The sequence below is a fragment of the Engystomops pustulosus genome, chromosome 4 (assembly GCF_040894005.1).
Source record: "Engystomops pustulosus chromosome 4, aEngPut4.maternal, whole genome shotgun sequence".
NCBI classification, from domain to species: Eukaryota; Metazoa; Chordata; class Amphibia; order Anura; family Leptodactylidae; genus Engystomops; species Engystomops pustulosus.
In genome coordinates, this window is record NC_092414.1 from 165,579,511 (window position 1) to 165,651,599 (window position 72,089).

At 42.7% G+C, this 72,089-nt stretch overlaps 1 protein-coding gene across 1 annotated transcript; it reads left to right on the forward strand.

Moving 5' to 3' along the window:
* The first annotated feature begins 4,953 nt into the window (after nucleotides 1–4,953).
* LOC140125688 (aminopeptidase N-like) lies at nucleotides 4,954–50,095 on the forward strand. Its single transcript, XM_072144551.1, has 20 exons — nucleotides 4,954–5,752; nucleotides 11,263–11,405; nucleotides 11,786–11,910; nucleotides 23,521–23,650; nucleotides 25,667–25,821; nucleotides 26,408–26,521; nucleotides 27,666–27,809; nucleotides 28,889–28,954; nucleotides 31,326–31,391; nucleotides 32,153–32,331; nucleotides 33,358–33,434; nucleotides 36,720–36,853; nucleotides 40,458–40,513; nucleotides 43,918–44,065; nucleotides 44,841–44,932; nucleotides 45,279–45,386; nucleotides 46,332–46,499; nucleotides 47,947–48,087; nucleotides 48,553–48,631; nucleotides 49,393–50,095. The coding sequence occupies exons 1-20, from the start codon at nucleotides 4,962–4,964 to the stop codon at nucleotides 49,552–49,554; spliced, it is 3,078 nt and encodes a 1,025-aa protein (XP_072000652.1). The 5' UTR covers nucleotides 4,954–4,961; the 3' UTR covers nucleotides 49,555–50,095.
* Nucleotides 50,096–72,089: the final 21,994 nt, after the last annotated feature.

Here is a 72,089-nt window from a genome sequence, read left to right on the forward strand (position 1 = left end):
CCCACACCCACATAGACCACTGGTTTGGAGATATTCAGATATTATGTATGATGCAGACTGTAGAGGTGGGTGTCATATTGTGGTCAGACCACACACCGGTCACCTTGATAATTTTCTATGAACAGGGCATGCAACTGGCATTTAAATGAATAAAATGAATGTAGCCATTGATTAAAGGAAGAACTTACAGCGGCCTTTAAAGAATATTTCCACTTTAATGAAGACTCAGCTTACTCTCTGCCCATGATATGGGAAGCCCATAAGGCAATGTTAAAGGGACATTGCATAGAGCAAGGGGCACGGTTGAAGAAGGTCCCATCTGGATAAGGAACTGAGAGGGGAGATAGACAAGCAGGAGACAGCCCTGTTATCCAACCCCACCAAAAGGTGTCTTCGACAGTTGATTCAAACAGCTCAGGGAAATTCAAATTTACAGACAGTAGAGAGGTTGCTAGTCTTTACTAGGCAGCAATATTACGAACAAGGAAACAAGCCCCATATATTACTAACAAAGCTGCTACGGTAGAGGCGGGACCACTGGATCCCAAATGTTATACATGATTCTTCGGGGTCCTTACTACATGACTTATTTCTTATTGCTTATTTCTCTAAATTGTATTCACTGCCTGATGCCTTGCCTTTAGCGGATGAGGATAGCAAATTAATTCTATTGAACTTTCTGAGATCCTGCTTCCTCTTCGAGCTCCTCTCATTGGCTATTGATAAAAGGAATGCCATAGGGTAAATACCCAGGCCTTGAAGGTCTCTGTTGTAGCCTCATATGACAAAGGTCTATGATGCTTTCCTCTAGGGAGAGCCCATACCCTCGCTCATTCCTATATCACTCTTATTCCTAAACCTGAAAAAGATGCAACCAACAGTGCCAATTACAGACTGACTGCACTTTTAAATGCAGATTTAAAAATATTTACAAAACTGCTGGCAAACCACCTACTCCAGTGGATCCCCAATATTGGGGAAGGGACAACACTAGTAGCACGATCATATAGACTCAGTTAATAAAATGGATGATCAGGCACTTATTTATAGCTTAGACGCTGAGAAGGTGTTTGATCACCTTCTCAGATAGTTTTTTATGTTCCAGGTACTAGAAACTAGAGTTAAGGGGCCCCTTCCTTTTTGCTTTCAAGGGGTTATATTCGAATCCAACTGCCGAAATTAAACTTCCAAATAACTCAGGAGACTTGACAATTGACCTGGAGGGCAGCTAAGACCTCTTCAGCTTGTTTTCTGGACAATCTTATTGGCAGAAGATACATGCTCTTCTTTACTCTCATTGCTGTGGATACCCCACTCTCTCCTTTATTTTGTTCGTTGAATTTATCCCCTTCACCCGCAGGCACGAAGGCTGTCAAAGTAAGCCTACACATTCTCACTGCTACAAGGTGTTTAAAATCGCAATCCTCCTTCTCGTTTGGACCTTACCGCCAGGCTATTGGAACTTTGCATTATGGAATCCCTGACCGCTTTCTTCCACTATTTGATAAGACTTGGGAAGTATGGGATGAGATGAGTTGGGAGGAAACATAAAAAACTTTCTTCCTCTGTAATGTTGTTCATGTATTTGTATGTAGTCTTCCCAGTTTCTTTTTTCCTTCTTTATTCTTAGTTTATTTCTGCTGAGCAATGACTGTATGGCATTTAACACTTGATTTACCGTATATACTCATGTATAAGCCGAGTTTTTCAGTATAAAAAATGTGCTGAAAAACGTCCCCTCGGCTTGTACGCGAGTCTATTACAAAAAAATGTACCCACTTAAAAAAAAATAAACTTATATACTCACCCTCCGATGTCAGCGCGGCTCCCCGATGTCAGCGCGGCTTACTGATGTCCCCGATGTCAGCGCGTCCCATCTTCTTTCTTCTCCGCGGCTCCTCTTCTTTCTTCTTGCTTCTCTCATGGACGCGGCCATGTTTTTATACCTGGCCGCGCATACTATGACGTCAGCAGCGGCCGCGTCATAGATGCGCCTGCTAGAAGAAGACATGGCCCCGTCCATGAGAGAAGCAAGAAGAAAGAAGAGGAGCCGCAGAGAAGAAAGAAGAAGGGATGTGCTGCCATCGGCTGGTGAGTATATAAGTTTATTTTTATAAGTGCTGTGGGGGCCGGCTGTATACTACTAGGGGCAGGCCGTATACTACTAGGGACAGGCTGTATACTACTAGGGACAGGCTGTATACTACTAGGGACAGGCTGTATACTACTGGGGGCAGGCAGTATACTACTAGGGACAGCTGTATACTACTAGGGACAGGCTATATACTACTAGAGCAGGCTCTTTACTACTAGGGCAGGCTGTATACTACATGGGGGCTGGCAGGCTGTATACTACCTGGGGGCTGGCAGGCTGTATATTACTGAGGACTGGCAGGCTGTATACTACTGGGGGCTGGCAAGCTGTATACTACATGGGGGCCGGCAGGCTGTATACGCTAAAGGCTAGCAGGCTGTATACTACTAGGGGCTGGCAGGCTGTATACTACTGGGGGCAGGCTGGCTGTATACTACATGGTGGCAGGCTGGCTGTATACTACATGGGGCAGGCTGGCTGTATACTACTGGGGGCTGGCTGGCTGTATGCTGCTAGGGGCTGGCTAGCTGTATACTACAGGGGGCTGGTGGCTGTATGCTATTAGGGGCTGGCAGGCTGTATACTACTGGGAGCTGGCTGACTATATACTACTGGGGGCTTGCTGGCTATATACTGGGGGGTCTGTGACCAATGCATTTCCCACCCTCGGCTTATACTCGAGTCAATAGTTTTCTCCAGTTTTGGTGGTAAAATTAGGGGTCTCGGCTTATATTCGAGTATATACGGTAGTGTTCGAAATGTCAAGCAGATGGCAGGTGCGTTTAACTTTTATTGTTACCTACGTGATATTTGTATTTGACACTTTGGGGCTCATTTACTAAGGGCTCCGCGGCCGCACTTTTGTCGGGTTTCCCGAGTTTTTCCGTTTTGAGCTGAATTCTGCCAGGATTTTGGCGCACATGATCGGATTTTGGCACAATAGCGCCGGCTTACACGTGACAGAAATTGGGGGGCATGACCATCAGAAAATCCGATGGATTCGGGAAAAACCGTGGAATTAAAAAAAATGAATTGTGTCGCAAAATCAATCACTCACATGCACCAGGAATAGGATGGTGAACTCCGGCGGACCTCAGTGGATATCGGCGCAGCAGCAACACCTGGTGGACATCGGGCGCACAACCTTATTGAATCGCCGGAAGACCCGAATCCTCGTCGGAGAACATGCTGCTGGAATGCGACAGGACTGGGTAAGTAAATGAGCCCCTTTGTATTCTTGTATCTTCTGTTGAAGTCTTGTTTGATAATTCTTGTTATATTATTGAAAACACTTTATAAAAATACAATTATATAAAAAATAAATTAATTAATATTATGTGTAATTACCCATTTCTGACTCCCAATTCTAACAATTATTCAGCCATCTCTTCAACAAAGCACTTAATTCTGGGATAAAGGTTTTTGAGTACATGGGGTTAAAAATTAAGCAGAATGGGTCCTCATGATGGCACCTGTAGAACATCATTGGGCCTGCTTTGGCTGACAACATTTCCAACCTAGATGATCATTTTGTAATGATGTAACAAATGTCTCAAAAAGAGATCTACAAAAAAAACCATCAATCACATCACCTTGTGTCCATGCGTTGCACAACTACAAGAGAAACTAGATTACTAAGGAAAATAACCGTAAATGGTTTTATACATTAACAGAGCGACTCAGGTGGTTTCACTACTTGGATGGGACTTCAGTACCTGCAATACCAGGTACAACCAATAAACAAGTTTAGCACTGTTCCTTAAATAACACTTTTATGCAGTTGGCAATTGAAGACTGATAGGAGTCTGGAATTTGGATATCAGAGGAATGTAAACTCTGAGAAATTTAGAAAAATGGAACAGAAGATTAGGGTGGTGGACATTCATGAAAAAGGAGATCTGCACTGTGAAGAAGTCAATAGCTTGGTGGATGGGCAATCATGTGGTCTGATGGCATATTGTGCCAAATCAAAAAACTCCTGCTAATTCGGTACAGTAAGCTCTACTATTGCCCTATAGATAAATGAAATCAATTTGAGGTGACATCTTTTTTTTTGTCTTCTCTGTGTTTGGTTGATGGGGTGTTGCCAACTAATGAATAGACTTTATAATCCTTTTAAGTCCTTTTACTTTACCTATCATTTACATTACAAATGTAGAATTATTGGGAAGCCACTGGAGTCTTAAAATAGTGTCCTGTGACTAATAGCTGATATCCAGACAAAGACCATGTAACTGTGTGTGGGCTTGTTATATGACTGCATAATTTGTGGCCATATCCTGACCCTCATAGAGATCTATGACACCAGGTCAAGGTGCTGTGACACACTGTCTGACTGTGCCAGTGGCTTTTCCTGCTGTCTATGGATAGAGAAGGGGTGAGGAGCGCTCATCCCTCCTCCCTCATCCACCCGGCCATGTGCATGCCCAGGTTATAGCCTGGGAGAGCACACCTTCATGTGCAAGGGGCCTTAGGTTGGGCAACATTTCTCTGTATTATATTCTATCTCTGTAAAGAGAATTGAATTCTTACAACTAGGTGGAGCACGGTAGATTTGCTTTGACCTTATAGATGTATAATCTTGCACTGAACACTAAATATATGTCTGGCTGAAGCATATGTTATCTCTTTTTCTGTAGGTATACTAGGCATACCAGCTATATATTAACAGACTGATGTAAAAATAGAGGTCAAGTACAGAACATTTGGATAGACAATTTATTTGACTGATTCACAACCTTTGCCACAACTAGTTAAAGTTTTACAAATTAACTAAACTTAGGTACAAGCTCCTACCTCTGAATTGTGAGGAGGTATATAAAGAGCAGCATTTGTATTGTATGTTCTTGTGGCACCTCCTGGCACAATGGCTAAAGGCTTCTTCATTAGTAAGCTTGTGGCCTTTGTTGCCATCTTCTTTGCCATAGCTGCAGTGGCCACAATTATTGCTCTAGCAGTTGTTTATTCAAATGAGAAGTCCAACAATAAGGTAGAAAATGGAGGAACAACATCAACGACTACCACCACTACTCCCACCACCATAGCTACAGGAACTACATCAGCAACCACCGCTACCCCCACCACCAGAGCTACAGGAACTACATCAACAACCACCACAACCCCCACCACCAGAGCTACAGGAACTACATCAACAACCACCACTACCCCCACCACCAGAAGTACAATAACTACATCAACCACTACAACCACAACTACAACTACGTCAACAGTAAAACCTGCAAGTACAACCCCGGAATCCAATGAAATATGGGATCAATATCGTCTTCCAAAAAACCTTGTACCAGATCACTATGATATTGACCTCAGGCCGGTTTTAACAGAAAATGATCAAGGGCTTTACGTCTTTCATGGGGAAAGCACAGCCCATTTCACGTGTAATGTTTCTACACAACACGTCATTATCCACAGCAACAAACTTAATTATACTGCAGATCCCATCCTCACAGATGAAGCTGGCGGTAAAATAAACATAAATAAGCATTTTTTTGTAGAAAAGACACATTTTTTAGTATTGCAACTCAATGAACATCTAAGTCCTGGATCAAAATATACACTTCACACAAAGTTTGTGGGAGAACTGGCAGATGATCTGGCTGGATTTTACCGAAGCGTATATGTAGAAGATGATGAGACCAAGTAAGTAACCTATAAATTATCAATCTCTTCTTTCTCTTCATCTACTGATTCTTTGCACTACCAGTAGGAGATTAGTGCTGCTTTTAAGTTGCAGAAAAAAAGCATCACTGGAGCACATGCATCATAAGTTTAGCTTTGTGCATCTATTTTTTTTTTGGCTTTTCTGCTGGTCAGATGTGCCTTACTGTTTTATCCTTATCAATGCATGTGGAGTTTGAGGAGCTGAGCTCTCTAGTGAATTTTAAACGTTTTAACACAAAAGTTGCAAAAAGTTTCCAATAGTTGAAAACAGCTCTGATCTACCTTCTATACCCCCTAGGGGTCAGGCATGAATTTGTGGTAACATTTGCAACTTCTCTGCTACTTTTGGTTCAGGAGATAACTCTTGGAGAGAACACTTTGGAACACTAGACAATGCCAAACATTGAAGGGCGACTGTGCAAAGTGCAAATGCACCACAAAAACTTCAAAAAAAGAAAGAAATGCATTGCATTTTTGCTTCATTCTTTTTCTTTGAGTGCTGTTTATTTCACTTAATGTAATATCTGTAGGTTGTGATTTAGAATTCAGAAGTGGTATGGCTACATTTTGAAATTCATTTTACTACGGTGCTGTTCCATCTTTTGTATGAAAAGTTTTTCATCAAAAAGATCGACTACTAACCACTTTATTTCCACATGAATTACATGTGTAGCCTTTCATATTTACTAAGTATGTATGAACCTTGATTATAATGTATAGCAGGGGTCCCCAAACTATGGCCCCCAGGCCACATGCAACCCGCAGACCGTTTTTATCCGTCCCCCGTCCCCCTTGGCAGTCGGGCTCGGCCTTCAGAAATGGCCACTCAAGCACTATAACTGCAGGTGGAGTAATGTGGCCGGAAGACAACCCCGGTGCACATCGCTCCTTGAACCTGGATTTGCGGCGGCGGGATGAAGTAATTATTATTAATTATTATTAATTATTTCCTATGCACCCCTTCCTATGCAGCAGCCAGAAGAAAGAAGACGCGGGTACCAGAGGTGAATAAAGTTTTTTTTTTTTTCAAACGACAGTACAAAGATTGTGGAATGATGGAGCGGCAGCATAGTAAATAATTATTTATGAGGAGCAGCACAGGAAATAATTAATGGTGTGGGCAGCATAGGAAATAATTAAATGTGGGGGGCAGCAAAGGAAATAATTAAAGGTGGGGGGCAGCATAGGAAATAATTATTTATGAGGGGCAGCATAGGAAATAATTAATGGTGGGGGGCAGCATAGGAAATAATTACTGGTGGGGGGCAGCATAGGAAATAATGGTGGGGCGCAGCTTAGGAAATAATGGTGGGGGCAGCATAGGAAATAATTAATGGTGGAGGGCAGCATTGGAAATAATTAATTATGTGGTGCAGCATAGGAAATAATTAATGGTGGTGGGGGGGGGGGGCAACATATGAAATAATTAATTGGAACCGGGCATTGACCATCTTATCAACCAAAAGCAGGCTCATACTTCCCACTGAGATGCTGGTAAGTACTTGCTCTTCTTTACTTTAAATATTGTATTTGTTCATGCTTTGTATTTTTCGTTCAAAATAAGATATGTGCAGTATACAGAGGACGGTCTGTGAGGGACCGTGATCGGCCCCCTATGTAAAAAGTTTTGGGACCCCTGATCTATAGGATGAATTATACTGTTTTCTTACATTTACACTTTTTTTCATGGATATTGCTTTTCTGTCATTTCTTTTCATCTAGCCTGTATCAGTCCTTGAAGTGAAATAGGATAAACCAAACATTTTTTATGTATTAGTTTATTTAAGCAAACCTACCATGAGGAATCAGAAGTATATGTGATAGTAGATTCCTCCTTCCTGTCTCTGCCCTAACCTGTAATAATCCTGGAGCCTAACCTAACTTGTTAAAAACTTGTTGAAAAAATATGTAAATTAACCACTGGGAAGTGTACTAGCCTGGCTGGGAGCTAAGAGGTTTTTTTTACAAGTTAGGTTAGGTTCCAGGATTATTAAATTGCAGATTAGGGCAGAGTCCGGCAGGAGGAATCTACCATCAGATCTACTTCTGATAGATTCCTCATGGTACGTTTCCTTTGACCCCTAGGTGCACCACAATGTTATAGTATGTCCCGGTGGCAAGATACTTAGTGCACCAGGATGCACTATAACGTCCTGCTTCTGGCACTGGCTCACGAACAGAGTCGGCACCGGAAGCAGCGGCTCTCAGCTGTCTAGTACAGCTGACACCGCGCTGTAACACCTGCAATCGGAGCCGACTTAAGCCGCGGTCAAGCATGACCGGTGCGTGTAAGGGTGTTCCCGCTATGGATCGGATTCCCTGTGCTGCTTACCGGGGAATCTGATCCACTTCTGGGCAGCACCAAGGTCTGCCGAGTGGCCCGGTGCTGCCCGATGTTCCTGACAGTCAGAACCCTTCAGGGTCTGACTGTAAACTCTCTGAGCCTGCGTCTGCATGCTCAAACAGTTTACACTGCTCTACAATGAAAAAGTATTGTAGAGCAGTGTATTGAACTTGAACCAGCGATCAGAGCATCGCTGGTTCAAGTTCCAGTATGGAAAAGTAAAAAAAAAATTAAAAACACTAAAGTTTACACATTAAAATAAATAAAAAAAAAAATACATAAAAATATAAGCCCCAAAAATGTCACTTTCCCATAAAGACACATATTTGGTATTGCCGGGGTAAACGCCGGAGAAAAAAACCCCACAGAAAACGTCCTGAAAAAAGATCATTTTTAATTAATACCTTTAAAAAAATGCTCTAAAAAGTGATAAAAAAAATGTTCCACACTATAAAATAAGACCACTAAAAAGAACAACTCTTCTCCCAAAAAAGAAGCCCCTAACCAGATTTGTCAGCCAAAAAATAAAAAAGTTATGCATATGAAAATATGGTGATGCTAAAATGTACAAGATTTTCCCCAAATTAGTTTATATTCAGTAAAATTTTATAAAACCCCACATATTTGGTATCGCTGCGTCCGTAACAATCTGCATAATAATACTGAATCATCATTAGATCCACAAAGTGAACAAAAAAAAAAAAAAAACGCTCCAGAAAAATGATAATTTTTAATTAATACCCTATAAAAAATGCTCTAAAAAGTGATTAAAAATTGTTATGCACTCTAAACTAAGACCACTAAAAAGAATAATCCTTCTCGCAAAATATAAGCCCATAACCAGATTTGTGAGACGAAAAATAAAAAAGTTATGCATATGAAAGACGGTGACGCTAAAATTAACTTTTTTACCAAATCACTTTTTATTCAGTAAAAATGTGTACTCGGTAGAAATTAGGTTGTTGCGGGTGGTCCTGCGACCCATATCGTGGGTCGCGTGCTCACCCATGCTCCCCAGGGTTCACAGGCGCGGCGCCAGCGCAGCTAACCTCTCCCCGTTCCTGAGTCTCTGCCGAGGTCCGTGCGTGCGCATCCTCGTCTCCTAGGGCGCCTGCGCGGCACTTTCAGGAAATTTAAAGTGTCAGCGTATTGCTAATTGGTGCACTGGCTGAACACTTCCCCTTTAACAGTCCAGCACCTCCCTTACTGCCTTGCCGGATCTTTGTGCCTCAAAGCCTGAGAGAAAGCTCTACTGCAATTTATCTCCGTTCCTGTGTCTCCTGCGTTCCAGTGTCTTCTGCGTTCCTGTGTCTCCAGCGTTCCTATGTCTCCTGCGTTCCTGTGTCCCTCCATGTTCCTTTGTTACCTGAGCTCCTCCGGGTTCCTGTGTACCAGTGTTCCTCCATGCTGCTTCCTGTGTGCCGTGTCCCCATAGCCATCTGCTTGGACCTCCTGTTGCTGACCCCGGATTGGACTCTGATGTTGCATCTCTGCCACCTGCCTTGACCCTGTGCTTTGACTTTGACCACGAAATTGTACCCCGACCTTGGCCGCTACTGCAGACAAGTCACGCCTGTGGAACGACCTGGTGGTACCATGCCGCAGCTAGTCCAACCCGCTTTGCGGCGGGCTCTGGTGAAAACCGGGTACCACTTAGACTCCGGTCCCAGATAGTGGCTTGTGTCATCGTCTGCAGTGGTCCAGAGGATCCACAACCCTCAAGCTTGACAGTAAGATCCGGCCATGGATCCCACCGAAGTTCCGCCTCCTAATAAGCCAGATCTTGCCACCATTGTGATCCACCAATCCCGGCAGATTGCTGCACAGCGTGATCAGTTGGAGCAAGTCACCGCTATGCTGCAACCATCTCCATGTTCCTGTGTACCAGTGATGCTCCGTGCTGCTTCCTGTGTGCCGTGTTCCCGTACCCATCTCCTTGGACCTCCTGTTGCTGACGTTGCATCTCTGCAGCCTACTTTGACCCTGTGCTTGGATATTGACCGTGAGATTGTCTGCCGTCTCTGTACCCCGACCTTGGCCGCCACTGCAGACAAGTCACGCCTGTGGAATGACCTGGTGGTACCACGCCGCAGCTAGTCCAACCCGCTTGGCGGCGGGCTCTGGTGAAAACCGGCTACCACTTAGACTCCGGTCCCAGGTAGTGGCTTGTGTCATCGTCTGCAGTGGTCCAGAGGATCCACAACCCTCAAGTTTGACATGGGTATCAAACTTTGTGGAGCCTTTTTCAGTTAATCCATTGCAAATGTTTGATTTTCCACCCAAAATGAATGTATTGTGAAAAAATATTACAATTTGTAGACTGCACCTCCATTTTGTTTTAACCCCTATAAAACACCTAAAGGTTTACCAAACTTCTTAAAAGTGGTTTTTCATACATTGAGGGGTGTAGTTTCCATAATGGGGTAATTTGCGAGTCTAGCTTTTATTTAGGCCTCTCACAGTCAATTAGAAGTTGAGCAGGTCCTTCTAAATACATGTTTTGGTAATTTTCCAGAAAATTTGAAAAATGGTAAGATGTGGAATCTTTCAAAAACATGCCAACATAAATCAGACATTTGGGAATTGTAAGTTATAAATTTATTTGGGAGCTATGACTATCTGCAACAAAAGTAGAGAATTTAGAACTTTGAAAATAAAGAATTTTTCCAAATTTTTGTCACGAGAAAACAATCTCAAAATCCCCTGGATATCTTATAGCGTTTCAAAGCCATAACCACTTATAAATATGATTGATGTCAATATATTTACTTGGTATTTAAGGTTATGGAGATTTTTTTCTAAATTTAAATTTCTGTGAATCAGTTGAATATTCACTATATTGGTGTAAAAATTTAATAATTTTATAGCTATGGGTTGGTGTTTACAATTTATAATTGTCACATGAATGTTTATTGGGTGATTTCTCAAGCTACCGTAGTTGTCAGCTGATAGGAATGTCAAATGACCTGGCCAACATTTATAATTTGGAATTGTTTGATACATCTTATATCCTGACATATAAGAAGACCATATTTGTCTTTTGAAGTGTACATTGGACTTGTCATTTTCTGCTTATTTTTGTGTATGTTTTAGTTTACCATGCTTTTATAGCTTTTTTTCAACAAAATTATCCTTTTGATGACAGGATCATCGCTACTACACAAATGCAGGCCCCAGATGCAAGAAAAGCCTTCCCCTGTTTTGATGAGCCGGAATGGAAAGCGACGTTCAACATCACCCTCAGACACAAGCCGGATTATGTGGCACTGTCAAACATGGATATTTTAGGTAAGTGTTTCTTATTATGAGAAATATATAGAACAGTTAATAAAATAACTCAGTTGCGCTTCTCCTGTGTTGCACCATAAGATGTATATAGGTTTTCTCTTTTAACAGCATTGCACAAAACAGTGGGGCACATTTACTTTCCCGGTCACTGGAGTTTACAGAATGCATTGTCCGACTATAATGCACCGCACGTCGTTTCACTAAGATTGTTCACCTGTAATCATGAAAGCGCCCGAAATCATGAATCATTAGTGAATCTCGGCACAGTACATTATCGCCTGACAATGCACTTTTGATGGACTCCAGTGTCCGGGTAAGTAAATGTGCCCCAATGTGTGGCATTTAATTGACATCATTTAATAAAAATTTTCATGTTTCAGATGTGACAACTACATTAATAAATGGTGAAACATGGAATGTCACAAAATATGCAAAGTCCCCGAAAATGTCAACATACCTTGTGGCCTTTATAGTTTCTCAGTTTGGTTACGTTGGGAACGAAAGGGTAAGTATCTTTTTATTAAGCAAAAAATCTGCTTTTCAACATCAATTTACAATAAATACACGTAAACACCACGGTGAATATTTAGCAAGTGAGGAGCATCCTTTGCTAATATGAATACAAGGTTGGCTAGAGTAAGGTGCCCCATGTATATATTGAAAGTTGTACATTCCTTATTAGGTATGGATACCTTTTTGCAAGAGAAATGAACATATATGGCACTGGGTTTCTGTACTAAAATGGGTTGCACTTTTCCAAATTGCAGCCTTTTCTACATTCAGACAATTGGTTGTAAGGACCTAGCACTGGTCATATGTTATCTGTTGTCTGGGTTGCACGAGAATAGTATATCAATAGAATGCCCAGAAAATTAACTGAAAATCTGACATGACAAGGCAGGCTGAGAAACCTAATATTTGGGCGAAAATCAGTTGAAACTGCTGCACAATGAAAAAACTATGACGCACATGCCAAAATAACATGCTACAATGATAATATATTGCCCCTTTGTGATTCAAAGGTTTGACGGTTGATTGTCAGATAATAAGGGCTAGTGCACTCTGTACTATGAGATATTTTCTTTTTCTGTCACAGAAATAGCACTGCAGAATGTGCACAGAGAACACACTGCATAATCTATTGCTACAAACAAAAAACTGGCGGGCTGCTTCAGAAATCCTCAAACCCCCTCCACACAAATTTTAAACCTTTAGGTTTTTCGAAATTTGAACAAAATGCAGCAGAAATTTACTATGCATAAACTATAAATATTTTTTTTTTAGATTTCTTTATTCATTCTTTTTTATAAATATACAAAATACTAAAATAACCATAGACAGTATGTAAAATACATGCAGTAATGAAAACATTTTACATAGATAATACATGCACAGTAAATTTCCTTTTTATCTACGGTATATATTAGGCAATATCAATAACCCACAAAGAGATTCCGCCGAAGGAATACAACACTTAAACATGAAAATTATGCACATAATCAATTTCCATTACATCTATATATATATAAACCACTTTGCAGAACCATTATTATCCATATGCCTGCTATTCCTTTACCTGCCCCAGAAGTCTTAAGCCCCTTCTACACTGGCGTTTTTCACGCGCGAGTTCTGCGCGTGCATTTGACGCGCAGAACTCGCATTGCACTCTGTCCCATTGTATTCAATGGGTCTTTCTCCATTAGCGTTGTTTTTAACGCGCGTGCTTGCGTTCGTTTTCACGCGCGTCAAAATCGCAGCATGCTCTATTTTTGCGGGTCACGCGCGTTTTTCACGCCCCATTCAAGTCTATGGAGATGCATCAAGAACGCATTGCACTCGCAATCATTGCAAGTGCAATGCGAGTGCAATGCGTTTTAAACGTAAGGGTTGCTAGGTGACCAGAATAACATTATTTCCCCTGCTCGCGATCGAGCATTTAATTAAAAAAACACAATGAAGAACAGTGAAGAATAGAATAAAATCATTGTACACAGTGAACACAGTGAACACAGGATCATTTAAGATAAAAACACAGTGCAGAACACAGTGCAGAATAGATTACAGATGTTCGGCACATCTGCTTACTTGTCGGAAGATACGCGCGGAATGTTGCGCCCAAAATAGCATGTGAAGAACAATATATATGTGTGAAGAACACATTGCAGATGTATTTAAACATCTGCAATGTGTTCTTCACACACATATATATTGTTCTTCACATGCTATTTTGTTCGCGCCGTTCCGCGCGTATCTCCCGACAAGCAGATGTGCCGAACATCTGTAATCTATTCTGCACTGTGTTCTGCACTGTGTTTTTATCTTAAATGATCCTGTGTTCACTGTGTTCACTGTGTTCACTGTTTTTATTCTATTCTTCACTGTTCTTCACATCTGCTAACTTGTCGGGAGATAATATACGCGCGGAACAGTGAAGAATAGATCGCAGATGTTTGCAATTTATCAGAAGACATTATTTTTCAATTAAATAACACATTTTAATCCCAAACCATGGTCCCTTTGAAAAATGCTCGAGTCTCCCATTGAATCGCGCGTGAAAAATGCGCCGAAAACGCAAAAAAACGCTAACAACACGCGCGTGAAAAACGCAAAAACGCTAATTACTCCAAGATAAAATGGAACAAAAACGCAGCCAAAAACGTCAGTTTTTCACGCATTGCACCCTGACGTGAAACGCAACGCTAGTGTGGAAGAGGCCTTACCCTACCCACATTTCAGCTGATTACAGGAAATCTATCCTTTATTCCCATTCCTGGATTCCAGGTGGCCTTGCCGACTTCCAGTTATACAGTTTTTTTGCTATCAATAAACCTTTCATAAGAGTCAATACATATAATTCTTTAGAAAATTCCAGAAAAGGAACTCCAGCATCCAGACCAGACCAGAAAAACTGTTAAAACATATACAGAATGTTACATAGGTCTGATGTGTTTCAAACCATTACAGTCTACCGGATTATTTTTCCATTTGTTGTAACCATGAGCAGGTCAACACCCTATAAGGTTTGGACAAAAGTCCTTTTTTACCCCTCAAATATTGGACGTCTTTCTACAATAATCATCATTAAGGGCAGCATTAAAGGCATACCTTTAGTCTTGACTAGAGATGAGCGAACATGCTCGTCCGAGCTTGATGCTCGGTCGAGCATTAGGGTACTCGAAACTGCTCGTTGCTCGGACGAATACTTCGCCCGCTCGAGAAAATGGCAGCTCCCGCCGTTTTGCTTTTTGGCGGCCAGAAACAGAGCCAATCACAAGCCAGGAGACTCTGCACTCCACCCAGCATGACGTGGTACCCTTACACGTCGATAGCAGTGGTTGGCTGGCCAGATCAGGTGACCCTGGGATAGACTAGCCGCTGCCCGCGCTGCTCGGATCATTCTGTGTCTGGATGCCGCTAGGGAGAGAGCTGCTGCTGGTCAGGGAAAGCGTTAGGGTGTTCTATTAGCTTACTGTTAGGCAGGAGTGATTCTCAAAGAACCCAACAGCCCTTCTTAGGGCTACAATAACGTTATACTTTTTTTTTTTATTTGCAGCTAGTACCATATTGTGAGGAATTTGCAGGGGGACTTGCTACCGTTGTGTTTAGCTCTTAGTGACACACATATCCACCTCAAACACCAAAGTGGGAAAATTTATTAGGGGTTTGATTTCAATTAGGCACAGTCTGCCATTTACTTTTTATTTTACGTTTATTTTTTTAATAACTCAGTGTCATCTCATCTTGCATAGTAGTGTGCTTTCATACTTGGCTAGAAAATAGCCATAGGAGAATCCAAACGGCTTACTTACGCCTACAGTAGCGTTATATATATTTGATTTCTGGTTGATCTGCTGGTGGCTGTACTTGCTGCAGTGCATCTACTAGCAAATTGTGAGCAATTTGTAGTGAGACTTGCGACCGCTGTGTTTTGCGCTTAGTGACGCACATATCCATTGCAAAGACCGAAGTGGGAAAATTTATTAGGGGTTGGATTTCAATTAGGCACAGTCTGCCATTTCCTTTTTTATTTTACGTTTATTTTGTTTAATAACTCAGCGTCATCTCATCTGGCATAGTAGTGTGCTTTCATACTTGGCTAGAAAATAGCCATAGGAGAATCCAAACGGCTTACTTACGCCTACAGTAGCGTTATATATATTTGATTTCTGGTTGATCTGCTGGTGGCTGTACTTGCTGCAGTGCATCTACTAGCAAATTGTGAGCAATTTGTAGTGAGACTTGCGACCGCTGTGTTTTGCGCTTAGTGACGCACATATTCATTGCAAAGACCGAAGTGGGAAAATTTATTAGGGGTTGGATTTCAATTAGGCACAGTCTGCCATTTCCTTTTTTATTTTACGTTTATTTTGTTTAATAACTCAGCGTCATCTCATCTGGCATAGTAGTGTGCTTTCATACTTGGCTAGAAAATAGCCATAGGAGAATCCAAACGGCTTACTTACGCCTATAATAGCGTTATATATTTGATTTCTGGTTGATCTGCTGGTGGCTGTACTTGCTGCAGTGCATCTACTAGCAAATTGTGAGCAATTTGTAGTGAGACTTGCGACCGCTGTGTTTTGCGCTTAGTGACGCACATATCCATTGCAAAGACCGAAGTGGGAAAATTTATTAGGGGTTGGATTTCAATTAGGCACAGTCTGCCATTTCCTTTTTTATTTTACGTTTATTTTGTTTAATAACTCAGCGTCATCTCATCTGGCATAGTAGTGTGCTTTCATACTTGGCTAGAAAATAGCCATAGCAATAGGATAGCATCGTTTGGTTTTAAAAACTAAAAAACACAAAAAAAAACAAAAAAACACAAAAAAAAGTAAAAAAAAAATTAAAGTTATAACTCTCATTTTCAAAATGTTTAACCCGAGGGCTAGGGGTAGAGGACGAGGGCGGGGACGTGGGCGTCCAACTACTGCAGGGGTCAGAGGCCATGGTCCTGGGCGGGGTGAGACACCACCTGCTTATGAGGGAGCAGGGGAACGCCGCAGAGCTACACTCCCTAGGTTCATGTCTGAAGTTACTGGGACTCGTGGTAGAGCACTGTTGAGGCCAGAACAGTGCGAACAGGTGATGTCGTGGATTGCCGACAATGCTTCGAGCAATTTGTCCACCAGTCAGTCTTCAACGCAGTCCACCCATGTCACCGAAATCGGCACTCCTCCAGCTCCTGCACCTCAGCCTCCTCCCCCCCAGTCTGCCCCCTCCCAGGAAAATTTGCCATTTGAACCGGCATACTCTGAGGAACTGTTTTCTGGACCCTTCCCACACTCACAAACCACTTGTCCGGTTGCTGCTGAGCAATTTTCCGATGCCCAGGTTTTCCACCAGTCGCAGTCTGTGGGTGATGATGACCTTCTTGACGTAGTGGAAGAAGTGTCTAAAGAGGTGTCCGACGATGAGGAGACACGGTTGTCAGACAGTGGGGAAGTTGTTGTCAGGGCAGGAAGTCCGAGGGGGGGCAGACTGAGGGATCGGAGGATGATGAGGTGACAGACCCAAGCTGGGTTGATAGGCCGGGTGAACACAGTGCTTCTGAGACAGAGGAGAGTCCTCGACCAGAACAGGTTGGAAGAGGCAGTGGTGGGGCCAGACGGAGAGGCAGGGCCAGAGCAGGTGCATCAGCGCCAAATGTGTCAACTAGTGAAGCTCCCGTGGCGAGGGCTCTTGTGGCGAGGGCTAGATTTTCAGAAGTCTGGAGGTTCTTTAAGGAAACACCGGATGACCGACGGACTGTGGTGTGCCACATTTGCCAAACCAGGCTCAGCAGGGGTTCCACCACTACTAGCTTAACTACCACCAGTATGCGCAGGCATATGAATGCTAAACACCCCACTCAGTGGCAACAAGCCCGTTCACCTCCGGCCGTGCACACCACTGCTCCTTCCCCTGTGTCAGCTGATAGTCAGCCCCCTGCCCAGGACCCTGCCACAAAAACCCCATCATCGCCTCCACGATCCTCCACAGCATCCACCAGTGTTCAGCTCTCCATACCCCAGACGCTGGAGCGGAAACGCAAATATAGTGCAACCCACCCGCACGCCCAAGCCCTTAATGTCCACATCTCCAGATTGCTTAGCCTGGAGATGCTGCCCTATAGGCTAGTAGAGACCGAGGCCTTTCGCAACCTCATGGCGGCGGCCGCCCCTTGGTATTCGGTCCCCAGCCGCCACTACTTTTCCCGATGTGCCGTCCCAGCCCTGCACCAGCACGTGTCAGACAACATCATCCGTGCCCTGACCAACGCCGTTTCTGACAAGGTCCACCTGACCACGGACACGTGGACGAGTGCTGCCGGGCAGGGCCACTATATATCGCTGAGGGCACATTGGGTTAACTTGGTGGAGGCTGGGACCGAGTCTGACCCTGCGGCTGGTCATATACTGCCGACGCCGAGGATTGCGGGGCCTACCTCGGTCCAGGTGTTTCAGGCCTACTATGCCTCCTCCTCCTCCCACCCCTCCTCCACCTCCTTCTCCTCCGAATTACCATCCGTGGGCATGGCGCCATCAGTCGGTAGCTCTAGGCACAGCAGCAGTGCCGTCGCTAAGCGACAGCAGGCGGTGCTCAAACTGATGAGCCTAGGCGATAAAAGGCACACCGCCCAAGAGCTATTACAGGGCATCACGGCACAGACTGATCTGTGGCTGGCACCGCTGAACCTGAAGCCAGGCATGGTTGTGTGTGACAACGGCCGTAACCTGGTGGCGGCTCTGCAACTCGGCAGACTGACACATGTGCCATGCCTGGCCCATGTGTTAAATCTGATAGTTCAGCGTTTCCTCAAGACATACCCCAATCTGTCTGATTTGCTCACGAAGGTGCGCCGCATCTGTGCGCATTTCAGGAAGTCCAGCACAGATGCTGCCACTCTCAGGGCAGCGCAGCGCCGCCTCCAACTGCCCGCTCACCGACTGTTGTGCGACGTGCCCACGAGGTGGAATTCAACACTGACCATGTTATCCAGAGTTTACCAGCAGCGCCGAGCCATTGTAGACTGCCAGATGTCAACTTCCACCAGAACTGGTAGTCAGGTCAGTCAGCTTCCTCAAGTCTACAATGAGGAGTGGACGTGGATGTCTGATATCTGTCAGGTGCTGAGTAACTTTGAGGAGTCAACACAGATGGTCAGTGGCGATGCCGCCATCATCAGCCTCACCATCCCGCTGCTTGGCCTGTTGAAAAACTCTCTGATCAGCATGAAGTCGGAAGCTTTGCGCTCGTCACAAGAGACGGGGGAAGAAGATTCCCTTGTTGATAGCCAAAGCACCCTTAGGTCTGTTTCTCAGCGCATATCGGAGGAGGTGGAGGTGGAGGAGGATGAGGAGGAAGAGGAGGAGAATGTTGGCGAGACACAAGAGGGGACCATTGTTGAGTCCTTCACTGTTCAGCGTGTATGGGCAGAAGAAGAGGAGTTGGAGGAGTTGGAGGAGGAGGAAATGGACAGTCAGGCCAGTGAGGGGAGTGAATTCTTACGCGTTGGTACTCTGGCGCATATGGCAGATTTCATGCTAGGCTGCCTATCCCGTGACCCTCGCGTTCAAAGAATTTATTCCAGCACCGATTACTGGGTGTTCACTCTCCTGGACCCACGGTACAAGCAAAATCTTTCCACTCTCATCCCTGGAGAGGAAAGGAGTGTGAGAATGCATGAATACCAGCAGGCCCTGGTTCACAAGCTGAAACAGTATTTCCCTTCTGACAGCGCTAGCGGCAGAGTGCGTAGTTCTGCGGGACAAGTAGCGAGGGAGAGTAGGCGAGCAGGCAGCTTGTCCAGCACTGGCAAGGGTACGCTTTACAAGGCTTTTGCCAGCTTTATGTCACCCCAGCAAGACACTGTCACCTGTCCCCAGTCTCGGCAGAGTAGGGCTGATCTTTACAGAAAGATGGTGAGGGAGTACGTAGCTGACCACATCATCGTCCTAAATGATCACACAGCTCCCTACAACTACTGGGTTTCAAAGCTGGACATGTGGCACGAACTGGCGCTGTACGCCTTGGAGGTTCTTGCCTGCCCTGCCGCTAGCGTCTTGTCCGAGCGGGTTTTCAGTGCAGCTGGTGGCATCATCACCGATAAGCGTACACGCCTGTCGACTGACAGCGCTGACAGGCTGACGCTTATTAAGATGAATAAAGCATGGATTTCTCATAATTTCCAATCTCCACCAGGTGAAGGAAGCTCAACCTGAATAATTTATCCACTCCTCCTCCTCCTCATTTTCCTCCTTCTCCTCCTCTTTGTACAGTAAAGCAGAGGAAACTGGCTATTTTTTGACAGGGCCCACTGGCTCTAGCTATAGTACTTTATGCATTTAATTTTTCTGGAGGGCCACCTACCCGGTCCTCTGTTTTAAAAAATTTTTGGGAGTGCCACACACAGGCACTCAATCTATTCAATTTTTCTGGAGGGCCACCTACCCGGTCCTCTGTTTTAAACAATTTTTGGGAGTGCCACATACAGGCACTCAATCTATTCAATTTTTCTGGAGGGCCACCTACCCGCTCCTCTGGTTTGAAAACTTTTTTGGACTGCCACATACAGGCACTCAATCTATTCCATTTTACTGGAGGGCCACCTACCTGCTCCTCTGGTTTGAAAACTTTTTTGGACTGCCACATACAGGCACTCAATCTATTCCATTTTACTGGAGGGCCACCTACCTGCTCCTCTGGTTTGAAAAGTTTTTTGGACTGCCACATACAGGCACTCAATCTATTCAATTTTTCTGGAGGGCCACCTACCCGCTCCTCTGGTTTGAAAACTTTTTTGGACTGCCACATACAGGCACTCAATCTATTTCATTTTACTGGAGGGCCACCTACCTGCTCCTCTGGTTTGAAAACTTTTTTAGACTGCCACATACAGGCACTCAATCTATTCCATTTTACTGGAGGGCCACCTACCTGCTCCTCTGGTTTGAAAAGTTTTTTGGACTGCCACATACAGGCACTCAATCTATTCAATTTTTCTGGAGGGCCACCTACCCGCTCCTCTGGTTTGAAAACTTTTTTGGACTGCCACATACAGGCACTCAATCTATTCCATTTTACTGGAGGGCCACCTACCTGCTCCTCTGGTTTGAAAACTTTTTTGGACTGCCACATACAGGCACTCAATCTATTCCATTTTACTGGAGGGCCACCTACCCGCTCCTCTGGTTTGAAAACTTTTTTGGACTACCACATACAGGCACTCAATCTATTTCATTTTTCTGGAGGGCCACCTACCTGCTCCTCTGGTTTGAAAACTTTTTTGGACTGCCACATACAGGCACTCAATCTATTCCATTTTACTGGAGGGCCACCTACCCGCTCCTCTGGTTTGAAAACTTTTTTGGACTGCCACATACAGGCACTCAATCTATTCCATTTTACTGGAGGGCCACCTACCCGCTCCTCTGGTTTGAAAACTTTTTTGGACTGCCACATACAGGCACTCAATCTATTCCATTTTACTGGAGGGCCACCTACCTGCTCCTCTGGTTTGAAAACTTTTTTGGACTGCCACATACAGGCACTCAATCTATTCAATTTTACTGGAGGGCCACCTACCTGCTCCTCTGGTTTGAAAACTTTTTTGGACTGCCACATACAGGCACTCAATCTATTCCATTTTACTGGAGGGCCACCTACCCGCTCCTCTGGTTTGAAAACTTTTTTGGACTGCCACATACAGGCACTCAATCTATTCCATTTTACTGGAGGGCCACCTACCTGCTCCTCTGGTTTGAAAACTTTTTTGGACTGCCACATACAGGCACTCAATCTATTCCATTTTACTGGAGGGCCACCTACCCGCTCCTCTGGTTTGAAAACTTTTTTGGACTGCCACATACAGGCACTCAATCTATTTCATTTTTCTGGAGGGCCACCTACCTGCTCCTCTGGTTTGAAAACTTTTTTGGACTGCCACATACAGGCACTATCCAAATTAAATTGTCTCCATAGCAGCCTCCACACGTTGTCTCCATTGCTACCTCCAAAAGTCGTCCATATAGCTGCCTCCATACATCGTCCCCTTATCAAACGAGGTGTGTCAGGCAGAAATTTGGGTTGTTTTCATGGGTTCCACATCAAAGTTGTTAACTTTGTCGCCACCCTGCTGTGTTATCCACAAAATATACTGGCAAACTTTTATCATTTACCAATATTATTTCAGCGCTTCTTGCGCATCTGTTTACATTCCCCTCACCCGCCATATCCTAAACTTATAAGAACGCTACTACACTTGATCTTATACAAAAGGTTCTTAGAAGTGCTGTTTGGGGAGTAGCCTAGAGACAGGGGCTTGGATTGGCGAAAGCTCGCCTGGCAGCGGAGCGCCAGCTCCATGCGCATCATGCGCTTCTTGCGCATCTGTTTACATTCCCCTCACCCGCCATATCCCAAACTTATAAGAACGCTACTACACTTGATCTTATACAAAAGGTTCTTAGAAGTGCTGTTTGAGGAGTAGCCTAGAGACAGGGGCTTGGATTGGCGAAAGCTCGCCTGGCAGCGGAGCGCCAGCTCCATGCGCATCATGCGCTTCTTGCGCATCTGTTTACATTCCCCTCACCCGCCATATCCCAAACTTATAAGAACGCTACTACACTTGATCTTATACAAAAGGTTCTTAGAAGTGCTGTTTGAGGAGTAGCCTAGAGACAGGGGCTTGGATTGGCGAAAGCTCGCCTGGCAGCGGAGCGCCAGCTCCATGCGTATCATGCGCTTCTTGCGCATCTGTTTACATTCCCCTCACCCGCCATATCCCAAACTTATAAGAACGCTACTACACTTGATCTTATACAAAAGGTTCTTAGAAGTGCTGTTTGGGGAGTAGCCTAGAGACAGGGGCTTGGATTGGCGAAAGCTCGCCTGGCAGCGGAGCGCCAGCTCCATGCCAAGATCCAACTAACATAGTTTTAACTGCAGCACCTTTAATCTACTACTAGTTCACTGCCTCCATACATGGTCCCCTTATCAAACGAGCTGTGTCAGGCAGAATTTTGGGTTGTTTTCATGGCTTCCATGTTAACTTTGTCGCCACCCTGCTGTGTAATCCACAAAATATACTGGCAAACTTTTATCATGTACCGATATTATTTGAGCGCTTCTTGCTCACCTCCTTTGGTTCCTCTCTGCCACCCATTGGTTTGAAGCCTGAGTCCATTTAGAGTATGTCGCCATGCCACTCTCTAGCCTGCCGCTGCTGCCGCTGCCTCTGCATGCCGTCCCCTATAGTGTCAGGGTCAATTATTGGATGTTTTACATGCTATCTAGCTTCATTCTGTCACTCTGTCATGGCCATGCTGTTGCCCATAGTTTTGGCATAATGGTGCGATTAAGCAGCCTCAGAGGCATCCATGCATGCTGCCCCTGCTGTTTCCTGTCCATTTCCGTGGTGTTTCCATCCTTTTCTGAGGTTCCCAGGTGTTTGGCCAAGCTTCCCTGTGCAGAGCCTTGGTCCCCTTGAAAAATGCTTGAGTCTCCCATTGACTTCAATGGGGCTCGTTATTCGAGACGAGCACTCGAGCATCGGGAAAAGTTCGTCTCGAATAACGAGTACCCGAGCATTTTAGTGCTCGCTCATCTCTAGTCTTGACATTTGTGTGTGTCATTTCTCCACTTTTTTTGTTTAATCTATCTTAGGGGGTAATATACCAGGGATCTGTTCTGTTGTTTTTTTGTGCCTTTTGTTTTTAAAGGGCACCAAAATTTTTTTTTTTTTAAAAAGGTGCACAAAATATGCAAATTCTTTTTGAACCCCCTTCTAAACTGTTGCCTGCACCTGCTCAGGACTGGAGTTTATTTGTGCCAAAATTAAATTTTTCCATGATTTGCGCAAAAAGGGCTACTTTTTTATACAACCACCTCTGGATTTTAAAGGTATATCAGCCTCAACATGTTTGGCCAGCTAACTTTGTTAGGCAAGATAAGTGACCCCCAATGAACCTAGATGGACAAAAAGAGACTCATTTTAATTTACTGACAGTAAAATCAGTGCTGGATAAGAACTGGCAAGCTTATGCTATGTATTTTACATATTCAATTGACAAATATGTCAGCAAATACTTATTAATATAAATGACTTATTAATATAAACTATAATTATGTACAGGTTAAAATCTGGGGCCGTAAGAAAGCAATTGAGGAACAAAAGCAAGGAGAGTATGCACTGAGTGTCACAGAAAAAATTCTGGAGTTTTTTGAGGAATATTATGACGCCAAATATCCACTGCCAAAATCAGGTAAGTATATGTACTATACTGTATATATATATATATATATATATATATATATATATGTAATAGAGAGAGATGCTCGGCACTATCCAGTTCAAAAGATCACACTTTCAATCAAGAACGGGGCAATACTGATTACCGTGATGGACTCCGGCACAAAAGTCCTTCAGTTATAACACGGCTGGTGGTGCTCTGCTAGCATGAGCATGCAGTCCGACAAATGTCCAGTGAGAGAAAAAAGATAAGCGGCACTCACCATTGGCCATTGGCTTGATGATACGCCAGTAGGCGCGAAACGGCTCGTCGCCAGGCCCCGCTCCTCCCTGTACTATGCACCCGAAATAAAGAATCTTCACAACAATGGTGAGTGCCACTTATCTTTTTTCTCTCACTGGACATATATATATTATTTATATAGTAGGGGTTCAGCTCATATTTGGGGTCAGCAATGAAAAAAGCTCTCATGGACAGCAGGATTCATGTTGAAAACTGTGCATTTATTCCTCAAAACACCAGTATCAAACAAAACATCAAAAAAAAAAATAAATAAATAAAAATATATATATATATATATATAGTATATATCTTAGATTTGTGATCAAAGTTTAAATAAGAATGTTTTGATGGACAAGTGTCTTTTTTCAACCGTATAAACTATGAAACTATGAAACTATAAGAACATTGAAAGATATGGTGTAGATCTAGTGGGAAGGGTTGTAATGCCCTTCTTAAAGGGAACTTGTTTACAGGAACTGGCCTAATAAACCACCACTAGTATGTTAGATCATGATTCTTTTATTCTTTTATTGTGGTGGCATCATCAAGAGAATAAACTTTGAAGCAAGATGTGTATTGGTTCTATAAAGTCAAGGGGGTGGAGAGTTCAGCACTGAAGTCAAGCTCTTCCTCCTCATAACACCTTTTCCTCTGTGATTGATGAGTGCCAAACTTTAGAAGAGTCATTTAGTGATGTCTCTGGATAAGAGAACATCAATTACAATGAGGGAAACGTTCTGAAGCAAGGAGAGCTTGATTTCAGTACTAAACTATCCATCTCCTTGACTTCAACCAATTTACATCTTGCTTTAAAGTTGATTTTCTGGATGATGCTAGCCTAGAAAGGTTAAAAAAACATGGGGGTGGGTTGTAAAATTTCACCTGTTAGGTGAGAAGGTGTTGAGTAAAGACTGTGTGCCTGCGCATTAACTATAGCCTGTGCCAGGTTCGAGCACCTGGCGTAGAACTGAGCCAGGCCACTCCCGACAATTTCGCCAATGCCACCAGATATCTATGAACAAGGTTTTATACAGGCAGATCCTTAACCATAGCCCTGGGAACTTGTAAGGAAATAACTCACAGATAGTTAATGTGCAAAGAAAACCCATCTAAATCTTTGTGGGGTAAAATGTTGCTGATTTTCTTTGTGTTCTGCAGTTAAAATTCTGTAGTGTGTGACCACAACAACCATACACTGGTTTTTATGAAGGAAGTGGGGGGACATGGATCTTCTCAAAGAAAAGGTTTTCTCGATATACTTCTTGGTTTCAAATGCAAAAGGAGAAAAAATAGGCATACATTTTGAGATTCGCCCTGTATAACAAATTACCTAGAAACTGTCCTGCTCTGTGTTATACTATCTTTTAACCCCATAAATGTACAGCACTTGGAACTAGATTTTAAATCTAAGGCCATGGTATGTTAGGCTCTTAAATCTTGCAGGTGCAAGTTGGGTGTCCACTGTCAAACTCCTAGTTTGGTCAAAGGGCCACTAAAAACATCCCCACAGTTTGCCATATCCCCCATCCACAGTATTGCTTGGGATTTTAACTGCTTGATTTGGGATTCCTTTCACTTCTATGGTACATCTGGAATTCAGCTGTCATGAAAGTCCCATAAAGATGAATGGTGCAGGTACATCTGTCCTCCATTCTGTATGCAGCGCTTTAGTATATATTAGATGCTTAACTGTATGTTGACAGATGTGCTTGAATTTGTTCTTTAACAATGAGTTATCTCCTCTAGACCAGGTAGCTCTCCCAGACTTCAGTGCGGGTGCCATGGAGAACTGGGGACTTATAACATACCGTGAGTCTGCACTCCTTTGGGATGCTCAGGAATCTTCCATTGGTAACAAGGAGAGGGTGCTCACTATAATTGCCCATGAGCTTGCACATATGGTGAGTTTAATATCAAATTATTACCTACATGACTATATTAAAGATTAATGATTGACTCTGATGAAACAGCGAAGCATTCAAAACTATTTTCATATATTAGGAAATTACCATTTAAAATAAGTTTCACCAGAAATGTACTACTAGTTAAAGTCCTGAAAATTTTTAACCCAATGGGTAATCTATCTGGTGCATGTTTAATCCAGAATTTTAGGCCACAACCTCCTTTCTCATATTGGAGAAACTGTATTTCAAACTACATGCCACAAAATCCACATTTTGCCATATTTATGGCATGGTTAAGTTGTAACCACAATAATAAATCTGCCCCTCTCTATAAAAGTTAAATGAAACTGCAGTAGAATGTTTCTAAACTTCACTGTAGGCTTGATTCACATTTGATCAGTACGTGACACTGTACTATTGGCTCTGCTGCATATTGGGGAAACAAGAACATCGTATATCAATTTTATGCACGGAGGCATGAAAAGTCTCACATCCGTGATCACGGACTAATGCTAAAACGGCATTAAGCTGAAGATGATCTACTTCATATACTGTGTTAACAATGTTTTTTCTTCTGTTGTAGTGGTTCGGGAACCTTGTTACAATTCGATGGTGGAATGATCTCTGGTTAAATGAAGGTTTTGCCTCCTATGTGGAATATTTAGGAGCCGACTATGCAGAGCCCACTTGGAACATAGTAGGTTTAGATTTTTTAGAAGACACTAGTTAATTGTAAGATTGTCCAACAATCAACATGTATTACCTGTTTACAGGTCCTAGAGAGAAGGTGACTATTGGTGGGTAGCAACCTATACAAAGTCGCTATGACTGATGTAGCTATGTAGCCAATAGAGCAGTTAACTGCATGCTGACAACTACTTATAGATCTCATTGGTATTGTCCAGAGACTGAAAGGATTAGGACCCCCCCCCCCAATTCTAGTTAAAGTAAATGTTGGGTCCCAGGAATTGGAACAAAGCAATCAAATATTTATCAGCCATTCAGTGACACTCACTCACATTATAGGTGATAAATATCTTACTGTGGGACATCCATTTAAATAGAGAGTTAGCAAAAGAGAGCTTAAAGGAAATCTACCATCAAAATGCTGAAGACCATGGATAATAAATATAAATACATTACCACAGTCACAGTGGGGGTCATTTACTAAGGGCCGGATTCGCGATTTCCCGACGTGTTACCCGAATATTTCCAATTTACACCGATTTTCCATGAATTGCCCCGGGAATTTGGCGCACGCGATCGGATTGTGGCGCATTGGCGCTGGCATGCACGCGACGGAAATGGGGGGTATGGCCGATTGAAAACCCGACGGATTCGGAAAAACCGCCGCATTTTCTTTAATGTTGAAACTATCACCTACATTGTAGGTGTTCTCATACCTACATTCAAATACTCAGATAGTTATATCATTATTATGCTTTACTTTTATGTGTCTGAGAGGGCTCACAGTTTCATTTACAAAGGCATATTCTGCTAACCTTGACTAATAAAAGAGAAAAACTATTGTGATTTTAGCAAACACATGAAAGGTCATTTTCTCAAATAAAACAGTGAATGGTTAAAAGGGAAAAGGGCCACCCGACCTTTAAGGTAAAACCGGGCACAATAAGGTTTTTCCAGAAGGGCTAGGCCATTTTTTTTACTTTACATGCTCTTAGCATCTTAACAAACCATTGGGTATGTTTTAATGTAAATGTTTGAATTATCTGCATATGAAATACAATGACAGCCCCCAACACAACAATTAAGAGACATCAACTTGAGTATGCTGTTTTATAATAGACTTACTAATGGTGTTTTGTGTTTGACAATTACAGAAAGACCTGATAGTGCTCTACGACATACACAGAGTAATGGGTGTTGATGCTTTAGCATCTTCTCATCCACTCACTTCTAAGGAAGAAGATGTGAACAGTCCATCAGAAATAAGTGCACTTTTTGATTCCATCACTTACAGTAAGGTAAATGAAAATATTGTATTGCAGACATGGCAATCCAAAAAGATATATGCATAGCGGCACCGTGTACAAAACAATTCGGGTGCAGGTCTTCTCAAGGGGTTCGACACCGACCCCAACGTTCAATAGTAGACAATCACGAAGCAGCACTCTGGAAATTCAAATGAGGAAAGTTTTTATTCCACCATAGTAGTGCGATGTTTCGCCAATACAATCAAGCAGATTTTGACATTGCAGACATGCATGCACTTGCCATGCACATTTATCGGCCCTGTAGCAAAGCCAACCTGAAGACTATGTGCAGCTACAGCCAAAGACCTAGGCTGCATTCACACATCTGGTCAGACTTATCAAGCTGTCTGAAAGTCAGAATATTTCTAGTTGCCCATGGCAACCAGTCAGAGCTCCCCTTTAAAATATTCATGAGCACTGGTAAAATGAAAGCTGAGCTGTGATTGGTTGCCATGGGCAATTAGAAATATTCTGACTTTCAGACAGCTTAATAAATCTGCCCCCTTGTGTTTCCGTTGCAGTAACATTTGTGTTGAAACTGCACTTACAGTTTGTTTGTGTAACCACAATTTTAACTTGTTAACACATTGTAAATGCATTTGCGATTACATTTACAAAGCCTTAACAAATGGAACGTATGAACATAGCCTCAGGTTCTAACTGATAGATGAAATCTTAACATCAAGTAGGGCCGATTACCATCAGCTTTGCAGGCCTTTTGTGCCTTCTTCTGGATCAATACTGTAGTATTGTAGTTGGAACTTGACTTTTTTTCAACCTTATCTACTATAACGCCTAACCATCCTTTTTATCCACTTCTGGGTTACTTGAAATCTATTTGGGATAGCTAGGACTTCACAAATCTCTAAACCTGTCACACTATAAAAAGCAGTTTTATGATCCAAAGTCATCAGTTATCCAAAAAGAAGAAACACTATGAATTATCGACTAAAGTTTTCCCTAGTCTTCTCTATCTACTTCTGACTTTGGCTCTAAAACTCGTCCTGAAATCATACTAAATGCTATTATCTGTTGTAATCAGCTTTTCTTTCCTGCTGCACTTCTTTTAGGGGGCCTCAGTTATTCGGATGTTGTCCTCATTTCTGACAGAAGACCTTTTTGTAAAGGGACTTCAGGTAAGTAATAACTATCAATCCTATAACTTTGGTTCTACAGTTTCTCTGCATGTTGTGCCTTCATTTATCAATCTAGAACAAACTACACACCTGAAATGAAACTTTTTGCAAGTAGGTAAGGGTGTAAATACTATAAGAATTGTGATAGGTGCCACAATCATATAATGTCTGAGAGCCATGAAACAGGAATGCAATGTCCCCATTGCTTTCAACAAGATTTTTCTATGTTATGTGCCACCATTTGTTGCAAGTTTGCATCGTTTGCTTTAGTTTTGTTTTTGAATGTCCAAACAATGCAATGGAGATTTATGCCTTTTTGACACTTTTTTCACCATGTATTTTTCAGTGTGAGGGAACCTTGAATAAGTCTATCTATCTTTATATATAGTCTCCACTGTAGCCAATCTCAGGTCAATTTGAATTCAAGTGCTGAAGCCTCTTCATCAGGAATCTGACCATCACAGATCTGAGATTGATAAATTCATCAATTGTAAAGTGCTTTTTAAAAGATGTAGTACTAAGGTGTAAGAGGGCCTGAAAACTAAAGCTAAATGAAATGTCAATAGAAGGCTAAGGTCTGCAGTAGTAATTCTACAGTCATTTTGCTGTGGCAGAAACCAACTAAAGATTAAACAGCACAGTTGTTAAACACCCCCAATCAGAGCTAACTCTTTGCTGGGATGTTACACTGGAGTGTCAGCTGTTAGTTACAGCTTCCCTGTGTTTTAGAATACCGGCTCAGCTCCGATTACGAGCTAAACTGGCATCAGATCTGTGTACGATATATCAGACGCAGAGCGCTAACTGATTAAAGACTCATAAACTGTTTGTTCCAGGAGGTCATATACAAAGCTACATGTCCATATGGCATGGAGTATGTGGGGATGACGACCAGAGAGTTTCGTAGGAGAATCAGCAAACATTAGGGGGATATTCGAAAGAACAGAGATAAACCACTGGCCAGACATATGCATTTACAACATGGTGGTGAATTTCGGATGTTAAGATTTTGGGGATTACCAAGGTGCCATACCTAGAGAGAAGGCCTTCAAACACAGGCTTCTGGAAGTTGGTCAGAGGGCAACAAAGCCAATAAAGAACTTCTGACATCTTCAATGAAGGCAAAATTACTCACGTCGGCAACAAAAATATAAATCTTGGACAACTAGCACTGAAAAAGGTCATTTTTATTGATGAATCCCATATTTTGTTCAAGGGTAAAGAGCAGTTGTTGTTAGAAGAAGCAAATATGAACCATTGTGAGCTGATCATATTCAACAAACTGTAAAACACCCTCAAAAACAGATGTTTTGAGGCTTCTTTACTGCTGATGGTACAGGGAGCTTATTTCCTGTTGATAGTGTGATGAATTCATCCAAATACATAGACATTTTAAAACGTTTTATTGTGCCATTCATGCGTCAATTTGAAGGGACATTCCAACAAGATTTGGCTCCATGCCACAATTCCACAAGTGTGGGAAGAAATTCCTGGAAGAAAATAAAGTAATAGTGCTGGACTGGCCTGACAATTCACCAGACTTAAATCCTATAGAAAATTTGTAGAGCATTGTGACGAGACGCCTTGGCAAAAAGGACTGTACAACCAAAGAACACATGATAAACTGTGCTATACATTTGTGGTACCATGATGAAAAATGTAAGCAAAACTTATGCAAAAACTTGGTAGAATCAATGCTAAAAAACATTGAAAATCTCATATCTGCTAAAGGAGGACATTTTTCTTACTAAAATTAGTATGTAACAGTGCATTATAACATTTTTTTTTCTTTGTCCTAATTAACGTGCTCATAATATTGGTGACCACAATATTCAAATAGTATATCTAGTAAGGCAAAAGCTTTTTTTTTCTTTGTATTTTCTGGCTGGTGGTTGCTACTCTTACCTATGTGCACCTATATAGGTACTTTTTAATGCACACTCAAAAAAGTTCATGTTTTAGCTTTTATATATTATTAAAGACGTTATAGAAACCAATTAAAACCTGGTTTTAAGCAACGTTTTTTTCTGTAACAGGGGACAGAGCTCAACCTCAGTATTGTACCCAGGATCTGAAGCAATAATTTGACATGCTGTTGACTTTCTTATACAGCATGTAGATGGGATTTTATAAATAAATACTATACTGGTACAATATTACAATGCTGACTTTCAGCCATAAAATCTGCATGGAGAATACAAACATCATATACTGTATCCATAATACAGAACACATGATGAAAACTATGTGTCCATACAGTAAATCTCTGATTTGTTATGGACTGTATGTATGACTTTATGTGGTGTCATTTAGTCTTGGTGTCCATAATTCAGATGTTGAAATTATCCTAATGTTCTTCCTTTTTCTCTAGGCCTATCTTAAAAAATTTGCCTACGAAAATACAGTGTATACAAATCTGTGGGATTCCTTACAAGAGGTAAGTTTAGTTACATACTCGATCTCTGACAATTCTAGTTACAGATTTTAGCAGCAAATATTAAGTCTTGTGGTTTCCTGTCATTTGCTGTAGGATGCATTAGCATAACCAGGAACAGGTGGGCAATGAGAGGAAATTGCGAGTATTAATGGATAGTTCTCATCCGGGGCAAAATACTGGAAACATTTAACCAATGACATTCTACATGTTCCCAGTCTTAGGCTGCCTCACACAACTTCTGCAAAAAATGGCCTTTAAAATGGAAGATAATGGCGTATCAGAGCCATTTATATCAGTCTGGAATCTGTTTTACATGGATTCTCATGAGCTAAAGTGTTCCATTAAAAGCGTTTACTTTTACTGTCTTTTTAAAAAAGGAAAGTAAAAAATGTTATCACAGTTCCGTTAAAAAACACTAGCATTAGTAAGAGGCAGTAGTAAGAGGCATGTGTACAGCCGGCAAGCTACTCGTTCTCAATCAAAGTAGTTTTTTACCATTTTAAATTGCAATCTGTTCTCAATTCTTAATAAAGTTGGCTCTGACAGATTATTCCCCTAAAATAACATATGAAATATCATTATTGTCATGCGACAAAGCACTTCCGTACTGAAGTAATAAGAATCCATACATAGTGAAGTAGTGGTTAGTGCTAGCTGCCGTAGACTTACCTACCTGGTGAGAGTCTGAGAGATCATCTAAAAGCATTTATTATTGCATTGATAAATAATTCCATTTCAATTCAATTTCTTTTCTGTTCTAGGCCTATGAGAATGAATCTAATAAAGTCTGGCTTCCAGATTCTATTGAAAATATCATGAACACATGGGTCTTGCAGATGGGTTTCCCAGTGGTGACAATAAATACAGCAGAAGGATCCATAACACAGAAGCACTTTCTTTTAGATCCAAACTCAACAGTCACTGCTGTATCTCCATTTAAGTAGGTTTATCTTATAAACAACTAAAAAAAAAAAAAAAATCAAAATATAAATTGTAATAATAAACAAACCCATAAAAGGGTTTTTCATGATCAAAAACAAAAAAATCTTAATGGGGACGGGGTAAAATAAGAACATATACTTATCCAGTTCTGACTCCAGGTTCCTGCATCACTCATACAGTGCTCATACAAGGATTGACCTCCTTGGATACGGTTCAACACTTCTGTTTTTCAGGGGATTTCACTTCCTTTGTTGTCCTTTGGCCCAATGAGGCCACTCATTCATTGACGTAGGTCCCATGACCTCCCTGGACTTTTCTGTCAGGTTTAGGCCCAAAACTAGTAGTACCAAAGAAGAATGGGAACCCAGCCTGACAGTTTTTGATAATCATGTTAAAATCTGCCCCCCCCCTTTAACGTTGCTCTGTCATATTGAAAAATGTCATATTGAACACACACACTTATAGATAGGCTTAACATAAATACTTTAAACAAGGGGTTGTATGGTTGCTGAGTTTAAAAGAATGGCGGGATTTATCATTGCAGTCACTTTAGTTATTTGTCTTCAAAATGTTGCAAAATGGGCACCAAATTTGCAACTTATTTCTTAAATTTCAACATTCTCCACTTTTCACTTCATCTTTCTCCAGATTTGTCACATAAAACCACATGTGGTATATGAGGTATAACTTTTCCACATTTCACAAAAATAGAGACAAAAAAGACTTCTGCCCTCCTAAAGTGCCAATGTAAAAAATGTCACCTTTATAAAGCCTCTATAATAAATGCAACATAAAATATACCAATATGCACTCAAAAACAGGAGTAAGATAATGAAATAAGATTTAATAAAATAAATCTAAACATTTTTGGCATCATTGTAGTAACTCACCGGCTTCTGTCAATACCTGTTTCTGTCGTCTTTACACTCTAAATAGCTGTGATTTTTGCAATGTCTGAATTCCCTTTGCATATTCACCATGTGTTACCAGCTTTATGTCTAACTTTATTTTTCACCTATTTCAGCTACATTTGGCAAGTTCCTATCACATACATCACCAGAGAATCTGGATCAGGAAACTATTGGCTGACAAGAGAAAGAGGTAAGACAATAATAAGTAATGCTGTGAAGTCACTTGATCATCTTTTTCAGCTCTATATACTTTATCACTGCACTGCACATTTTCTAAGGGCCATGTGCTAGTTTTCTGTCAGACTTTGCACATTGTTGTCATTGCAATCTGCTTGCACAGGTATTAGGCCCCTTCCACATTTGCGATGCAGATCACGTCAGAGTCTGATCAGGGTGCGATCAGGGTTTGGTCAGTGAAAAACGCACATTTTGCATCAGAGTGCAATCAATTTTCAGTCAGAGTTTGTTCAGTGTCTCAGTTTTTCACGCGCGTTTTCAATGCAATTTCAATGCAATTTCAATGCGTTTTTCACGCAGATCGTGAAATGGACTCAGGACTGGGCTCTATCTTTTCTGTGGCAATTGATGCATGAAAAACGCATTGCACTTGCATTGCACTTGCATGTGTCTCAGAGTGCAATGCGTTTTTGATGCGTCTCCATAGACTTGTATGGTGCGTTTTTCACGCGCGTGACTTGCAAAAGTAGAGCATGCCGAGATTTAAACGCACGTTAAAAAAAACGTGCGTGTGCGCGTGAAAAAAAGCACATTGATTACAATGGGTCAGACTGCAATGCAAGTTCTGCGCGTCAAAAGTATGCGCAGAACACGCGTGTGAAAAACGTAAGTGTGGAAGGGGCCTTAAAGAAATGTCTGAGATACATTTTTGGCGCGTGCTGGACTCCTTTTCATGCGACACAAATTTCTGCAGTGAAAGGGGCATTCCGGTGCTCAGTCGGACCTTGCACCACATTTAACATGCAAAGTCTGACATAAATGTGTTGCACGCCCCGTGCTAAAGGTGCATAAAAAAAAAATGGTGTGCTCTCTCGGAGTGTCTCCAGGGTAACCAGATTCATGAAAATTGTGAATCTGACGCACACTGCACATCACACAGGTTCTGCACAGAGCTTGCCAAATCAGTCCCTGTCCCCATGGGGCTCACAATCTAATCAACCTACCAGTATGTTTTGGAGAAAACCCACGCAAACATAGAGAGAACATACAAACGCTTTGCAGATCTTGACCTGGATTGGATTTGAACCCAGGACCCCAGTGCTAACCAGTGAGCCACCGTGCTGTCCCTAGTTCAGCTTGGTACTGTTGTTAGAAAATGTGCCCCATTGTTTATCTGTTTGCCATATGTAAAAGGGATTGTCCAGTTTCAGCTTCAACAACAGGTACAGGTTTGAAGCTTTATGTTAAATGACAGCAAGCAGAGATCTAGGAAACCATGAGGAAATGATACAGAAAGTATATTAGAAAATTGTATACTTTTTTTATGACACAAAAATATCAGAAATATGCAGAAAATGAACAATACTTTTAACTTTTTTTATGATCAAATAAGTTAGAACTATGGTTTATTTTGGAGATATGCAGATTTTGCAGGTTTTACAATTTAATCTATAGATGTGTGAATGACAAAAGTCTAGGACACTTACTGGGCTGTACTATGACTTCCTGCGGCAGTTACATAGTCTGGTAGAATTATGCCTGATCTGTTGAGGAAATAATCCCACCCTTGAGACTCAATATATGGGTCTAGCACAGGAATAATACAGGAATGTGTATGCCTTACAACTGTTCGATGAGCTACTGTAGCCTGCACCATGAAATGTTAAAAGCTTTAATGCTTCCCTGTGTGGCAGTGAGAGTTTTTACCTTAAAACTTTTAGAGCTAAGCTGCAGCCATGATTTAACAAGTTCATATAATTGTAGTCTAAAAAGTCAAGTTTTCATGTCCAAATTGCATCTGCATAGCACCCATTTCTTATGGATGCTCAAAGACTATATTCTATGGAAAATGGACAAAAAATGGCACTGTGAATGGACACAATGGCTCACATTTATTAAATTCTTTGCTCCAGTTTTGCACACACCTGTGCCCTTCGCCGTTCAGGTTCCCCCGCGACCCACATACTGGGTTGGGGGCCCACCCATGCCTCTTTGCGGGCCCTGGCTCCCCTCCCTGCCTTACCTGTCTGCGTTCCTGCTCCAGCAGCCTGGCATGCGCTTCCCTGCCTTCTAGGGCATTCGAACCGGCAATCACTTGTTTAAAGGGCCAGTGCACTGCTAATTGTTGCTGGCCATTCCCAGGAAATTCAGAAAAGCCGGCCTCTCCCAGCATTCCCCGCTGGATCTTTGTGCCAATGCCACTTAGAAAGCTATTTCGTGCCTTTTGCTGTGTTTCCGAATTCCCGTTGTGAGCCCGGTCCGTTATTGACTTTGATCCCGTGCTGCCTGTCCTGACCTCCTGCCTGTCCCCGACCACGAGTTTGCCTTATGGTTGTGTACCTCTCCTTGGTTTCCACTACAGACAAAGTCGTGCCTGTGAAACGACCTGGTGGTGCTACGCCGCAACAAGTCCAACCTGCTTTGCGGCGGGCTCTGGTGAAAACCGGGTATCACTTAGACTTCGGTCCCAGGTGTCGGTTTACGTCATCGTCCACAGTGGTACAGAGGATCCACTACCACTGATCCTGACACTGACTTTGCACTGAAAATATTGTGCAAATTGCTTGTACATGTATTTTAGAAGTGCCTGTGCCAGTTTTGTGTTGTGGCTGCACTGTGCAGCAAAAGGGGCGTTCTGGTGCACAGTTGGAACGTGCCACTATTCTGTTGGACGTACGGCACAATTGTGTATGTTTCACATTTCTGCAAAAATTAAGAAAGTGTGACAGAAAAAAAATGGTGCATTCTGCTGGAGTAGTGCAAGGGGTGCCAAATTCATGAAGACCGTGTGACACATTTCATGAATCTGGCGCACCCTGCACCTTCCACAGGCAAACTGCACATAGTCCAGGTTGCACTATTTTTGATAGATGTAGGCAAATGTAGGCATATGCAGGGTGCGCTGGATTATTGATTACTGGTGCATATATGCAATTATATGGGGCCCCCTGCACTGCCCTGCAAGTGTACACCAGTTTTTTTAGGTGCACCTTTAACATAGAGCGTGTAACCCAATTCTGTCAAGTTGCTCTATTGAATGTGTCACAAACTCCGACTAAGCACTAACATGCCCCCAACTAACACAGTGCAGCTGTGACACAAAACTGGCACAGACACTTCTTAAATACATGTGCAAGCTCCAAAAAACACTCTTTTCAGTGCAAAGTAAGATAGAAAACTGGCGCATCCAGAATAACAGATCTGGCCCAATGAATGTAGCCGTGCGCTGTCCCAGAAAAATAAAGCAGAAAGCCTTTTTTTATACTGTAGTGTATATGAGTGTTTTCTTGCTTTTCAGACACAAATTCGACATTCCAATTATCGGGAGACAACTGGCTGCTTGCAAACATACATGTAACTGGATACTACAGGGTTAACTATGACGATGGAAACTGGAACAAATTGTTTCAACAGCTGGACCAAGACCTAAGTGTGAGTATTATCAGTATTAATGGGGAGGACAAACCAGTGTGTAAAAAAAAAATACTTTCAGTTTAATGGGGGACATGTATCTTTATTTCTGCTATTCAAATTGACTAATTTTTGAGACTTTTGTCATTTTTGTGACTTTTCACTGCGACTGTCGTGTTTCAAGTAAACCTTTGTCTGCACATTGTGCAGTGTGCCTTACGTATCTTTATTTTTGTGCGACTTTTCACTTATGTATTACTTTTTTTGCTTATTTTTGCGACTTTTGAGAAAGGAAGAATTTTTTTTCATGGACCCTTTTTTAACATGTAAATTTGAATTATTTCACATGCTTAAATCTTTAAAATTTTGCCCTTTACCTGTTTTTTTTTTTTAATTCATAAATAGGTTTTAAAATTTTTTTAATTTATTAAATTACTTCTAAGGGTGAGGTCACACTTGGTATTTTGGTTGCATTTTGAAACAACAGCTCAGGAGAGGTGATTTGCCTAATTACATTACTGTTAACATTTGCATTTAAAAAATGCATGTGGTAACACAGCATTAACACATATGTTAACAATGCGTTAGCATGTGCGTTTTGTAAATGCAAATGTTAACAGTAATGTAATAAGTCAAATCACCTCTCCTCAGCTGTTGTAATGTCTTTCAAAACGCAATGAAAACGCAACCAAACAACATGGCAAGCTCTGTGTAGGGCTGCGTAATCTGTGTGCGCTATATAAATAAAGTAATTATTATTAGTATTATTATTATTTAACATGTGACCTCACCCCTAACACCATGTGTGACTGCAGCCTCATATGTCGTCATCTCCCTGGTGTGTGACTACAGTGCATAAAAATGCAGGACACTGCCTCAAATCCAAAATTTACAGTAGTGTCCACTCCTGCATATAACTCCTCACGTGGCTTGTGTACATGAGGATTTGAGACATTTGCAACAAAAAGTCTCAAAAAGAAGCCAAAACTTGCACCTGACAGGCTGGGCAAAACTGAACATGTATCATATGAAAAAAGACATGATCATACATAAGGCACAACAAAGACCTTCCTCATGTCTCAATTATACAACAAAGAAAAAAGAAACTATGATATATGTGCCCGAATGAAAAAAGCATAAAATCTAATTTCTAAAATATGTGCAACAACTGACCCGTTTGTCAGCGGCGTGTCAGGTTTGCTCAAGTGCCAATGACAGTAGCAAACGCTGCCCAATTTCAGACATGAAAAGAAATAGGAACTGAACCCCCTAAAATTAGCAGCTCAGGCACTAGGACAGCACACAGGTCCATCAAAACCATGTCCCTATGTATGAGCCATTAGAAATACATGGGGATATGTTCGGGAGCCTATAGTCTGACAAAACACAAATGTCATCGAGAAGTCAATGAATTCAGTAACCGTTCATGATCAACACAGAAAGTTAAAGTATACGAAATCACTTATCTGATACTATAGTATAACAGTCATTTATGACAATTTAGTATAATGTGTTTGGGGGGGATGTGGTAAACATTTTCCTAATATGTTTAATTAACAAATTCTGGTAAGTTTGTAAAAAACATCAAGCTGCTCCTTCCCATAGAGGCCAGTATTCCTGTCTGTACAGTGTGCACCTATGGAAACTGCATGAGCCCACATCTAATTTCCCTGTGTTTGATTAAACATCTCTGAGATGGGAAGATTAACCCCTAAACTTTCAGCTTGATCTTTGACAATACTGCTCATAGTATACTATAGCCAGGGAGAGAGCATAACACTCACAACTGTGTAACAAACAGGAGAGGAGAAATGTAGAAGTAACATTGTAACATTGTAGAGTTGTGTTGTTTTGCCTTGGCTGACAGTAGATCGCTATAAACTTTCATCATGGCAGTCTCAGTGGAGTGATTGGGTTGAAAATCAGATTGTAGTTTGTCAAGGAAAAAGTTGGATGAAAGGTGGAAAGATAACGGACATGGACATGTTGTTCTAGGAGTTTTGAACCAAATGGAAGTAGTTAAATAGAGCGATAGTTTAGCGGAGTAGATGGGTCCAGAGATGGCTTCTTTAGGATGGGTGTGACCAGTGTCGGACTGGTGTACCTTGGGCCCACCAGAGAAAATTTTTTGGGGGGCCCACCCTTCATGTAATAAGAAAGACTACCAGACTACTCCTAATTGAAGTGTAAATCACGTTCTATCACACATAAGACACCCAGAGCCAGAATCGAGGTCCATACATAACTGCAGCATTCAGCCAAGGTTGCAGCCATATATGCGTCCCCACAATGGCAGTGTGAATGCACCCTAACTGTGTCCAATCATCGCTGGGAAAACATCTTATTATATTACAGTGTACTGTGCCTGTAGCTCCATGTGTTTCTGTGTACTGCTCCTGTAGCTCCATGTATGGCTGTGTACTGCTCCTGTAGCTCCATGTTTGGCTGTGTACTGCGGCTGTAGCTTCTTGTATGGCTGTGTACTGCGGCTGTAGCTCCATGTATAGCTGTGTAGTGTGGCTATAGCTCCATATGTGGCTGTGTACTGCTCCTGTAGCTCCATGTATGGCTGTGTACTGCTCCTGTAGCTCCATGTATGGCTGTGTACTGCGGCTGTAGCTCCATGTATGGCTGTGTACTGCGGCTGTAGCTCCATGTATGACTGTGTACTGTGCCTGTAGCTCCATGTATGGCTGTGTACTGTGCCTTTAGCTCCATGTATGGCGGTGTACTGCTGCTGTAGCTGCATGTATGGCTGTGTGCTGCTCCTGTAGCTCCATGTATGGCTGTGTACTGCGGCTGTAGCTCCATGTATGGCTGTGTACTGCAGCTGTAACTCCATGTATGGCTGTGTACTGCGTCTGTAGCTCCATGTATGGCTGTGTACTGCGGCTGTAGCTCCATATATGACTGTGTACCGTGGCTGTAGCTCCATATATGACTGTGTACTGTGGCTGTAGCTCCATGTATGGCTGTGTACTGTGCCTGTAGCTCCATGTATGGCTGTGTACTGCTGCTGTAGCTCCATGTATGGCTGTGTACTGCTGCTGGAGCTCCATGTATAGCTGTGTAATGCTCCTGTAGCTCCATGTATGGCTCTGTACTGTGGCCGTAGCTCCATGTATGGCTGTGTACTGTGTTTGTAGCTCCATGTATGGCTGTGTACTGTGCCTGTAGCTCCATGTATGGCCGTGCAACAGGGTTGCAGATTGGATATCCTGGGTGGGTTGCAGGGGGTGAAGGTTGAAACTTTTGCTGATGCTGTATATTTTGTTTGAGGCAAATGAGGCAAATTAAGTGTGAGGTAAATTCCTTAGCTGAAATGATAGAGGGTGGGTAGAGGTGCCAGAGGATGGGTATTTTTTTTGGGGGGTTGTGAGATATAGAAGGTCTAAGAATAATGAAGTAGTCGTGTTTGGCAGATACAAGTGCATTTCTACTAATGCCGTTCAGCACTCCTGTCACTTTGCCTCAGATGTTTTGTGAGGTCGCTGTGCCAGTGTTGTTATAAGACGGTTACCACAATCACAGTGCCTGGATCTGAGTAAGTGCCCCTGGTTTTTCATGCTGGATTTTTTATGGTGGAATTCCTGTAAGTAACAGGACACAATTCTTGCTTTTGCAGGCCATTCCTATTATCAACCGAGCCCAGATCATTGATGATGCATTTAATTTAGCCAGGTGAGTAATGGATCTCTATTGTGTCACTTGTCTAATATCCTGGTGCACATTTACTAAGGTCCTTGCGCCAGTTTTCTGTCAGACTGCACATTCTTTTATGTGCAAACTTCTTGCACATGTATTTAAAAAGTGTCTGCACCACCGATGTGTCGCACGTGACCCTTTTGTGTTGTGGCTGCACTAGTCTTTAACTATTATTCAACACAAATTGTGTCACTGAAGGGGGTGTTCCGGTGCTCAGTCGGACTGTGCACCACATTTATCATGCAGAGTCCGACAAAAGTGTGTCACACCCCCCAAGTTATACAAAAAAGGTGCACTCTATGCAGAGGGTACCAGATTCATTATGAACCTGCGCCACAATTCATCTATATGTCGCCCTCTGTACACAACACCGGCAAACGCCACATAGTACAGACTGCACTGTTTTTAGTAAATGTGGTCCATTGTGTTTAATTATGAGACAAATCTTTAAAACAATGCAAATGTCAAACTGCAAGCTGTGCAGATGATAAGTATAGTATTTAACCCCTTAATGACCGCCCTATCGGGTTTTTACGGCGGTCATTAAGGGTACTTCTTCTGATGCGACGCCTTTCTACGGCGGCGCATCAGAAGAAGTTTTCGGGACACCGGGTCTCGCTGGTGCCGGTGTCGGGCTGTGATATCACAGCCCAGACCCGGCACTAACACCCGGGATCGGAAAAACTCCGATCCCGGGTGTTTAACCCCTTGCACGCCGCGGTCAAGCATGACCGCGGCGTGCAAGTGTGTCCCCCGTGGATCGGACCCCCCCGGTGTGCTTACCGGGGGATCCGATCCCTCCTGCCGCTGCCCCGGGTTCCGACGAGTGACCCGGGGCTGTCGGCTCCTCTTCTCACCGGGTCCTGCCTTCCTGGCAGGACCCGGCTGTAAGTAACTGAGCATGCGCAGCATGCTCAGTTACTTTCACTATACACTGCAATACAAGTGTATTGCAGTGTAAAGGCTTGAATAAGCGATCGGATGATCGCTTATTCAAGCCAAGAAGTAGAAAATGTAAAAAAGTAAAAAAAAAAAAATTAAATCTTTTTATAATATAATTAAATAAATAAATAAAATAAAAGTCCCATAATCTCCCCAGTAACACATAAAATGCAAATAAAGTATATAAAACACAAAACACGTACATATTTGGTATCACCGCGTCCGTATTAATCTGTACAATAAATCTAAATCAATATTGAACCCGCTCGGTGAACTACGTAAAAAAAAAACTCGAAAAACTTCCCATAATATACAATTTTTCATCAAACACCATCACAAAAAATGTTCTAAAAAGTGATCAAAAAAAGTTACGGTACCTAATATGATACGACTGAAAAGAACAACTGTTTTCGCAAAAAATAAGCCCTCAACCAGATCTGACAACAGAAAAATACAGAAGTTATGGCCCTGAAAAGTTGTCAATAGTAAAAACAATGCGATTTTCTCCAATATTGGTTTTGCTCAGGAAAATTGAGCAAAATAAGAAAAACTATATAAATGAGGTATCACCGCGTCCGTATTAATCTGTACAACAAAATCTAAATCAATATTCAACCCGCTCGGTGAACTACGTAAAAAAAAAACTCGAAAAACTTTCCATAATATACAATTTTTCATCAAACACCATCACAAAAAATGTTCTAAAAAGTGATCAAAAAAAGTTACGGTACCTAATATGATACGACTGAAAAGAACAACTGTTTTCGCAAAAAATAAGCCCTCAAGCAGATCTGACAACAGAAAAATACAGAAGTTATGGCCCTGAAAAGTTGTCAATAGTAAAAACAATGCGATTTTCTCCAATATTGGTTTTGCTCAGGAAAATTGAGCAAAATAAGAAAAACTATATAAATGAGGTATCACCGCAATCGTAGTGAACCAGAGAATAAAGATAAAATATTATTTTTATGTTACGGTGAGCGGGGGGGGGGGAAATGCTCACAATCCAAAATAAAAATTGATGATTTTGTTTGTGTCCCCCTTGAAATAGTTAATAAAATCTCATGAATAAGCTTTAGACTCCCAAAATAAATTATTTATACATTGTATCTCATCCCATAAAAAATAAGCCCTCATATGATCGCATTACCAAAAAAAATAAAAATTTATAGGTCGTACAATGTGACAATACAAATCTGCTGTGGACGGCGCCTCCATTCATTGTATGCTCGGCCGTGCGCCCGTACAGCAGTTTACCACCACATATGGGGTATCAGTACACTCGGGAGGAATTGGGCATCAAGCGTTGCAGTGCGTTTCATCATTTAATTTATTCTGAAAATGTCAGTTTTGGCCTAAATGAATGTATTTCCAAAAAAATTCCATAGTTTCTAAATCGCAGGTCCATATTTTTTAACCCATGTGAAACACTTAAAGGGTTAATGGACTTAATAGAAGTTGTTTTACATACGTTGAGGGGTGAAGTTTCTATAGTGGGGTAATTTATGAGGTTTTACTATTATTTAGGCCTCTCAAAGTCACTTGGAAGCCGAGTTGTCCCTCAAAATGTGAGTTATGGCAATTTTCATGAAAATAAGAAAAATCGCACCTAAAGTTCTGCACCTCATAACATCCTAGAAAAATGACCGGAAGCATAAAATATCATCCCAACATAAAGCAGATATTCTGTAAATGTTAATTATCAAACTTTTTGGGTAGTTTTACTTCCTGTCTGGAAACCAGAACATTTCAAACTTGGAAAATGAAGAATTTTTACAAACTTTTGCCAAATTTTCACTTTTTTTCAGAACGAAACGCAAAACGTATCACTTAAATTTTATAACTAACATGAAGTACAATGCGTCACGAGAAAACATTCTCAAAATCACCCGGATATGTTAAAGCGTTCCGAAGTTATAACCAATTATCGTGAGACATGTCAGATTTGAAAAATCGAGTCTGGTCATTGAGCTGAAAACTAGTGTCGGTGATAAGGGGTTAAATAAAATGTTTCTTAGGCAGTACTTCCTTTCTTTACGCTTTTAGCAGTATCTAAATCAGGTTTCCCTCATGAACCCACATAGACAGCTGATACATATGGCCTCTCACCTTTCTATTAGAACTGAATCACCTTTTTGGTTATTATCCAATGTCATGTCACAAGGCTTCTTAAAAGCCAGACATTGATGCATAGGGAGGTGACTTATGTGAGGTGCTACCAGACTTATGTGAGTTTTCTTTTACTCATCTCAGAAAATATATTTGCATATTCCTTACCCAGATAGAGCATACATTGCCTGTAAGTATAGCCTGAAAAGTCAATGTACATTGTGGACAGTAGGGGAAGCAGCAGATAGGTCACAGCTTTGATAGCACATTGTTAAGAGTTTACCCACTAAGCAATCAATGTGGGTTTTTCAATTTCTTCTTTTTTCCAGAGCCCAGATAATACAAACTACGAAAGCACTAGAAACAACTAAATTTCTGGTCAAGGATGTGGAGTACATGCCTTGGCAGGCCGCTATCAATGGTCTCAGTTACTTTACTCAGATGTTTGATCGCTCAGATGTGTACGGACCAATGAAGGTAAGTCTGTCCTTATTACCTTTACTGTTATCAAAGTAAAAAGGTGAATTTATAAATTTAATAGCTAAAAAAACTTTTGAGAAATCAAAGAGTAAGTTGGGAAGGTTGTCACCAAAGCCAGTAGTACATACCCATCAGAATGGTCTGGATTCACTGTCTTGTAATTTCTGCCATATTCCTACTATTTGTTTTCTGCAGTTCAAACTGTCAGGCTGAGACATTCCATCTGGTGCTTTTCAGTCTAGTCTGAACAGTGTTCTATTTCTGGACTGCCGGCTCTCTGCAACCCTTGCAGGTTCAGGTTTAGGCTCTCTCACTCCCCTTTGTGTTATTTATTTATGTGTGTATATGTGTGTGTGTATATGTATATATATATATATATATATGTATATATATAAAATTATATATACAGGCAGTCCCCTACTTAAGAACACTCGACTTACATACGACCCATAGTTACAAATGGACCACTGGATATTGGTAATTTATTGTACTTTAGTCCTAGGCTACAATGATCAGCTGTAACAGTTATCAAAGGTGTCTGTAATGAAGCTTTATTGTTAATCCTGGTTATAATGACAACCCAACATTTTTGAAATCCAATTGTCACAGAGACCAAAAAAGTTCTGGCTGGGATTACAATGCTAAAATATACAGTTCCGACTTACATACAAATTCAACTTAAGAACAAACCTACAGACCCTATCTGCCTGTAATACAATAAAAGCTGATATCGATAAATACCAATGTGAATTTTGTAAAATGTCTTTCACAGACTTATTTAAAGCAGCAAGTTACACCATTATTTGAATATTTTAAAAACAAGACAAATAATTGGAATGAAAGACCTGCAACTTTAACAGAACAGTAAGTACAATTACTATAAAACTTCAATTCTAATCACAGTTGTTATGTTCCTTCCCACTAATAGGTTATTATGAACCTAACTGAGCTTTAGAAATAAAGGACAAAAGTAAAATAGATTTTTAGTGCATATATTACATGACTCTTTGTCTGGTGTATTCTGCCAATGCTTTTAGAAGCCAATTAGAATTATGATTTGTGCAGTATGGCACCAGCTATAGCCTCTATACAGGACACATTATAAGGCTGACTGATGGGATTTAACATATAATTTAATGGTATTAATATATGGTATTGTTATACTATGAATCATTAAGTTTCCGTCTTTATTATATTTTTTTATCCACAGATACAATGAAATCAATGCAGTCAGTATGGCTTGTAATTATGGAATCAAAGACTGTGGAGATCTGGCCTTAAAGCTCTTTAATGAGTGGAGGACTGGAGGAAACAATGGGTAGGTATAAACTTAAAAGTTGGATTTATTATACAAAAAAAATCCTTATAATTTGAAAGTAGGATTAAATGTTGCTTGTTCCACACTGTCCATGGTCTGGATTTAAAGCTCAACATAGACAATTAACCCACCTCTAAAAGTCCCTTACAGTTAATGGTTTCTCATCCCTAAAATGTCTGGAAATCAATAAACATATGAAGGAAATCCAGATAATTTTTGAATATTGCATATTTTTTTAGGTAAATCAGCAATATACAAGAGTCTTGCAGTTATAGTCCATAATTGACACAAATATGATCCTCTTCAGTCACATATACACATATATTATAGGCATAAGATTTAGAGTCCATAATCAATTTACCTTATTGATTGTAAGCTCATTTCCATTATTTCCTCTCATTGATTGTAAACTCATTCCCATTGTTTCATCTCATTGATTGTAAGCTTATTCCCATTGTTTCATCTAGCCATGCCATTACACTGTCATAATGTGACAGATATATATACCGGTATATATATATATATATATATATATATATATATATATATATATACAGGGATGAACCAAAACTGCAAGAGGTGAGCTATAGAACGGTGCCCCCTCCGCCTCATCCAGAAATAATATATCAGCTTATTTTTTCAGCAAGTGGGTTCTCCATGCATTGTCATTGGGTGTGAAGATCCATTATTTTAGGTGTCAGATCGTGCTTTATTTCAGGTGACTACTCCCCTGATGCTGCCCCCCATATTACTATGGTTAGTGCTACCTGAGGCAAGAGACTCAACTGGCCTCATGGTTGGTGCACCGCTACAGATAGACTGTAGGCAGCTCTTGTCCAGACTAAATGCTGTGTAGTGTTTAGTTCTACCACATGGTCCTTAGTGAAATAGTAATCTTTATCTGTAAACACTCAGTAATGTTATTTTCTCTGTCTGTTCAAACAGTATTCATCCAAATCTGAGGTCCACCATTTATTGCAATGCCATAGCAGTAGGGGGAGAAGAAGAATGGAATTTCTTATGGCAAGAGTTCACAAAAACGACTAATGCTCAAGAGGCTGACAAACTGCGAGCAGGTCTGGCGTGCAGTAGAGAACCCTGGATCCTGAATAGGTAATAGAAATGGAAAATCTGAGACATTTTCTTTAGTAGTTTCCCATCCTTAAGCTGACATGCTTTTAAAGGAACGTCTCCAATAACAAAGTCAAATGTTTTTGCTTTAATAGCGAGCACAAGTTGACTTGGGCTTTTTTAGTGGTTGTAATAATCAGTAATAAGAGCACCTTCAAGTACTGTACCTTGCTAAATAGGGCCATTTGGCTCTTTATGGAGACATATTCCCTTTCCTGACCTGCTGTCTAAAAACACACTTTAACCCTTTCATGTTGCAGCCTTTTTTCATTCATTTTTCATTCCCCACCTTCAAAAATCTATACATTTTTCATGTACGGAACTGTGTGAGGGCTAATTTTCTGTGTAACAAATTGTATTTCTCAGTGATGGCATTATTCCATGCCGTATACCAGGAAGCTGGAAATAAATTCCAAATGTGGTGACTGTGTGAGCTTTTGATCACTTTTTATTAACTTTTTCTTGTGTAAAATGGCGTAAAAGTGGCGATTCAGACATTTGGGCACTATTTTTTACGTTACGGAGTTCAACAGTGCGAAAAATCGGGGAGAATTGAATATTAATGTTTTTAATTTTTTTAACTTTTTAAAAAAATGTTACTAATTTTTAATTTTTTTAGACCCCCTGGGTACTTTAACCCTAGACAGTTTAATCATTCCTACCATAGACTGCAGTGCAGTAGTATTTTTACACATGATTTATTACAATGTGCCCATGGCACACTGTAACAACTCTGTACAAAATGAACAGCATGATGTGGAGCGACGGTTAAAAACAAGAGGCCCAATCACCTCTGGATTTCTGTTGCTGTCAGCAGCTTTCAATATGCGTCAATATGTAGCAAATCCCACATCTGTATGACAATCCCTCTTCATACATTATTTCATTATTTACAGCTCCATGGCGTAATAGCAGGTTAAGGAGGTTAAAGCACTCTCTAAGATAACCTTGTTTCTTTCTGCTGCGGCTCCTTTGATCACCTGCAAATTTTCGTTTTAAGGCCACCAACATTTCCTAGGACTATATCCACACTATGCTTCAGTAGTCTGAGTGTGTTTGATACTATGAATGCCCAGTGGTGCAAGTGGGAGTTTGAAAAGCTGGTGACCATTTTACAGTAACAATAAAAGAGATAGAAATTGGATGAAGATAACAAGGAAATTTTACTTTTTCAACATAATTTAACTGCGTGCAAAGGGAGGATTTGAACTGTGGTAGGCTTTATGACATATGTGGTTTCTCTTTATGGCATAAATGGGTGACTCTTTTGAAAAGAAAGTAGGCATGCATGCATGTATGTATGAAGAATTCACTTTTTCAGTTAAAAAAGTAAGATTTTTGTAATAAATGTGGAACATAATGCACACATGTTGGTATAAGTATATAGAATAAAGATTTGTTCTCATAAGTTCCTACTTACAATTCACAGACTCCTGGAATATGCCTTGGTCGGCAACAAAATCCGCAAACAAGATATGCTTACCACAATTACCAATGTTGCTAATAATGTGATTGGCCAAGCCCTTAGCTGGGACTTTGTTAGAGCAAACTGGGGAACCCTTGTTAAAGAGTAAGTAAAGACTGTTATAACTTTTCTAGCGCCATAGTGTCTATGTCAATAAACTAGGGAACTAACCAATCCATCTGAATATATACGAACACATGGCTATTGGTAGGAGAGCTTTACTAAGCAAAGTGCACCAGAATTTGGGTGTAATGTGTTCCTGTTTAGACACTTTTTAAATTCTTAAACAAATTTCCCATTATGCTTTTAGAAGAGTGGTGAACACAAAGTTATCATTTAAGTGACCATGACTAAGTGACCATGTCATGATCCAGCAGAAACATCATATCATGTTTTAATACTTTCTTACTTGGCAGTGTTAGTGAATTTGCCATAGTGTCTGAAAGGAAAAATTAAATGATAAATCTTATTTTTATAACTTATTTATTTTTAAATGTATTTACACATTTATTATATGCTCCATTTATTTACTTATTCATTTCGATTCATTCCTTGACTTGTTTTTGCTAGAATTGGAGCTGGAATGTCCTTTGGTAATCTGCTTAATGGAGTCACCAGAAGATTCTCCACAGATTTTGAGTTGCAGCAGGTAAGTAGAAATATTTCTAGTACACAGTCTACAATCTATTGTTGGTTGTTTTTGCAATATTTCTAGTTTATTGAATTAAATGAAAAAAAAAACCTTCCACTAGAAGGAGTTCATAAAATAAAAACCATATATACTCGAGTATAAGCCTAGTTTTTCAGCACAAAAAAATGTGCTGAATACCCAAACTCTGCTTATACTTTCCGTCTTCCCCCGCTGCTGGCTATATACAGGGGCAGGGGGCTGGCTATATACAGGGGCATATGGGCGGCAGGCTATATACTATGGGGCAGGATCCGCAGGCTATATACTGGGGAGGCTTTCCCAGTATCGCAAAGATATATGACTCTCCTGAAAGCTGCTGGAGATGTGGAGAGTCCGGTATTATGCACCATATGTGGTGGAACTGCCCCCCTCTACGGGCTTTATGGAAGAAAATAGGAACTATAATTTCTAATATATGCGGATAGCCTGTTATTCTAAACCCTCAACTTGCACTATTCTCCATTATGTTCTTGTTATTGTTATATAACTGGTTTCAACGCCTAATTCATACTGAGTCCTGTATACATCAAGCATATTGAAACTCCGTTTCCAATGAATATACAAGACTATACTTTGTATTTGAAACAAAAAACCTTCAATTAAAAATATGAGACAAAAAACCATATAGGAACTTATAATAGATTTATGTCCTCTGTGTCAGTGTCAACCAATTATTTTCTGGTTACCAATCAACATCTGTCTTTACTTGTTTTTTTCAGCTCATACAATTTAAACAGTTTAATACTGATAACAACGTTGGATTTGGCACTGCATCTCGTACTTTGGACCAAGCCATAGAGAAGACACAAGCTAATATCATCTGGGTACATGAGAACAAAGCTGATGTTAAGCAATGGTTTCAGGATGCAATAATTCCTTGAAAACACAAGAAAAGCAGCATTGCCTTGTGAAGAACAAGTTTACAAACTTAATGTGCCACCTACTGGACCTGGACCTGCTTATTGCTCAAAACACTGTAAAAAATATATATGTAAAAAGTGATACCTCAGAGCAGTGATATATACCGACTAAATTCCTACAGTTAGTTTATTATTCATCAGGTTTCTATGAATTTATTTTCTGTAGTGACTGAGAAACCAATATTTGACTAACTTTCTATTTCCTTATCTATGCATTTAGCTTTCAAAGAGTCTCCATATACTGGTCAAGGTCTAATTGTTCAGTCATGTTCAGCCTGTCCTCATCTATAAAACATGATTGGGAGGAAGTTAAGATACAAAAATGTTAACATCCAGTATATTCACTTAGAATAAAATTAATATGTTTTTTATGAAGAGGGATAAGGGGGATTATTTTTAGACAGTCTTTTCTCTTGTATCTCTTGTAACTACTGATCTGATAATCATATTTGCTCCATAAACCCAAAAAACTTTAGAGGCCACAAATTAATTTTTCATACAACCCATATATTAACTACCTTTATTTATATCTTATAAATTTTGCTGTAAATAAGAGATTTTTTAATAAGCATTTAATTAATACTGTGAATAAAGATTTTTGCTTCTATAGTGTGGTTTTCTATGTAAAAATAAATGAGTTTTAACTGTAAAAAAGTAAAAAATATATAAGAATAGTATTACAAATACTGGTCAAAGCCAAGAGGACAACACAATACAGAATCAAGAGACAAGTGGATGGTCAGAAGACAAAAGGTCAAAGAATCCAAAACACAGAAGCACAGTAAACACTAGGAAGCTCAATATAAGATGTATGGTCAGGGCCAGATCAAGGGTTCCAGCGGTATGGAGCAGCTCATTTAGGATTGGGCACCCCCAACTCGGCAGCCGATATGGGGCCCCCTCCCAAAACAATATATGTAAAAAGATATCACATAGTTACACAGTTTCAAAGCTCTAGAGATATTAGAAATAATGGTATCTTTAGTTTTAGATAAATTCCTACCTTTAGGAACCATAAGACCAATATTCCAAACAATAGCTCTACAATTTGCAAATGATCCCTTGAAACTGACCCACAGGATTAGCACAACGTGAACAGTATTACCAATAATTTACCAACAATAAACTCCATTTATCTCCATTGATCTTTAACCATATTGTTATTATATATTTATAATACTGCATTGCTAAATGATAATCTACGCGCAGACCAGTATTTGCCACCATATAGCTACCGTATTGTAGTAGACACTAGTCCTGCACAGAGGCTGCAGTGTAATCCAATGACTTACAGGTGACGTCCCTGATGTTGTCTCTTCCCTTCTGTCTGATCCTCCAGACAGCCACAACTTATCTCTGCATGTTTATAAAACAGACCTGGTTGGCATCATCCAATATACTCCTCATACCTGACCCTCGCATGCACATCTGACCACACTGTGCCCCCACATATATTATATATACCACCACTAATATCACTGTGCCCCCATATATCATATATACTCCTCACACCACAACTGACCACACTGTACCCCCCACATATATATACTCCTCACACCACAACTGTTCACACTATACCCCTAAATATAGCATATTTACCCCTCATGCCACAACTGACCACACTGTGCCCCCACATATATTATATACCCCTCACACCACAACTGACCACACTGTGCCCCCACATGTATCATATATATATACCTCACACCACAAATGACCACACTGTGCCCCCCACATATATCATATATACCCCTCACACCACAATTGACCACACTCTGCCCCCTCATGTATCATATATACACCTCACACCACAAATGACCACACTGTGCCCCCACATATATTATATATACCCCTCACACCACAATTGACCACACTGTGCCCCCTCATGTATCATATATACACCTCACACCACAAATGACCACACTGTGCCCCCCACATATATCATATATAACCCTCACACCATAACTAACCACACTGTGCCCTCAAACATATCATATATACTCCTCACAGCACAACTGACCACACTGTGCCCCACATATATCATATATACCCATCACACCAAAACTGAGCACACTGTACCTCCACATATATCATATATAGCCCTCTCACCACAAGTGACCACACTGTACATACATAATCCATTATGCAGGTTCCCCCATAGTACTTCATTAGGTAAGTCTCCCCCTTAGTATTTCATTAGGCAGGGCTCTCCTTGAATAAATCATTAGGTAGGTCCTACCTATTAGGCAGAGGGGTTAATACACACACAGTGATGTTCCAGCACAAGAGGCTGATACACACACACAGTGATGTCTCAGCACAGGGGGTTAATACACACACAGTGATGTCCCAGCACAAGGGGGTAACACACAAACACGGTGATATCACAGCACAGGGGGTTAATACACAACAACAGTGAAGTCACAGCACAGAGGGTTAATACAAACACACAGTGATTTCATAGCACAGAGGGTTAATACACACACAGTGATGTCACAGAACAGAGGGTTAATACACACACAGTGATATCACAGAACTGGGGGTTAATACACACACAGATGTCAAAGAACAGGGAGTTTTGCAAACAGTGAAGTCAAAGCACCAGTGTTATAAATAAGAAGGTGCTGAAAATCATAACAATAACTGATAACAATAACCCCACACCCCAATGCTGGCTCACTATGGAGACTATGAATATAACAGTACATGTACAATACAAGCTGAAAGCTGTCTCACACTAGAAGGTTAATCTGTGAGTACAATACTGATCTGACGCAGGCAGAAGTGGCATCTAGTACCTCCCAGGTGACATGTCTCCTCCTTCAGGGCCAGAATCATTGTAACTTATGGCTGAAGAATTTTCCACCAGATGTCTTCTGCTCCTGGCAGCACATGCCCCACACTGTGCAACTAAAAATACCACAGTTACTCACAGTATAATGGCACCTGGATAACAGAAATAAGCCTCACCACCCCAAATATACCCCATAATAAAACCTCTGTGTCCCCTGGATATATTACTCTACTACAGACCCTGAATAATACTGTACCCCTAATTATATATATAACCCTCCCAATTACACAATATATGGTTCCCCCATGGCTTAATTTATACATAGACCCTTTTAATGAATTAATTTAACTATGTATGGCCCTTTCTAATATATTGGCGTGCCACATGAATTTTAGGGCCTGGCCCCCTCAAGTAATTATCTAATATACTGCCACAAAAAATGTGCTGAAAAGCCTCACCTCGGCTTATACATGAGTCAATGTAAAAAATAAACTTACATACTCACCTTCCTGCACCCCTGATGCCCGGTGCGGCTCCCCGATGCTTGGCGCAACTCCTCTTCTGTCTTCTCCGCAATGCTCCATGCCCCGCAGCTCCTCTTCTGTCTTCTCTCTGCTGTAACAGCCGGCAGAGAAGCGGCATATACTATGCCGTCATCACCGGCCGCATCATAGTGTGCGCCGGCTGACAGAGTGGATGGCCGCAGCACGGCCAGCTGTTACAGCAGAGAGAACACAGAAGAGAAGGTGTGGGGACCGCAGCATCGCAGAGAAGACAGAAGAAGAGCCGCGACGAGCATCGCTACCACCCAAAGGTGAGTTTGTAAGTTTATTTTTTTATTTTTTTTGTTTGAAAACTGTTTTTATTGAAGCACAGAAAATAAAAATCAGATACATTATATCGCACATCTTGTGGCTCTTTTTTAACATATAAACATACGATGGTGCATCATTAATTTTTACAGTGTTTCTTTTGTCCGTGTCTTCTGTGCTGCTCAAGTGCAGTACCCAGAATACAGCGGTTACATCGATATTGTTTCATACCATCATTAACAATAAAACGAGGATCTAGTAAGGCCTTAACTTGGATGGTAAATTGATATAAGCTTAATTATTTGCAGTCAAAGGAGTGGGTAAGGATGGGGGGTTTTATTTTTTTAAGTACTGGGCAAACTGGGGTCTGGATGTATACTAAAGGGGGCTGGATGTATACTAAAGGGAGCTGGATGTATACTAAAGGGGGCTGGCTGTATACTACAGGGGCATGGCTGTATACCACAGGGGGCTGGCTGGCTATATACTACAGGGTGTTGGCTATATATTAAAGGGTGCTGGCTGTGTGGTTCCAGCAATAACCGTTTTTATATTTTGGTAGACGGGAAACATTGAGACGCGGCAATACCTAATGTGTTTGTGATTTTTACTGTTTAATAAATTTAATATCAGTTCTAGGGAAATAGGTAGAGATGAGCGAACATGCTCGTCCGAGCTTGATGCTCGGTCGAGCATTAGGGTACTCGAAACTGCTCGTTACTCGGACGAATACTTCGCCCGCTCGAGAAAATGGCAGCTCCCGCCGTTTTGCTTTTTGGCGGCCAGAAACAGAGCCAATCACAAGCCAGGAGACTCTGCACTCCACCCAGCATGACGTGGTACCCTTACACGTCGATAGCAGTGGTTGGCTGGCCAGATCAGGTGACCCTGGGATAGACTAGCCGCTGGCCGCGCTGCTCGGATCATTCTGTCTCTGGATGCCGCTAGGGAGAGAGCTGCTGCTGGTCAGGGAAAGCGTTAGGGTGTTCTATTAGCTTACTGTTAGGCAGGAGTGATTCTCAAAGAACCCAACAGCCCTTCTTAGGGCTACAATAACGTTCTACTTTTTTTATTTTAATTTGCATCTTTTACCATTTTGTGAGGAATTAGCAGGGGGACTTGCTACCGTTGTGTTTAGCTCTTAGTGGCACACATATCCATAGCAAAGACCGAAGTGGGAAAATTCAGTAGGGGTTGGATTTCTATTAGGCAATAACTCAGTGTCATCTCATCTGGCATAGTAGTGTGCTTCCTTTGATACTTGGCTAGAAAATAGCCATAGGAGAATACAAACAGCTTCTTGAAGCCTACAGTAGCGTTCTATATATTTGATTTCTGGTTGATCTGCTGGTGGCTTTAGTTTCTGCAGTGCATGTACTTGCCAATTCTGAGCAATTTGTAGTGAGACTTGCGACCGCTGTGTTCTGCGCTTAGTGGCGCACATATCCATAGCAAAGGCTGAAGTGGGAAAATTCAGTAGGGGTTGGATTTCTATTAGGCACTAACTCAGTGTCATCTCATCTGGCATAGTAGTGTGCTTCCTTTGATACTTGGCTAGAAAATAGCCATAGGAGAATACAAACAGCTTCTTGAAGCCTACAGTAGCGTTCTATATATTTGATTTCTGGTTGATCTGCTGGTGGCTTTAGTTTCTGCAGTGCATGTACTTGCCAATTCTGAGCAATTTGTAGTGAGACTTGCGACCGCTGTGTTCTGCGCTTAGTGGCGCACATATCCATAGCAAAGGCTGAAGTGGCAAAATTCAGTAGGGGTTGGATTTCTATTAGGCAATAACTCAGTGTCATCTCATCTGGCATAGTAGTGTGCTTCCTTTGATACTTGGCTAGAAAATAGCCATAGGAGAATACAAACAGCTTCTTGAAGCCTACAGTAGCGTTCTATATATTTGATTTCTGGTTGATCTGCTGGTGGCTGTAGTTTCTGCAGTGCATGTACTTGCCAATTCTGAGCAATTTGTAGTGAGACTTGCGACCGCTGTGTTCTGCGCTTAGTGGCGCACATATCCATAGCAAAGGCTGAAGTGGGAAAATTCAGTAGGGGTTGGATTTCTATTAGGCACTAACTCAGTGTCATCTCATCTGGCATAGTAGTGTGCTTCCTTTGATACTTGGCTAGAAAATAGCCATAGGAGAATACAAACAGCTTCTTGAAGCCTACAGTAGCGTTCTATATATTTGATTTCTGGTTGATCTGCTGGTGGCTTTAGTTTCTGCAGTGCATGTACTTGCCAATTCTGAGCAATTTGTAGTGAGACTTGCGACCGCTGTGTTCTGCGCTTAGTGGCGCACATATCCATAGCAAAGGCTGAAGTGGGAAAATTCAGTAGGGGTTGGATTTCTATTAGGCACTAACTCAGTGTCATCTCATCTGGCATAGTAGTGTGCTTCCTTTGATACTTGGCTAGAAAATAGCCATAGGAGAATACAAACAGCTTCTTGAAGCCTACAGTAGCGTTCTATATATTTGATTTCTGGTTGATCTGCTGGTGGCTTTAGTTTCTGCAGTGCATGTACTTGCCAATTCTGAGCAATTTGTAGTGAGACTTGCGACCGCTGTGTTCTGCGCTTAGTGGCGCACATATCCATAGCAAAGGCTGAAGTGGGAAAATTCAGTAGGGGTTGGATTTCTATTAGGCACTAACTCAGTGTCATCTCATCTGGCATAGTAGTGTGCTTCCTTTGATACTTGGCTAGAAAATAGCCATAGGAGAATACAAATAGCTTCTTGAAGCCTACAGTAGCGTTCTATATATTTGATTTCTGGTTGATCTGCTGGTGGCTGTAGTTTCTGCAGTGCATGTACTTGCCAATTCTGAGCAATTTGTAGTGAGACTTGCGACCGCTGTGTTCTGCGCTTAGTGGCGCACATATCCATAGCAAAGGCTGAAGTGGGAAAATTCAGTAGGGGTTGGATTTCTATTAGGCACTAACTCAGTGTCATCTCATCTGGCATAGTAGTGTGCTTCCTTTGATACTTGGCTAGAAAATAGCCATAGCAATAGGATAGGATTGTTTGGTTCTAAAAACTCAAAAAAAAAACAAAAAACACAAAAAAAAACAAAAAACACAAAAAAACACAAAAAAAAACAAAAAAAAGTAAAAAAAAAAAAAAAGTTATAACTCTCATTTTAAAAATGTTTAACCCCAGGGCTAGGGGTAGAGGACGAGGGCGGGGACGTGGGCGTCCAACTACTAGGGGTCAGAGGCCGTGGTCCTGGGCGGGGTGAGACACCACCTGCTGATGAGGGAGCAGGGGAACGCCGCAGAGCTACACTCCCTAGGTTCATGTCTGAAGTTACTGGGACTCGTGGTAGAGCACTGTTGAGGCCAGAACAGTGCGAACAGGTGATGTCGTGGATTGCTGACAATGCTTCGAGCAATTTGTCCACCACCAGTCAGTCTTCCACGCAGTCCACCCATGTCACCGAAATCCCCACTCCTCCAGCTCCTGCACCTCAGCCTCCTCCCCCCCAGTCTGCCCCCTCCCAGGAAAATTTGCCATTTGAACCGGCATACTCTGAGGAACTGTTTTCTGGACCCTTCCCACAGTCACAAACCACTTGTCCGGTTGCTGCTGAGCAATTTTCCGATGCCCAGGTTTTCCACCAGTCACAGTCTGTGGGTGATGATGACCTTCTTGACGTAGTGGAAGTGTGTAAAGAGGTGTCCGACGATGAGGAGACATGGTTGTCAGACAGTGGGGAAGTTGTTGTCAGGGCAGGAAGTCCGAGGGGGGAGCAGACTGAGGGATCGGAGGATGATGAGGTGACAGACCCAAGCTGGGTTGAGAGGCCGGGTGAACACAGTGCTTCTGAGACGGAGGAGAGTCCTCGACCTGAACAGGTTGGAAGAGGCAGTGGTGGGGCCAGACGGAGAGGCAGGGCCAGAGCTGGTGCATCAGCGCCACTGTCAACTAGTGAAGCTCCCGTGGTGAGGGCTCTTGCGGCGAGGGCTAGATCTTCAGAAGTGTGGAGGTTCTTTAAGGAAACACCGGATGACCGACGGACTGTGGTGTGCAACATTTGCCAAACCAGGCTCAGCAGGGGTTCCACCACTACTAGCTTAACTACCACCAGTATGCGCAGGCATATGAATGCTAAGCACCCCACTCAGTGGCAACAAGCCCGTTCACCTCCGGCCGTGCACACCACTGCTCCTTCCCCTGTGTCAGCTGCTAGTCAGCCCCCTGCCCAGGACCCTGGCCCAAAAACCCCATCGTCGCCTCCACGATCCTCCACAGCATCCACCAGCGTTCAGCTCTCCATACCCCAGACGCTGGAGCGGAAACGCAAATATAGTGCAACCCACCCGCACGCCCAAGCCCTTAATGTGCACATCTCCAGATTGCTTAGCCTGGAGATGCTGCCCTATAGGCTAGTAGAGACCGAGGCCTTTCGCAACCTCATGGCGGCGGCCGCCCCTCGGTATTCGGTCCCCAGCCGCCACTACTTTTCCCGATGTGCCGTCCCAGCCCTGCACCAGCACGTGTCAGACAACATCATCCGTGCCCTGACCAACGCCGTTTCTGACAAGGTCCACCTGACCACGGACACGTGGACGAGTGCTGCCGGGCAGGGCCACTATATATCGCTGACGGCACATTGGGTTAACTTGGTGGAGGCTGGGACCGAGACTGACCCTGGGGCTGCTCATATACTGCCGACGCCGAGGATTGCGGGGCCTACCTCGGTCCAGGTGTTTCAGGCCTACTATGCCTCCTCCTCCTCCCACCCCTCCTCCACCTCCTCCTCCGAACTACCATCCGTGGGCACGGCGCCATCAGTCGGTAGCTCTAGGCACAGCAGCAGTGCCGTCGCTAAGCGACAGCAGGCGGTGCTCAAACTGCTGAGCCTAGGCGACAAAAGGCACACCGCCCAAGAGCTATTACAGGGCATCACGGCGCAGACTGATCTGTGGCTGGCACCGCTGAACCTCAAGCCGGGAATGGTTGTGTGTGACAACGGCCGTAACCTGGTGGCGGCTCTGCAACTCGGCAGACTGACACATGTGCCATGCCTGGCCCATGTGTTAAATCTGATAGTGCAGCGTTTCCTCAAGACATACCCCAATCTGTCTGATTTGCTCACGAAGGTGCGCCGCATCTGTGCGCATTTCAGGAAGTCCAGCCCAGATGCTGCCACTCTCAGGGCAGCGCAGCGCCGCCTCCAACTGCCCGCTCACCGACTGTTGTGCGACGTGCCCACGAGGTGGAATTCAACACTGACCATGTTATCCAGAGTTTACCAGCAGCGCAGAGCGATTGTAGACTGCCAGATGTCAACTTCCACCAGAACTGGTAGTCAGGTCAGTCAGCTTCCTCAAGTCTACAATGAGGAGTGGACGTGGATGTCTGATATCTGTCAGGTGCTGAGTAACTTTGAGGAGTCAACACAGATGGTCAGTGGCGATGCCGCCATCATCAGCCTCACCATCCCGCTGCTTGGCCTGTTGAAAAACTCTCTGGTCAGCATGAAGTCGGAAGCTTTGCGCTCGTCACAAGAGACGGGGGAAGAATATTCCCTTGTTGATAGCCAAAGCACCCTGAGGTCTGTTTCTCAGCGCATATCGGAGGAGGTGGAGGTGGAGGAGGATGAGGAGGAAGAGGAGGAGAATGTTGGCGAGACACAAGAGGGGACCATTGTTGAGTCCTTCACTGTTCAGCGTGTATGGGCAGAAGAAGAGGAGTTGGAGGAGTTGGAGGAGGAGGAAATGGACAGTCAGGCCAGTGAGGGGAGTGAATTCTTACGCGTTGGTACTCTGGCGCATATGGCAGATTTCATGCTAGGCTGCCTATCCCGTGACCCTCGCGTTCAAAGAATTTATTCCAGCACCGATTACTGGGTGTTCACTCTCCTGGACCCACGGTACAAGCAAAATCTTGCCACTCTCATCCCTGCAGAGGAAAGGAGTGTGAGAATGCATGAATACCAGCAGGCCCTGGTGCACAAGCTGAAACAGTATTTCCCTTCTGACAGCGCTAGCGGCAGAGTGCGTAGTTCTGCGGGACAAGTAGCGAGGGAGAGTAGGCGAGCAGGCAGCTTGTCCAGCACTGGCAAGGGTACGCTTTACAAGGCTTTTGCCAGCTTTATGTCACCCCAGCAAGACACTGTCACCTGTCCCCAGTCTCGGCAGAGTAGGGCTGATCTTTACAGAAAGATGGTGAGGGAGTACGTAGCTGACCATACCATCGTCCTAAATGATCACACAGCTCCCTACAACTACTGGGTTTCAAAGCTGGACATGTGGCACGAACTGGCGCTGTACGCCTTGGAGGTTCTTGCCTGCCCTGCCGCTAGCGTCTTGTCCGAGCGGGTTTTCAGTGCAGCTGGTGGCATCATCACCGATAAGCGTACACGCCTGTCGACTGACAGCGCTGACAGGCTGACGCTTATTAAAATGAATAAAGGCTGGATTTCTCAGAATTTCCAATCTCCACCAGGTGAAGGAAGCTCAACCTGAATAATTGATCCACTCCTCCTCCTCCTCCTCATTTTCCTCCTTCTCCTCCTCTTTGTACAGTAAAGCAGAGGAAAATGGCTATTTTTTGACAGGGCCCACTGGCTCTTGCTATACTTCATGCATTTAATTTTTCTGGAGGGCCACCTACCCGGTCCTCTGTTTGAAACAATTTTTGTGAGTGCCACATACAGGCACTCAATCTATTCCATTTTTCTGGAGGGCCACCTACCCGGTCCTCTGGTTTGAACAATTTTTGGGACTGCCACATACAGGCACTCAATCTATTCCATTTTACTGGAGGGCCACCTACCTGCTCCTCTGGTTTGAAGAATTTTTGGGACTGCCACATACAGGCACTCAATCTATTCCATTTTACTGGAGGGCCACCTACCTGCTCCTCTGGTTTGAAGAATTTTTGGGACTGCCACATACAGGCACTCAATCTATTCCATTTTACTGGAGGGCCACCTACCTGCTCCTCTGGTTTGAACAATTTTTGGGACTGCCACATACAGGCACTCAATCTATTCCATTTTACTGGAGGGCCACCTACCTGCTCCTCTGGTTTGAAGAATTTTTGGGACTGCCACATACAGGCACTCAATCTATTCCATTTTACTGGAGGGCCACCTACCTGCTCCTCTGGTTTGAAAAATGTTTGGGACTGCCACATACAGGCACTATCCAAATTAAATTGTCTCCATAGCAGCCTCCACACGTTGTCTCCATTGCTACCTCCAAAAGTCGTCCATATAGCTGCCTCCATACATCGTCCCTTTATCAAACGAGGTGTGTCAGGCAGAAATTTGGGTTGTTTTCATGGATTCCACATCAAAGTTGTTAACTTTGTCGCCACCCTGCTGTGTTATCCACAAAATATACTGGCAAACTTTTACCATTTAGGGATATTATTTCAGCGCTTCTTGCGCATCTGTTTACATTCCCCTCACCCGGCATATCCTAAACTTATAAGAACGCTACTACACTTGATCTTATACAAAAGGTTCTTAGAAGTGCTGTTTGGGGAGTAGCCTAGAGACAGGGGCTTGGATTGGCGAAAGCTCGCCTGGCAGCGGAACGCCAGCTCCATGCGCATCATGCGCTTCTTGCGCATCTGTTTACATTCCCCTAACCCGCCATATCCCAAACTTATAAGAACGCTACTACACTTAACTTGGTGCAGGCTGGGACCGAGTCTGACCCTGGGGCTGGTCATATACTGCCGACGCAGAGAATTGCGGGGCCTACCTCGGTCCAGGTCTCAAAGGCCTACTATACCTCCTCCCACCCCTCCTCCACCTCCTCCTCCTCCGAATTACCATCCGTGGGCATGGCGCCATCAGTCGGTAGCTCTAGGCACAGCAGCAGTGCCGTCGCTAAGCGACAGCAGGCGGTGCTGAAACTGCTGAGCCTAGGCGATAAAAGGCACACCGCCCAAGAGCTATTACAGGGCATTCCACATCAAAGTTGTTAACTTTGTCGCCACCCTGCTGTGTAATCCACAAAATATACTTGCAAACTTTTACCATTTAGGGATATTATTTCAGCGCTTCTTGCGCATCTGTTTACATTCCCCTCACCCGCCATATCCTAAACTTATAAGAACGCTACTACACTTGATCTTATACAAAAGTGCTGTTTGGGGAGTAGCCTAGAGACAGGGGCTTGGATTTGCGAAAGCTCGCCTGGCAGCGGAGCGCCAGCTCCATGCGCATCATGCGCTTCTTGCGCATCTGTTTACATTCCCCTCACCCGGCATATCCTAAACTTATAAGAACGCTACTACACTTGATCTTATACAAAAGTGCTGTTTGGGGAGTAGCCTAGAGACAGGGGCTTGGATTGGCGAAAGCTCGTCTGGCAGCGGAGCGCCAGCTCCATGCCAAGATCCAACTAACATAGTTTTAACTGCAGCACCTTTAATCTACTACTAGTTCACTGCCTCCATACATGGTCCCCTTATCAAACGAGCTGTGTCAGGCAGAATTTTGGGTTGTTTTCATGGCTTCCATGTTAACTTTGTCGCCACCCTGCTGTGTAATCCACAAAATATACTGGCAAACTTTTATCATGTACCGATATTATTTGAGCACTTCTTGCTCACCTCCTTTGGTTCCTCTCTGCCACCCATTGGTTTGAAGCCTGAGTCCATTTAGGGTATGTCGCCATGACACTCTCTAGCCTGCTGCCGCTGCCTCTGCATGCCGTCCCCTATAGTGTCAGGGTCAATTATTGCATGTTTTAGATACTATCTAGCTTCATTCTGTCACTCTGTCATGGCCATGCTGTTGCCCATAATTTTGGCATAATGGTGCGTTTAAGCAGCCTCAGAGGCATCCATGCATGCTGCCCCTGCTGTTTCCTGTCCATTTCCGTGGTGTTTCCATCCTTTTCTGAGGTTCCCAGGTGTTTGGCCAAGCTTCCCTGTGCAGAGCCTTGGTCCCCTTGAAAAATGCTCGAGTCTCCCATTGACTTCAATGGGGTTCGTTATTCGAGACGAGCACTCGAGCATCGGGAAAAGTTCGTCTCGAATAACGAGTACCCGAGCATTTTAGTGTTCGCTCATCTCTAGAAATAGGGTGATTTATTTTTTTAATTTTTTTTTTTAGCGTTTTTTAGACCCTCTACTACAACCTTAGATGGTCTGGTCATTCCTACCATATACTGCAAGACTACTGTACTGTACTGTACTGTACTCGCTGCTCCCCAATGACGTCCCAGAGAGAGAGCGATGATCGGAACAAAGATGGTGGTGTCAACGTGTCACCATTAGAGATGAGCGAGCACTAAAATGCTCGGGTGCTCATTACTCGAGCCGAACATTTCCAGATGTTCGAGTGCTCGTTTCGAGTAACGAGCCCCATTGAAATCAATGGGAGACCCGAGCATTTTTCAGTAAAATTATAAACTTAACGAGCACAGTGAGCACATCTGCGATCTGTTCCGGAGACACGCGTGCAGAACGGTGTTCTCCGCAATAGTATTTGAAGAACAATATGTGTGAAGAACAACTTGCAGATGTTTGGAAACATCTGCAAGTTGTTCTTCACACATATTGTTCTTCAAATACTATTGCGGAGAACACCGTTCTGCACGCGTGTCTCCGGGACATCTGCGATCTGCTCCGGAGACACGCGTGCTGAACGGTGTTCTCCGCAATAGTATTTGAAGAACAATGGGGGTCATTTACTAAGGGCCCGATTCGCGTTTTCCCGACGTGTTACCCGAATATTTCCGATTTGCGCCGCTTGTACATGAATTGCCCCGGGTTTTTGGCGCACGCGATCGGATTGTGGCGCATCGGGGCCGGCATGCGCGCGACAGAAATCGGGGGGGCGTGGCCGAACGAAAACCCGACGTATTCGGAAAAACCGCCGCATTTAAAAACCGAAAATGTGTCGCTTGGGGAGCGCTCACCTTCACCTTCTATGGGATGGTGCATTCCGGGGCGTTAAGATTATTTTCGGCGCTGCAGCGCCACCTGGTGGACGGCGGAGGAACTACCATCTTAAATCCCAGCCGGACCCGAATCCTGTGCAGAGAACGCGCCGCTGGATCGCGAATGGGCCGGGTAAGTAAATGTGCCCCAATATGTGTAGAGAACAACTTGCAGATGTTGCCAAACATCTGTAATGTGTTCTTCACACATATTGTTCTGCAAATACTATTGCGGAGAACACCGTTCTGCACGCGTGTCTCCGGAACAGATTGCAGATGTTCCCGAACATCTGCAATCTGTTCTGCACTGTGTTCTTTCACTGTTTTCTTCAATTAAACAATTAAATTAAATATTTTAATTGTATCTTTTTACTGTTCTTCACTTTTTTTTTTTTAAATTAAATGCTCGTTATCGAGCAGGGCAAATACTCGTCCGAGCAACGAGCCGGTCCGAGTATGCTAATACTCGACCGAGCATCAAGCTCGGACGAGTATACTCGCTCATCACTAGTCACCATCCTTTAAATGATGTCGGCGGCATCAGAAGGGTTAATACCCGCAGTCGGTGCTAGCACCTATTGCGGGTATTAGCGGTGTGGGTTTTTTGCAATTTACAGCAAACCCCACCTCTGTATGAAGAGGTCTCAGCCCTGAGCCCTCTTTATAGACCCCCGCACCTCTGCGTCATACATGAGGGAGGGAGTTAAAATTCTCTATTAATTATTTTATATGTTGTCCCTCCCAGAATTATTTAGTCAATATGCTGCTGCCCCCACATAATTAGTTAATATGTTGTTTCCACCCCAATTGATTAGTTTATATGCTTCTGCCCCCCTTAATATATTAGTCAATATTCTGCTGTCCCACCCCCAATTAACTATTCAATATGCTGCCCACCCCCAATTCATTATTTTATATAGTTCGGCCCCCACGATCTTTTACTGCAGTTTGATTTTTTTTTTTTAAACTTTTACTCGCCTCTGGCAGTGGCTCCCGCGTCTTTTCTCTTCTTGCCGCGGCCGGGCAGGAAGGGGTGCACAGCCCCGTGATGACGTCATCACGTGGCTGCGCATCCTGGTTCGTGGAGCGATGTGCGCCGGAGTTGTCTTCCGGCCACATTGCTCCAGTAACAATGCTCGTGAGGCCGTTAAGGGCTGCATCGAGCACTCTACAGTGACGGGCAGGAGCTCCCTATCTGGACAGACGAAGGTCGGGGCCTGCCGGGGTCCCCAGCAGGAGCATGATCATTGGCGATTTTGGCCAATGTTAATCCAGCTCTGTGTGCAGTAAATGCTGGATATTGAGAAGACAGTGAGATATCACACTCCCAGTGATTGGAAGAGAAATCTGTCCATCACAGCAGGAGTAATCGTCAACCAGAAAAAGTCGTCGACCAGAAAAAGTCAACAGAAGACAAACAGCTTTGGTGGAAATCAATTAAGTATTTTAGCCAGGAGTGAAATGAAATAGAAAGTAGAGTAGTGCAAGATATAATGTAAACTAAGTACAAAATACAGTCAGCAGTGCATCCTCTGTTGTTCCTTATGAACAGAGGATGAGCTCTACGAGGTTCAGAAGGAAATGGCAGCATGTGAGTTGAAAAGGGCCTGAATACTTATGACCATGTGATATTTCAGTTATTCTTGTTTAATAAATTAGCAAAATATTTCTGTCATGATGGGGGCAGAGTGTACATTAATGAGCAAAAAAAGAAATTTTTTGATCTTACCAATTGGTTGCAATGAAACAAGGAGTGAAACATTTAATACTGAATGCAATTCTGAATAGTTTCCGTGCCCACTGTATTGTCGTGAAAATGTATCCTTATTCTATGTTAACATTTTTGCAACTAAGGCACTGTTCACCTGAATCTCCACATATCCACTTTATCAACAATGAAAACCAAGGGGAATCATGTACGTTGGGCTTGTATGGTTCTGTATGGTTTGCTATTGTTGTGTAACCCTACATTGGCTGCCATACATTCTCTCTCCTATGCCATATATATTACATTCAGTGGTGTGTGCCAAATTAGTTTTGTCAAAAGTGTAATAAGATACTGTAAAGAGTGCACCTCTATTGGACCCTTTTACCTCCATTTTTGTTGTCAAAGATTTGTTCATTTATTTGTTTGTTTCATTCCACTCACAATGGTATTTTTCAAGTCTTAAAAATATTCCAAAGAAAGATTGGCAGTGATTACAGCTCACTACAGATAAATGAATCCTATTGTTGTAGAACCTTGGAAACTATCACAGATTGTATTCATACAATAACAAAATAACCAGGAAGTGAAACAAAGTTTAGATTTTTATATAATAGAAAATACACAAAGACCTCTGTCATAAGGAATAGAAATTTCTTCACACTTGAAAGAATAATAACTAGCAAGTATTGAAAAAACAATAGAGAGAACAGATGTTCTCGGAAAAAAATAATTGGGGGATTCAATATAATGGGAAATTCTAGCTCTAAGAGAAGCCCAAACATAAAATAGGATTTTATGGTGTTTTGACATGTTATTTTTGTTATTTATCCTTGGAGTGCCAGCGTAAACTACAATATTTAGGTCACATTTGGTTCATGTAATTATGCTATGAGCTTTGTTTTGGTGCAGTATTTATGTCACGAGTTTAGTTCTTATCTTGTATTAATGTTATGAGCCTGTTTCTTATGTTGTATTTATGCATGGAGATTGATTCTGACACAATGGAGCAGATTTACTTACCCGGTCCAGTCACGATCCCACGGCATGTTGTCCAGCGAGGATTCGGGTCTGCCGGGATTCACTAAGGTCAGGCGCCCGATATCCAGCAGGTGTCGCTGCTGCGCTGAGGTCTGCCGAAGTTCACCTTCTTCTTCACAATGCATGTAAGTGTTGATCTTGCACAATTCTTTTTTTAAATTCCACTATTTGTCCGACGGCCACGCCCCCCCCCCCCCCCATTTCTGTCGTGGCACAATCCGATGGCGTTTGCCAAAACCTGTTGCAATTCAGCGCAAAAAGGTGCAAATCGGAAATATTCAGGAAAACCCGACGGACTCACGGCCGCAGCACTCTTAGTTAATGTGCCCCAATACCCTATATTATATATATATATATATATATATATATATATATATATATATATATATATACAAATATATATTTGTTCACAACACTTGGTTCTGGTGGTGTATTTGTGTTCTTTTTTTTTTATATAATTGTATTTTTATTATTATTTTTCAGAAATATATAACAAACAAGTTATCATGTACATGTATCACATAAAAGTTTTCCAATAGTAAAACAACTAAAAGACAAAAAAGGAATCTGTTTCCCCATAGAATATCAGCAGTGTAAATCTTCTGTTTGCGAATCAAAATGCAAAATCCAGCAGTACAATATGTTTATAACAGTAAAACAAATACCAAAGATGATGGCATCAACTCAATGCCTAACCATTCTAAAGGGGTTGGGAAAAGGGATACAAACAAAGACAGTCATTCATACTCACTATGACAACAATTAACACTTGGGTAGACACTAAAGGGATGGCCCTGTCACTCTCCTCCTCCTGCTCGCTCTTCTATCCAGTAGCGGTCCCAACGTTCCCAGGTTTTGTCAAACAGCGGGATCCGATTGTTCAGGGAGGCAGTCAGATATTCCATACTGCGAGTTTCCCTTACCCTAGAGAGAAGGTCCATTCGGGAGGGGGGGGGCTTGCCTCTTCCAGAACTGTGCTATCAGGCACCTCGCAGCTGTAAGAATGTGTAAGCTCAGTTTTGTGGTCGCTTTGGCCATGGGGTGTGGAGAGACGTTCAGCAAGTGAAATAATGGGGAGAGCGGGATATCCACCGCTACGACCTCCCGAAGGAGAGTCTTTACTTCCTTCCAAAAAGGCTGCAACAATGGGCACGTCCAGAAGATATGTTGAAGAGTACCCCCAACTGAGCCACATCGCCAGCAAGTATCTGGCGTATCTGGAAATAATCTGTGCAGCAAGGATGGGGTGTGGTACCACTGCATCAACAGTTTGTACTGGTTCTCCTTATGTGTGGCACATAAGGAGGTCTTAGCCGCCCTATGCCAGATCAGTCGCCAAGAGTCCTGAGATATCGGCCCCCCCCACTATGCTCTCCCACTTGGCCATATACGGGTGTGCAATGGGCTCGTCTGGGCTGGGATGGAGTAGAATCATGTAGATATCTGATATGAGTCCACAAGTCTGGGTAGCAGTTTTGCAAATGTGTTCGAACGTGGTGGGTGCCGAGACTGTCTCAGCACTGTCCAGGGATTGTAAAAAGTGCCTAATTCGGATGTAGTGAAAATTGGCCGTATGCGGGAGATGGAATTTATCCTGTAGGGCGGCAAAGGGCAAAATCTTCCTATCGCGGTAGTCCACAATATCTGCAAATCTAAATAAACCCTTCTCATGCCAGGGTTTAATTTCCTGCCCAGCCCCAGCTTGTTGCATGAGGGGAGTGTGTAAGAAAGATTGCATAGGGGAACACTTAGACACCAGTGGGAATCTGGCCAGACAGGCCCTCCATAACTTAATCGTGAATGAAATAGGGCCTAGTTGGGGATCAGGCAGCGCAGGCGCCTCTTTAGGCCAAAAATAAGAGTTAGGATGTAAAGGGGCCAGCCACAGTTTCTCTATCTCCATCCACTTAGAGAATGCCAGTAGGGTGGACCATGCAGGAATACGCCTCAAATGTGTTGCCCAGTAGTATCTGGTTATGTCCGGCACCGATAGGCCGCCCCTAGATTTGTGAGAGAGTAGAACAGACCTGGAAACTCTGTGTCTCTTTTTCGCCCAGATGAAGTGTAATATTGATGCTTGCAGGGACCTCAGAGCACCCAGCGGCACTGCCACCGGCAGGGTTTCAAAAAGATACAGCAGCTTAGGTAGAATAGTCATTTTGACCGCTGCTATCCTGCCAAAAAGAGAGAGGGGGAGACTGTTCCAATTATCAAGCAGAGTTCTTATTTCCTGAAAACTGCCAGGGAAGTTCTGCCCATACAGTGTGTTGTAAGAGGGGGTCAGGAGTATCCCCAGATACTTAATAGTGTCTGCTTTCCAATTATATCTGAATGTGGTCTTCAATTGGTCTACCAGCGGTTGGGTAATATTGAGAGGCAAGGCCTCAGTCTTGGAGGTGTTCACTTTATAGCCAGAGAGACGGCCATATTGTTGTAACCTTGCTTGTAGGTTAGGTAGGGAGATTAGAGGTTGAGTGATGGTGAGTAAGATATCATCTGTGAACAACGACAATTTAAATTCCTTGTCTCTAACCATGACACCATGGATGTTAGGGTCCTGACGGATAATGGAGGCCAAGGGTTCAATGCAGAGTATAAACAAGAGAGGAGAAAGTGGGCAGCCCTGACGTGTACCATTCTTAATCCGCAGAGGTGGGGAGGACGCGTGTGGAAGCTTAATTTCTGCTGTAGGATTTGAATATAACCCCCTCAGAGCCTGAAGAAAGGGGCCTTTTATTCCAATGTGTTGTAGCACTTGGAACATAAAGGGCCAGCTAAGGCGATCAAACGCCTTCTCTGCGTCTAAACTGAGAATTAGGGCCTGGTCTTTTTGTTTATTAATTACATCAATAAGATGAATTGTTCTCCTCGTGTTGTCACCACCTTGTCGTCCCGGTACAAAGCCTCCCTGGTCCTTATGGATTACCTGAGGAATCCACTGAATCAGGCGATTGGCCAGTAGTTTTGTGAATATTTTCAAATCTGCGTTCAAAAGCGCAATCGGTCTGTAATTAGCACAATCGGTCGCATCTTTCCAAGGCTTGGGGATAAGGGTGATATAGGAATTGGTGAAAGTTGTAGGCATGGGTTCACCTTGTAAAAACGCGTTAAACACTTTTGTCATATGTGGCAACAACACAGGGGAGAAGGTTTGATAGTAAAGATATGTGAGCCCATCTGGGCCTGGGGATTTCCCATTAGGCATTTCTTTAATCACCTCCTCTATCTCATCCGCTGTTAACTCTGAGCTGAGCGCCTCGATGGCCTCCGAGGGGAGTCCAGGGAGGGAGCAGGAGTTCAAAAAATCCGATAGCAGCGTTTTTCTAAGGCCCTCATCTAGGGGTAGAGTATTTGGCAGGGAATACAGTTTAGCGTAAAATTCTTGGAAGCGAGAGGCAATCGCTCTCGGGTCATGTAATAGATTCCCCCCGGGATCCCGTATGATATGGGGAGTTTGGTGTTCTCTCTTCTCTCTCAGTTGTCTCGCTAGGAGAGAATGGTGCTTATTCGCTTGCTCATAATAATACTGTTGCCTAGTAAACACCAGTAATTTCTCTACCGCTTGAGTCTGAACCTCTCGCAACTGCTCCCTAACCTCAATTAGCTGTTGGAGTCTCCTCCTAGTTGGTTTGGCTAACAGAGCTGCCTCTTGCTTACCAATCTCCTTTCTCAATTCCTTTTCCAGATGGACCCTATTTCTTTTCCATCTGGTTCCCTGTTCTATACAATGACCTCTGAAGACCACCTTATGAGCTTCCCATATCATAGGGATAGAGGGAATTGAATCCTCATTAAGCTGGAAATATTCCCGTAGTGCTCCATTTAACTCCTCCTTGATCAGGGGTTTCTTAAGAAGGGATTAATTAAAACGCCAATGACATGCCCTAGTTGTGGAGGGGCCCTCTCTAAGCTGTAGTAGAACTGGCGCATGGTCTGACCACGATATGTCTCCCACCTCTGCGGAATGCATCATTCGCAAGAATTGGATGTCTCCAAACCAGTAATCTATACGGGTATGAGTGCCATGTGGCGCAGAGTAAAAGGTAAATGAACGATCGCCCGGGTTGCCCACTCTCCATAAATCATACAAAGCAAACCTCCTGATGACTCTACGGAAAGCCGCTGAAATAGTGCTCTGTGATCTAGTGGTGGAATTGGGGTTGATTGCCAGTCGATCCATATTTTCTGAAAAGATTACATTGAAGTCCCCTCCTATCAGTAGGGGTGCCGCTGGGAGTCTGGCTATTTTATTCAGAACTTTGGTAATGAAGCGGACCTGTGAAGAATTGGGGGCATAAATATTGCATAAGAGCACAGGCGAGCCGAACATTTTACCCTGAACAATGATAAAGCGACCCATAGGGTCCGAAGTCACTGTCTCAGGTACTATGGGGCACGAGGTTGAGAACAGGATCGCCACTCCTGCTTTTTTGTTCTCTGTGGATGCCATATAAGATACCGGGTAAAGGTGCTTAGCAAAATTAAAATTCCCCGTAGCATCATAATGTGTCTCCTGCAAAAACACCACATCTGCTCTACTTCTCTTCAGCTCATTGAGCATAAGTCGTCGCTTGCGAGCTGAGTTGAGCCCCTTTACATTAAGTGTCAAAAGCTGAACCATGGTGAGTTAGCTAACCGATACTCCTGGGCAAAATACGATGGCGCCCCTGAATAGGATGCAACTGGACCAGCTCTGGGGGAGGGGGGGGGGGAGAGGCTATGTATAGCTTTTTTCTTAAAGCTCTAGTGTGGTGGTACGGGAGGGTGTCGGTGTATAGAGGCCTAGAGCGTCAGGGAGGCTAGGAAAGGCGACAAGAAGGGTGACGGGGGAAGGGACAAGACTTTCACACCACAAGACAAACAGTCAAAACAGATAAAAATAAAAAAAAAAAAAACCCAAAAAAAAGGGGGGGGGGGTAATAAGAAAACAAGGATAAATTCCTACTACTATAACCAGGGGGAGGAAAACCTTAGTGCAGGTCTATTAAGCCGGTCTGCCCCTAAGATGGGGGAGTATAGTCAGCTGAACCAGATTCACCACCTCCTGTATCAGCCCATTGTTAGGGTCAGAGGGCGGGATCCGGAAAAGACCCACCTGGTGGGGGAAAAACGTGGCAATAGAAGCTAATAAAGGAAAAAAAGAAAAAGCATCAAGTGTAGTACTACACAAAAATAGGAACTGAGATATATCTCTAACTATCCAGACACTAACCCCGGTGCCCTTGCGCATATTACTTCCAAATTTACTAAGGAGGGGAAGGGTACCCCGAATCAAAGCAAATATGAGCAAACATAAGACCCCCTTCAATCAAGTATGATAACTATAAAGGATATATATGCAGCAGGTGTTCTCTTCTAATCATAAGAGTCCTGAAATGGAGCTCTGGTTCGCGGCCTTCGTCTCTTCTGTTGCAGTTGGGTCTTATTCTGCATTTGGCGCAACTGAGGGGGAAGGTCCCCCAAGTCGTCCAGTCGTGGAGTCGGGATGTTCCAGATGTAGCAGAATTCCTGCAGCTCCTCCATCGCTGAGAGCATCGCCGTAATTCCATCTTTGGTGGCCGACAGGGCAAAAGGAAAGTTCCAGCGATAGGAAATGTCATGCTCACGTAAAATGTCCAGCAGTGGTCGTAGAATCCGTCTTTTCTGAAGGGTGATCCCAGAAAGATCCTGATAAAGCTGTATGGTGTCCCCGTTGAAGACAAAATTCTTTTTCTTCCGCGCCGCAAACATGAGGCGCTCCTTTAATTCAAAGTCATGCACACAACAGACCACGTCTCGCGGGTTTCCTCCCATTACTTTAGGCCTCAATGCTCTATGATCAAGTTTTACTTGTGTTTCCGGTTCCCCCAGCAGTGTCGAGAAAAGCGCTTGAAGTGTGGCACGGACATCTTCTTTACCCTCCACCTCCGATAGGCCCCTCACCCTTATATTATTACGCCTTCCTCTATTGTCGAGGTCTTCCAGGTGTCTGGCCATGTCTTGTAATGTGACAGATTGAGAATGCAAGGCATGTTGCGTGTGTGTAATCTGACGCCTTGAGTCCGCCTGTTCCGCTTCTAGGTGGTCAATTTTCTGCGTCATGCCCTGTATATCGCGCCGTATCTCCGAAATTTCAGATCTGAACGCCTCCTTAACTTCGGCAATTAAAGATTTAAAGTCCTCTTTAGTAGGCAGGTTCTGAAGGTGAGCGTGCCAGAGCGGTTCTGATACCGGTGGTCTCTTGTCTG

Coding starts and splice junctions, on each gene's coding strand:
- LOC140125688 (XM_072144551.1), top strand. CDS start 4,962: ATGGCTAAAGGCTTCTTCATTAGTAAGCTTGTGGCCTTTGTTGCCATC. Junction 27,810..28,888: donor ATTCCATCACTTACAGTAAG/GTAAATGAAAAT, acceptor CACTTCTTTTAG/GGGGCCTCAGTTATTCGGAT. Junction 45,387..46,331: donor AGGACTGGAGGAAACAATGG/GTAGGTATAAAC, acceptor CTGTTCAAACAG/TATTCATCCAAATCTGAGGT.